Genomic DNA, 60,948 nt, shown 5'->3' on the forward strand with positions numbered 1-60,948 from the left:
GGAGGAGGAGGAGGAGGAGGAGGAGGAGGAGGAGGAAAGGAGCTGCTGGTGAGTCGGGGTCAGATGAATGGGGGGAGCAAATGAAATGAGAGTTCATACCTTAGCTAGAAAATCTCTTCCCATTAGGGGCACAAGGCAGGTTGGCACAACTAAAAATGTGTGGATGAGAGGGATACCCCCCAAAATACAGTTAAGTGGTGGGGTCTGGTGTGGTAAGTAAGGCTGTCCCCTCCTCTGACAATAGGGAGATAAGGAGGAGAGATGGGACCCCAAAACTCCCTCAGGACTGAGTAAGTGGCTCCAGTGTCCAAAAGGAAGGAAACGGATCACCCCGAAACTGTAATGGCTACTCTAGGTTCCCTATGAGAGATGGCTGTTGCCAGGCCAGGACCAGGGCACCTTTAATCATAATTGTCCATCGCCAAGCCTAGGAGATCGGCTGGAGGGTGATATTTATCTGATGTCCCCATGCCACGAGGTGCATAGGGGCAGTCAGATGACCAGTGTCCCTCTTGGTGGCATTTTGGACAAGGCCCAGGTGGCCCATGTGGCGCAGGGCAGGCAGGAGCCCAGTGGCCTTCTCTACCACATTTAGAACAGGCGCCTGGAGGCCTCAGGCGGCCAGCCAGATAGCCTGTGCCAGCATTTGGCAGTCTTGTGGGCTTTCTCATCTCTCCCATGGTACACCTTAAAAGCCACCACTAAGACTTCTGCCTGTGGAGTCAGGGGTCCTCTCTCCAGATGCTTAAGTTTAACCCTAATGTTGGGGAACCTCTGTGAGATGATTTGGGTCATAAAGAGCTGTCTGCCCTCTGGGCTCTCAGGATCTAGACTCATATATTGTAAGAGAGCCTTTGTAAGTCATTCTAGAATATGGGATGGGTTCTCCTCCTTATCTTGAATTATGTTTTTTAGCTTTTCATAGTTTACTAGTTTTAGGGCAGAGTTACAAAGGCCTGCGAGAAGGCAGGTCATAAAGCAATCCCTAGCTAAAAAGCCACCCAGGGTATTGTAATCCCAACGTGGGTCCTGATCAGGAACTGCCTCTGCCCCAGGAGGACGGTGTGCATTAGTCTGGAGGATCTCATCTGCATGTATCCTAGCCTGCTCCCAGAGTTGTCTAGGCTCCTCAGGACATAGGTTATTAGAAAGGATCGTGTAAATATCATGAAAGGTGAGACTACAGGATTGGGTAATATATTGGAATTACTTAATAAAGGAAGCAGAATACGAGGCATAAGAACCCAGTCTTGCCGGGCGTTGGTGGCGCATGCCTTTAATCCCAGCACTCAGGAGGCAGAGCCAGGCGGATCTCTGTGAGTTCGAGGCCAGCCTGGGCTACCAAGTGAGTTCCAGGAAAAGGCGCAAAGCTACACAGAGAAACCCTGTCCTGAAAAACCAAAAACAAACAAACAAACAAACAAACAAACAAAAAAGAACTGAAACTGAGGCCTGATCTCTGAGAGAAAACTGACAGCCTGTTATGGCGTCTGCTTGGTCCTTTCAGATGTAACAGTCCTCCATGTGCCAGGCTTTTTCTCTTGGGCCACCGACCAGCTCCCAAATCATGACATAGAGACTTATTATTAGTTTTGGATGCTTGGCCTAGCTTAGGCTCATTTCTGGCTAGCTCTTTTAACTTAAATTAACCTGTTTCCTTTTACCTACCTTTTGCCTCAGGCTTTTTCCTTCTCTCTGTGTATCTTACTTTCACTGCTCCTCTTTCTTTCCTTCTTCTCTCGTTCTCCTTCTTTCCAGCCTAGATTTCTCCTCCTATTTATTCCCTCTGCCCACCAGCCCCGCCTATCCTGTTTCTACCTAGCTATTGGACATTCAGCTTTTTAATAGACCATTCAGGTGCCTTAGGCAGGCAAGGTGAAACAAATGTGACACATCTTTACACAATTAAACAAATGCAGCATAAACAAAAGTAACACACCTCTACACAGTTAAAGTAATATTCTGTAGCATAAACAAATGAATTGACACTTTTTGTCCTGACTGCCCAGTCCTAAATGACCACTCTGAGGCTTATATTAATTGTAAATGTTTGGCTAATAACTCAGGCTTATTACTAACTAGCTTACATTTTAAGTTAACCCATATTCCTTATTTATGCTTTGCCACATGGTAGTACCTTTACTAGCGTGGTACATTCATCTCCTGCTCCCTCTGCATCTGCTGGGAACTCCTGACTCTGCCCTTCTTCCCGTCATCCTTAGTTTGTTCACCCCACCTATACTTCCTATCTGGCTACTGGCCAATCAGTGTTTTATTAAACCAATTCGAGTGACAAATCTTTACAGTGTGCAGGATCATTCCACAGCAAACACATCTTTGCTTAGTTAAAATAATATTCCACAGCACCTCCAGGCTCCTCTGCATGTCACCCTTTATAAACTATCACCTTTCCATAACTATCCATGTTTCTCTATGGTTTACTGTGAAGAGGTGCAAGAACCTGAAAACTCCTGTCTCTGCTCTCCAGACTCAGACGGACCTGCCACAGAAGATCCTGCTACTATTAGAAAGTGGGATATTGACAGTTCACACATTGTCCCAGCCATGCCTCTGCCTGGCCCCCACTACTTCATACTTTGAACACTGGCTCTGATAGAAAGAGCACACTCTGCTCTTTGTTTCTGTATTTACTTATTTCAGGATGAGGTGCTTGTGATATGGTATGTGTGTGTGTGGGGGGGGTGTACTAGGGATGGAACTCCAATTATCAAGCTTGGCCGCAAGCACCTCTACCCACTAAGCCATTTCACCAGCCCTCTGGTTTTGTTTTCACATTTAAAATAATATTTAAAAATTAGATGTGTGTGTGTGTGTATATATATATCTGTACATGCATGTGTGCACACATGTGTGCACAGGTGTCTTCAAGAAAAGTGCATCAGACTTGGTGGTTGTGAACAGCCCAGCGTGTTACTGGGATTTGAACTTGATTCCACTGTAGGAGCAGTACAGTACCCTCTACCCTTAGCCCAGCTTTCTAGCCCCTGGTTTTGTTGAGTCCTGTGCTGTAGCTTGGGCTGGTCTAGAACTCGATTTGTAGAGCAGACTAGCCTGGAGCTCACTATGCAGCCCAGGCTGGCTTCAAACTCACTATGTAGTTCAGAGTGGCCTGCAACTCACAGCAGTCCCCCCGCCTGAGCCTCCTGAGAGCTGAGATTGCAGGCATGCATGGCCTGCCTTGCCAGACTGCGAAAACACCTGAAAGTCTCTTAAAGTCAGCTTTCTCCCACTCCCTCACAGCCCAGTGGGCGTTAGCAGCTGCCTCCCCGGGTTCCCACAGGAACCTCCCTGGATGCCAGCACTGAAGCTGTGATAATTGCCATGTTGTAATTCTTTAATAAATGTCTATCTCCCCATTACAGACCATGATCCCCAGAAGCCCTCGTCACATTATAATTTCAGCACAATTTAATTATCCATTGTTCATGTCCCCAGAAAATTCCCATGAAGTGAGAGGAATGGCTGGAATTCAATGGGAAGACTGTGGAAAGAAGGAAGAAAGAAAGAAAGAGCATGAGTGAGAGCGAGAATGAGAGAGAAAGAGAGAGAAAGAGAAAGAAAAAGAGAAAGAAAGAAGGAGAGAGAGAAAGAGAGAGGGAGAAAGAAAGAAAGAAAGAAAGAAAGAAAGAAAGAAAGAAAGAAAGAAAGAAAGAAAGAGAAAGAAAGAGCAGGAGAGAGAGAGAGAGAGAGAGAGAGAGAGAGAGAGAGAGAGAGAGGAGAGGGAGGAAGAGAAAAGGCCGCAGGCACTCTTACAGCTATCCCAACACAATGTGTTCACCTCCCACCCACAAAGCCCTGTGCTCTACCCCCAGCCTGGAATAACCTGCGAGTGCCAGTATTCACCTGAATCTCAGAATGTGGCAGGTGGCCAGAAAAGGATCAGAAGTTCAAGGCCAGGCTAGGGAAATCGCTCAGTTGGTAAAGTTCTTGCCCTGCAAGCTTGAGAACCTGAGTTCCATTCCCAGAACCATATAAAACTCAAGGGCCTGGATCGGAGCTCATACGGCAGAGTGCACACAGCACGCAGGAGACTCGGGTCAGTCCCCAGCACAGTGTACATAGAAGGTGGGGGTGCAAGCCTGTAATTCTAGCACTTGGAATGTGGAGGCAGGAGGATCAGAAGTTCAAAGTCATCTTTTTCATTTGTTTTTTTTTTTTTTCAAGACAGGGTTTCTCTGTGTAAGAGCCCCAGTTTTCCTGGAACTGCTTTATAGACCCGGCTAGCCTTGAACTCAGAGAGATCCACCTGCCTCTGCCTCATGAGTGCTGAGATTAAAGGCATGCACCATCATGCCTGGCTCTGTGACTAGCCTGGAATACACCAGACCCTATCCACTAGACCAGAGTTTTAGTTTAGTACAGGTGAGCTTGGGCTTCCTTGGCCTAGGTGATTCTGTGACCTCCAGTGAATACTGTCCTTCTCCATGTATGATCTGACATTCTTTTATCCTTCCACCTTTAGGGAAGGGTCACTGTGATGCAGAAAGTTTTGTTGCTGGGAATTGTGGGGAGTCAGGAGGGTAAGGGCAGTATGCTCTGAGATGAGACCTCAGGACACAGTCTAGCAGACTTCAAGTCACCCAGTAAGTGGGAACAGGATGCGTTTGTTCATTCCTGAGCCTCATCCCTGGGTCAGGCTCTTGGGATGCCTCAGAGATTGGGTCCAGGAGAGTGCTGGACTTTCTCGTACATCTTGCACACAGTGGCTTGATTTTGTGTGTGTGTGTGTGTGTGTGTGTGTGTGTGTGTGTGTGTGTGTGTGTGATACTGTTGCCATGTGCATGTGTGGAGGTTACATGCTGCACAAGCTCAGCTCATTACCCATTCATGTATTCACTGTGGTCATTTTCAGGCAGTAAACGTGTACCAAGAAGAAGTGGAGCCAAGTGTAGTGGCACACATCTTTAATTCCAGAACTCAAGAGGCAGAGGCAGGTGGATCATTTTGAGTTTGGACAGCCAAGGCTATATAATGAGACCCTGTCTCAAAAAAGAAGGGAAAAAAAAAAGAGACAGAAAAAATTGTCCATTATACAGGCCTTCCTTCCAGCAGAGGGCAGGAAAGTCACACGTGGAAAGGGTCTTCTACTGAGGTGCCAGTAAGCTACTGGTTCTGTCTTATCTTCCTTTGCACAGTCGGTAACCTTCGAGGATGTGGTGGGGGATGGACTTCACCGTGGAGAAGTGGGGCTGGTCGGAGCCTGGCCAGAAGGAGCTGAACCGTGAATCAAACAACCAGAACCTTCCAGCACTGGGCGAGCCCTGCCCAGCCTTCCTGGGAAGGCTGATCCACCTTCTTTTCTACGTGTGTTTTGAGACAGTTTTGCTCTGTAGTTCGGGCTAGCCTCTATCATGTTCTGTTCTATCATGTGGGTCCCAGGGATTGAGCTCAGGTTGTTAGGCATGGTGGAAAATGTCTTTATCTAGTGGGCCATCTCATTGCCCCTTCTTCTCATGGGTCCTTGCAGCCTACATCCTCTCTCGGGAGAGATCTCGCCCTGCGCCAGCCTCATCTCCAGCTGCTTTCCACCCTGTTGACCTCCATGCCCTGTGTCTCTGGTTCCAGCAGTGTCAGGAGCCATTGCCATGAACTATTGCTGGCCAGGACACAAATACAGTTTAATAGCAATTGATAATTCAGATGTTAACCCACCAGGGGGACGTCTCTCTGATGGGGTACCCGTCTGGCAAGGCTTGCAGGTCACTGACTCTGAATACTGTTGCTCTCATCAGTAATTTGAACAATAACTGCTAATATTCTGATCCTGCCCCTTGGTGCCACCCTGTGTCCTGACGCAAAAGTCTCTTTTTAAGGAAAAACTCCGCCCACTTCTCTCTCTCTCTCCTCTCTCCACTCCCATGAGGTGTGCACCCCTCAGTACCCCCTCTCTTCCCCCCCTCTCCCTCTGTCTCTCTGTCTCTTTATCTCTCTATTATAATAAATTCTCCACGTGGATGCAGTGTCTGGGTTGTGTATTACTGGCTGCCGCCATGCCCGAATGGAGTGCGTTGCCTGCCTGCCCGCCACTGCATATGCCCAGCATACCAGCATGATTCCCTGCATGTGTGAGATACCCTGAGGATCCCCCCCCCCATGTAGTAAATCATAACATTGCCGCCCAGCATTGCCAGGCAATCCCACTGCTTTCTCTTGCCCGCCAGCAGTCTGAGGAGCTTTTGGGACCCTGTACCACCCACCATTTTTCCAGCTGGAGGACTATGGGAAACTCTTCACTATTGAATCAGTAAGATTCTTCTCTTCCCTTCTGGCAATTTTCCTACAACTGAGGATTTGCTCTTCTCTCTTGATCATGGTGCTGGCACCACATGTTTTCAGGCTCTAAGCCCCTCGGGCCTATGCCTTCCATGACCCTTAGCTATTGTTTCCATAATGAATTTCCTAGGACTCTTGCATACAAAGAATCAAAATAGTGGGGCTGGAGAGGTGGCTCAGCAGTTAAGAGCACTGGCTGCACTTCCAGAAGTTAAGAGCACTGGCTGCTCTTCCAGAAGTTAAGAGCACTGGCTGCTCTTCCAGAGGACCTGGGTTCAATTCCCAGCACCTACTTGGCTTCTCACACCTGTCTATAATTCCAGTTCCAGAGGATCCTACACCCCTACACTGATGCACGTGTAGGCAAACACCAGTGGAAAGAAATCATTTTAAAAAGGAACAAAATAGCTTAAGCAAATTTTGTTCTTAAATAGGATTTTATTTTTTATTATATGTAAATGTGTGTCTATGTATGGGCATGTGCCCATTAGTGCTGGTACCTGAGGAAGCCAGAATAGAGCGCCAGTTCCCCTGGAACTGGAGTTACAGATGGTTGTGAGCCACTCAACATGGGTGCTGGGAACTGAACTCAGGTCCTCTGCAAGAGTAGTAAGTACAGTCTCCTAACTGCTGAGCCATCTCTCTAGCCCTGAGAATTTAGATTTTGAAAACAAAAACAAACAAAACGAACAAACAAAACTTACTGGGAGCCGGGCAGTGGTGGCACACGCCTTTAATCCCAGCACTAGGAAGGCAGAGCCAGGCGGATCTCTGTGAGTTCGAGGCCAGCCTGGTCTCCAAAGCGAGTTCCAGGAAAGGCGCAAAGCTACACAGAGAAACCCTGTCTTAAAAAAATAAAAAATAAAAAATAAAAATAAAAAAAAAAACCTCACTGGGAAGTGCTGCAGTCATGGTGCACAGATGAAGCTAAACTTGAACTGATACTCCTGGCTCTCCTCTCTAGCTTCCTGCTACAGGCCTCTCCAAGCAGCACTTAACATGGTTACCACCTGCTTGAACATGTTCTACCTATCAACCACATATGTAAGTCCCAAGGAAAACTCTGGCTAGTTCCCTTTTGCCAAAGTACCCAGGGTCCTGAGCAGACAGGAAATATCACGAACCAGAACTAGTAACTACATACAGAGATATGTGGAGATTGGCAGGGTTATTGCCTTGGCTGCAGAGACGAGGACAAAGGACCTCATAGGTTGACTCCTCCCTTCACTGCCCCCCACTGGGACAGCTGGAGCCAGGCTCCCGTCCAGACAGGGGAAAATGGCTTCCTGGGAGTTTTTGTCAGTGATATTGGGCATCTTTATATGTGCATGCAACTTTTTGGTCAAGTAACTTATGCTCATTATAAAGGATAATTTGAACCATGCCCAGAAATACGAAAGCACCAATTCCTTTTATCTGCATACCTCAGAAACTCAGTAGTTTCTCTTGAGTGTTTCTTCCGGCACCTCCAGTCTATTCTGTGTGCCTGTTTGTCAGAAAGTGTAACTGAAAAGTAGGAAAGCCACTTCCTCGCCCCCAGTATGATGACCCTCCACTCACCCTCCAATGTCTCAGTGCTTTCATATTTTACATTTTCTTCCATATCTTTTGAACAGGTGCAGCTTCATTTTGCGGTAACCACTTCAAGAAAACACTCTGGCCTCATCAGTCCACTAGCAGCAGTTCCTGTCTTCACACGCTTGTTTGGATCACTGGGGCTCAGTGCCGAGTGTAAGGCTCTCCAAGTCACTGCTTACTAGGCTTCTTTCTGTGCTCTTGATGCTACATGTTTCTCACATTATTCCCAGTTAGAATGTGATGAGCATCCCTTTTCCCTTTGTCCCTTCTTTGGGGGATATTCCACAAAGTCAGATTCCCAGGATCCTTCTGTTTCCAAGGCAAGCACTTCACCCAGTCATCTTCCCAGCCCTGACCTTGAACTCTCGATTCTCCTGCCTCTGTCACCAAAGTGCTGGGGCATTGCAGGTGTGTGCCACTGCAGCCTGTTCATTTTCCAATAGTTTATTCGAGATTTCCTATCAACCAAGAGCATTGTGCTTCTTTCAGAAAAGGGGTGTTTGGCTAATATAGTGGCCGGTCCACCTTCAGGAGCTTCCGCCAGCGCTCTGCTCCTGCAGTACTGCCTCATTTTTGGTTAGGTTTATTTTTAAAAATCATTTTTATTTATGGGGGGAGGGTGCGGGTGCTTATGGAGGTAGAAGAGGGTTTCCATCCCCTGAAACTGAGAGTTCTAGGTGGTTGTGAGTCACCTAATGTGGGCACTGGGAATTGAGCCAGAAGGCTCTTAACCTCTAAGCATCTCTGGCCCCGTAGGTTCATGCTGGAGGCAGGATTGCCCTTCTTGGTGGCAAGGTGCCCACCCACTGTTCTAGGTTTACATCCTCGCAACTTAGAAACTCACACAGGCAGCATCTCACTCAAACACCCTCCAGATGCATCAGGTTTTCCCGGATGTGTACATTTACCCGCTGTTCTCTGCCCACATCACCTCAGGCACCTTCTCACCCCGGCTTTTCCCTAGCACTCATTTTACTTACCCTTTCCGTATTAGCTATGACTTGAATGTGTTCCCAAGTTCCTATTTGGAAACCTAACGCTCAACATGAGTGACTGAGGCCTTGATGAGGTGGGAAGCCTCAAGAATTTCCATTCATCCTTGGGAGGAGGTGCAGTACGGGGAGATCCCACAGAGCATTGTATCTGGCTGGAATTCTAGTGTTAGCACCTAGGCTTTGAACTGCTTTTTGTGAGACTACCTTTTGTTACTGTTACCTTTTGTTTGAAGTGTTTGATTCTTATCTGTTAGTTCTTCCTAAAGGGTTCAAAGCTTTTGCAAGACTTGGTTATGAGAGGACTTGACACACCAGAGGTCTCATGACTGGGAATTGCTTGGTATGTGGAAATTGACTTGCTAGGAGGTGTAAATTGTGTAACAATAAAAAGGCCTTTTGCAAAGCAACAGGCAGTCAGTTCACCAGAAGCTGGCTGGAAGCTGGCTCTGCAGCTGCTGCTAAGCAAAATTCGTCCTGGAGTGACCCTAATTCTTCCACATGCCTGTGCAAAACAGAACACTGACAAGGTGCCACCTATGAAGTGGGAAACACCCTCTCAGATACCAAGTGTTCCCAAACTTGATTCTGGTCTTCCAGCTGCCAGCACTGTGAGGAGTTGTTCTGTGTATAAACTACCAAGTCTATGGCTGGTTGTCAGAGTAGCCAGAACAGGACTCTCCACAGCCCACCTCCTTTTCTTTCCTCTGTATCACAAATCTATGGTACTTCTGGACTCACATTGTCTCTCTCCAACTGGAACTTTTCACTGAGACAACCTCTGTCTGACAGCGGGGACTGTGCCTGGACAGTAGCTGATCACATGTGGAACCAGGATAAGTGGGAGAGCTAATACTTAGATCGAAACTTTAGTAAGAGAAACAAGTGTTCCCCCTCCCCACACTGACCAACAACTTGCAGACTTCTGGTCTCACTTCGCACTTCTTTAAAGTATCTTTTTCCGTATTGTGTATTCATGCGTGCCTGTGATTGGGTATGTGCACGTGATTATAACTGCCCTCAGAGGTCAGAAGGAGGTGTTAGATCCCCTAGAGCAGGAGTTATAGGTGGTTGTGAGCCACCAGACTTGGGTGCTGCAGCCTGAACTGGGGTCTTTCTCAAGAGCATCTTTCCAACAACAGCACCTTTACCCACCAGTGTGGACTGCTGCCTTCAGACACTGCCTGTGCTCTTGGTTTGCTGTTTTGTTTTGTTTTTCAAGACAGGGTTTCTCTGTGTAGCCCCAGCTGTCCTGGAACTCACCCTGTACACCAGACTGGCCTCGAACTCAGAGATCAGCCTCCTCTGCTTCCTGAGTGTTGGGACTAAAGGCGTGCACCACCACTGCCTGGCTATCTATACTCTTCGTATACAGCCTGTCAATTTCTTAGATTAGCTAGTTCCAGGGGCCAAAAATCACATGCAGGAAGTTAGACACTCTGTTTGAAAGAAAATGCTCAACATTGTGGCCTGGATCCAAAGATAACCTAGATTCCCATGTTAAATACAATCCTAGCTAGAGGACCCCAAGGAAGGGAAAGCCTTAAAAAAAAAACAAACAAACAAACCTGGGTATATATTGGTGCATGCCTTTAATCCCAGCACTTGGGAGACAGGCCTGGAACTACATTGTGAGTTCCAGGTTAGCCAAGGGTATATAGTGAGACCTTGTCTCAGACTTTTAAAATTAAAAACAAGCATAAAATACACCAACTATTTTAGGCATTCCAAATGTGATAAGTATTAATTGTCCATGTCCATAAGATTCTTTTGTGCTTAATATGTGATGGGGCCGCTCAGTAGGTAGAAAACAAAAGCCTAATAAGAAGACACTAAGGAACTGTTCCCATGAGGTTTCTAGTGGGAAGGGGGCTTAAATAAGCCAAGAGTCCCAAAGGAAAGATTCTCACCCTCTGGGCTCACCATTAATCCTTGGTGACCTCAGAATTTCCTGTGGCGGAAAAGAAGTATTTTTAAGGTGGCACCTGTCAGATGAGAAAACTCTTGTGACCAGGGTCCATTTGTTTCTCATTCAGAGACACTGTGGCCTAGCAGAATGCCTACTGAGTGGCGTGGCCAACGTTCCTGCAAACACTGTCATGCATAGTTTCACCAGATGTTTTAACATCTCGGGTGTAGCGGTAATGCCCGCGCTACCACCACCCAATCACCATGTCCGAGCGAGGGGCTGTGGATCAACAAACAGAGACAAGAGACAGCAGGTCATTCACCTCAGCAGAATACTGAACGCCGTTTATTGAAAGAGGGAGGAAACCTTAAATACAGGGTTACAGCACAATGGAGGAAACCCAGAGGGCAGAAGTTTGCTACCCAATGTTCTACAATCTTGCATCTAAGCTGTTTATGCCCAATATGCAGGATACACGAACAAGGAACCTCCCATGAGTGTTCAGGAAGAAGGAAACCGGCAGGGAATCAGCATAGGGAGGACATCTGGTCAAGGTCAGCAAGCAAGGCAACAGCTACCCAAAATAGGGGGCCTGGGCCCTACAGGTCCCCCTTTTCTACTAAGAAATGAGCTTCTGACTTAGGTTGCGTGGGACGTCAGCAGGTCACCTTATCCGTCATGGAGACACCTGCCCAGGCCACACAGGCGCTCTGTCTTAGGTTGGTGAGCGCCCCCAGGAATTACCCATCTCTGAATACTCATTATCATACAGGCTCAACCGTGTGAGCTGCAGAGTTAACTGCTGCCAAAGATCTCAAAGTGGTGCTGGGCTTGCAATCTGTTCTTTCGACACAACCTAAGTCAGAAGCTCATTTTTTTCTCGGGCAGTTTCCTAACTTTCCCTGCTGTTAGGAAAATTCACTCATGAATCCAGATGTTTGCAGTCATTAATTCCATGACAAACTTGGTTCTTTTATTATAGTTCAAATGGAGGAAGATTATGGAAAGAGATGGCATGTGAATATGGAATCCTCTGAGTTCCGAGTTTGGAAGGTTATGAGCAAAGTTTTAGCAATTTGCAATTAGAAAATTATTTGATGAATTTATATGTGGAAAACCTAGAACAAAGCCAAGATGCAGGGGAAGGAAAAGGCCAGGCATTTAAAAAGGGTAAGGACACCGGGCGGTTGAGAACCACTGATTTAGACAAAACAGAAAAATTAAGAAGCTGTGTAATTGCCAGGCAGTGGTGGTGCACACCTTTAATCCCAGCACTTGGGAAGCAGAGGCAGGCGGATCTCTATGAGTTTGAGGCCAGACTGGTCTACAGAGTGAGTCCAGACAGCCAGGACTGTTACACAGAAAAACTCTGTCTCGGAAAAAAAAACAAAATAAATACATAAGTAAATAAAAATGAACTGGAGTAAGGAGTTGATAAAAAACTGGAAAATTGGAAAGCTTTAAAAGCTATGTATGATACAGTGAACATTAACCACAATGAACAAGTTACTAGTTTTCATCTTTAATATAAGTGTAATTGTGCAATATAGTTAGACACTCACCCATAGTTGACCATCAGTGGACACTTTCTATGTGCCACGGATCAACTCTTAAGTGCTTGAAATCTTTGTGTATTTATTTATTTATTTATTTATTTATTTATTTATTTATTTAGGTTTTTCAAGACAGGGTTTCTCTGTATAGCTTTGTGCCTTTCCTGGAACTCACTCTGTAGCCCAGGCTGGCCTCGAACTCACAAAGATCCGCCTGGCTCTGCCTCCTGAGCACTGGGATTAAAGGTATGTGCCACCACCGCCTGGCCTCTTTGTGTATTTCTGGCTGTCCTGGAACTCACTTTGTAGACCAGCCTAGCCTCGAACTCAGTGATCCCCCTGCCTCTGCCTCCCGAGTGCTATGATTAAAGGCATGCACCACCACTGCCTGGCAATTACACAGCTTTGTTACTGTTTCTGCAGCTGGGATCCCACTGTCTCTGATGCTGGGGTCAGTGGATGGGCAGATGCAGAACCAAGGACACAGGCTCTGGGAGGTTTGCAATCAATCTTGTTTATTAAACAAAGGACTGAGGTATTTATGTGTGTACTTTTTGGTGGGCTCTGCTTCCGGCTGCCGTGGTGTTTCCTGGTTGGCTCTGGGTCTTACATCCGCAGTTGTCATCTTGGGGGTCCGGTTTCAGGCTCCTCTGGATCAGGATACTACTGCACATGTCAGAGCTCTTCATTTGCTTAAGGCATGGCCCAGTGCTTTCAGCCTTACCTACCTCACAGCTTCTTAATTTTTCTCTTTTGCCTAAATCAGCGATTCTCTACCTGTGGGTTGTGACACCTTTGAGGGTGAATGACTCTTTCACAAGGGTTGCCTAAGACCATCAGAAAACACAGATATTTACATGAGGAACTGTACTAAAGGGTTGCAGCATTAGGAAGGTGGAAAACCACTGATCTAAATGAAATCAATCTGTACATTCTTTCTCATAAATTTTTTTGTTTGTTTTTCGAGACGAGGTTTCTCTGTGCAGTTTTGGTGCCTGTCCTGGATCTCACTCTGTAGACCAGGGTGGCCTCGAACTCACAAAGACCTGCCTGGCCTGCCTCCCGAGTGCTGGGCTGGGATTAAAGGGGTGCACCACCGCCGCCCGGCCGTCCCATCAATTTTTACGGACTTATTGGGAGGGAGGTTTGCGATGTGTTGGTTTCAATGGCTGACTTCATATGAATGCCGTCAAATGTATGGGACTCTGCTGTCACCAAGAGGCTCTGGACAGTGCTACTTGTCACTTTACAAGTATGAAGTTGCTGATGTTTGCTAAGAGCAGAGCAGCTGTGAAAGGCTTTGTGACAGTCCTGACAATGTGGTTTCTCCTGGGTGTGAGTTCTCTGGTGTTGAGACGAGTGCTTTACCACACACATCATAGGTATAAGGTTTTTCTCCACTGTGAACCCTCTCATGCTTCTTTTGATTTGCTTTTTGGGAAAAGGCTTTCCCACATTTGCTACATGTGTATGGCTTCTCACCCCTGTGAACTCCACGGTGAAGAAAAAGGCAGAAGCTCTGGCTGAAGGCTTTCCCACATTCCTGACAAACATACGGCTTTTCCCCAGTGTGAATTCTCTGGTGTCAGATGAGTTGGGCATCCAAGTTGAAGGCTTTCCCACAGTCACCACATTTAAAAGGCTTCTCCCCTGTGTGAATTTGCTGATGCTTAGGAAGGCATGAACTCTGACTAAATGTGTTCCCTCATTCACTACACTCAAAGTGCTTCTTTACAGTATGAATTCTCTGGTGCTGAATAACGTAGTTACTGTGCTTAAACGCTCTGTCACATAAATCGCATTTAAAGGGTTTCTCTCCAGTGTGAACTAACTGATGATTTCAAAAGGTGGTCGCTCTGATTAAAGATTCTGCTGCATTTGTTACATTTAAAGGGGTGCACTTTGGGAAGTCTGATGCTCAGTGACAGAGGTGTTATGCATGGATTTCTCAGGCTTCATGCATGCATTCATTTGTCTTCATACCAGCATGGATGCTCTGATGGCAAATGAGGTGCATACTTTGTTCATAAGGTTTTCCCACATTGGTTACACTCACAGAATGTCATCTTGGTGTGACTCTTCTCATGCTGCCCTAGGGATCTGTTGTGGTTGAAGGCTTTTCCACATTTGTTACACTTAAAGCATTTCTCAGTATGCCTTGATTTCTGACCTAAAACCTTCTCCCGTGTATTTTCTCTGGTGTGAATTCAGAGTTGAGCTGCAAATGAAGTGTTCTCCACACGGCTTACATTTATACGGGGACTCTGTGTGAACTTTATGGTGCACACGGCTTACATTCACATGGGCACTCTGTGTGAACTTTATGGTGCACACGGCTTACATTCATACGGGAACTCTGTGTGTGAACTTTATGGTGCACACGGCTTACATTCACATGGGCACTCTGTGTGAACTTTATGGTGCACACGGCTTACATTCATACGGGGACTCACTGTGTGAACTTTATGGTGCACACGGCTTACATTCATACAGGGACTCACTGTGTGAACTTTATGGTGCACACGGCTTACATTCACACGGCCACTCTGTGTGAACTTTATGGTGCACACGGCTTACATTCACATGGGCACTCTGTGTGAACTTTATGGTGCACACGGCTTACATTCACACGGCCACTCTGTGTGCACTTTATGGTGCACACGGCTTACATTCACACGGCCACTCTGTGTGAACTTTATGGTGCACACGGCTTACATTCACACGGCCACTCTGTGTGCACTTTATGGTGCACACGGCTTACATTCACACGGCCACTCTGTGTGCACTTTATGGTGCACACGGCTTACATTCACACGGCCACTCTGTGTGCACTTTATGGTGCACACGGCTTACATTCACATGGCCACTCTGTGTGAACTTTATGGTACACACGGCTTACATTCACATGGGCACTCTGTGTGAACTTTATGGTGCACACGGCTTACATTCACATGGGCACTCTGTGTGCACTTTATGGTGCACACGGCTTACATTCACACGGCCACTCTGTGTGCACTTTCTGGTGCATACGGCTTACATTCACATGGGCACTCTGTGTGAACTTTATGGTGCACACGGCTTACATTCACATGGGCACTCTGTGTGAACTTTATGGTGCACACGGCTTACATTCACATGGCCACTCTGTGTGAACTTTATGGTGCTGCACTAGCTGTTCTTTATGGCTGACGGTCTCCTTGCACTTAGCACAGCCAAGGAGCTTTTCTGTGGCATGACTCAGCTGATGCTGACTCAAATGTGAGGAACAGCTAAAACTCCTGACACATTCTGGACACTGGTAGGGTCTGTAGTGTGAGCGGATTCGCCGATGCTCACTAAGGTGTGTGCTCCACAGAAGGTTTTCCCACACTCACTGCATTTGTGAGGCTTCTCTCCACTCTGAACCTCTGGTGGATCTTCAGGGTGGAGGAGTGCTTGAGAGCTTTCCCACATTCATTACACTTGTATGGCTTCTCTTCTGTACGAACAGCCTGGTGCTCAATGAGTGACGACCTCTGATTAAAGATCTTTTTGCATTCTTGACACTCTGTATTTGAAAGACAGTTTTTGCAAAATAAGTTTTTCAATGCTGGACAAAATGTTTCCTTACGTGGAAGATTTCAGGGCATGTAGTACATTCATAGAGTTTCTGAGTGTGGACTTTCTAGTGTCCAGCTAGATGAAAGGCCTGGCTGAATGTCTTCCCACATTCCTACATCTGTAGGACTTAGGGTTTGTAGGAGTTTTCTGGTGCTTAATAGGCTGTGGATGAAGAATGGATGGACTCTATGCAGCTTTTTTTGGTCACTACCATTACTAGTCGGTGGTTTTTCTTGGTCCCAACCTTGGATTTTACACAGCTTTGCTGAGTCAGCACCCTGACTCTGCAGCAGCTTGTGGCTCACAACTTTGACCCTGGATGGCTTTTCTCGGTTGTCACTTTGAGTTTTACACAGGCTTTGTCCAGTGTGACTTTTCTGATGCCACTGGAGGTACATAGTCTGACTAACCCTTTCCCACATTCCTGACACGTGTATGATCTGTAGCTTGTTAGAGTCCCTGGATGCATGAGAAGGAAAGCTTCCTTGCGGAGCCCCCTCCCCTGCTCCCGCCATGCAGGGGTACTCTCCCTCACATGGACAATCCAGTGCGGGGAGGTGGGAACCCCGGCGAAGCTTTTCCCACACTCACTACACTTACGTAGCTTCTCTTCTCCCTGGACAGAGTCCTTCTGGCTCTGCTCTAAGCAGTAGCTGAAGTCAGTCCTGGATTCCTTCAGTATCACTGGTGTGACGTTCTTTCAGGAATATCAGACATCACGCATCCTGTCCTGTGCAAAAGAGAGTTCCAGAACTGAGGCTGCTCTTGAATTCCTGACTCTTGCAATCTGTGGTGTTTTCTTTGTTGGTAATGTCAGATCTTGGAAGACCTTCTGGATCTCCTAGCAAACTATCTCACCAGCTCTCACCTATACAGGCTTCAAAGTTGAATTCCTCCTTGGAAAATGTCTCCATAACTGGGAGAGGCCTTCTTCCAAGAAGCCCTGCTGCAAAGTAGAGTTCTTGGTCTTAGTCACTTCTAAAAGAAAGAGAGAGTGTATAAATGCCTCTGTTCCCTGGGTCAATGGGACAACCATGCTGTGGGCTGAAACAGACATGAGAAAGGCCTGGGGTCCAGCCCATCTATCAGTGGTGTCCCATCTGGAAATGGAAGAAAGAGAGCCTGTAATGATTCAGCAGAGAAGTAGAGCCTTGGCCATGATCATCATAACCGTGAAACTGAGTTCACTAACACATCTTCCAGGCATGTCTCCTTCCACCTTCTCCCTCTATACCATACAATATCAAAATCTTACTCAAGACATCGGAGGTCCTCGATGGCAGGGAAAGCCTCCACATCCATCCAGTCCTTCACCCTAGAATCCCGGGCCAACCCTCTCACCCTGATTCAGGTACTAATGTCCTTCAGACCACCTTGGAAATGTCTCAACTCTCTTCTTTTCCTGTCTCTGCCATCATCAACTAAAAATCTGGTTCCTTGTTGGCCTCCCGTCTCTGTCTGCTCTTCCACATTAGCCCTGGGGAGGCTGCACAATAAAGAGGGCTGACCATGCTACACGCACGACACCCTTCTTCCGCTGCTCTCTCCACACTGCCGTTGTCCCCTCTCCTAACATCCTGTACCATCATCACCTTCTTCCAAACCAGTACCTTCTATGGTTTGGTGGCTCCCCATCCAAAGACTGTGGTGATACATTGTGTCCCCCAATGTATTGCTCACCCTAACAAAGCTTATCTGAGGATCCGAGGAAAAAGCCAGCCACTGTAGTAAACATAGAAATCAGGCAATGGTAGCACACACCTTTAATCCTAGCATTCGGGAGGCAGGGATCCATCCAGATCTCAGTGAGTTCAAGACCACACTGGGAACAGAGCCAGGCATGGTGGCACACGCCTTAAATTCCAACACTAGTTAACCATAAAGGTCTGGAGATCTGTACAGACAGACAGGAAGTGACAGAGCTGGGCAGGAAGAGGAAGTGATGTAGCTGGGTGGAGAGAGAAAGTTAGATTGCTGGGACAGAAAGGCATATAGGCGTGGGTATACAGGAAGTAGCTTTTTTGGAGACTGAGGTATCAGTGAGGTAAGGTTGGCTGTGGCTTGTCCTATTCCTCTGACCTCTCAGTTTTAACCCTAATATCTGGCTCTGGGTTTTTATTAGTAAGACCATTTAGCAATTCACGTTACAAAGAGCACCTCAGAGGCTTCTCGGTGTCTCTTGGCCTGGGCATGGCCCTTACAAACAACAGTCTTCAAAGCCATCTCTTGCCCTACCCTGTCATCACGGTGCTCTCAGCCCATACTGTTCTCTAGTTTCCCCTTCACCAGATCTTTGCTCACACTGTCCCCCTGTGTAGAGCACGTCAACCAACAAGTATCAGGCCCTTCTTCTCATACTATGAATGATAAGGGGTCCTGGGGACCCAAAGGTTAGACAGCCAAGGACTTTTTGTTTTCACAGCAATGCTGCAGCAGGGAAAGGCACAAGTGATAGTACAGATGGTGCACAAGTTACTACTGGAGACCAGCACACACACTTGTGCACAGGTGTGCACGGGGATGTTTGGCTGTCGATGCTTGGAAAGAGCCATGTGATTAAGCAGCAAAAACAGAACTCAGAGCTGGGAGCACGCGCCCAGGTTGTTCACCATCGAGGAACACTAGCACAACCAGGAGGCTGCAGAGAGCTCACTCTAATGATCGCCCAGGTGGCAACAAGGAAGGAGCAGGGCTGTGGGTTGTCCAGGCGGGTGGAGCTAGAGGTATGATCTAGTTCTGAGTCTTCCTCATGGTGATGGAGGAATACTGTATGAAGCCTCCCGTGCCCTGGTATAGTCCCTCCCTCTTTCTTCCATTGCGAACAGTTCCATCAGGCCATCACACAGTGTAGGAACTGCACTGGGAATGATAAAGCAGCTGTGCCTGGCAGCATTAGGCCATGGGCTTGACTTACTCCCAGACATGGCTGTGCCTGAGCCAGGAAGAAGGTAGAAGAGGTAAGCCAGAGACCACAAGGCATGGGGGTGCATAAACTGACTTGGGAGTAGAAAGCATCCCCTCGTGGAGGCTTGAAGTAAAAAGGCCCTGGAGAGGCACCAGGATGCCTGTTCTGATGGCAAAGGAAGAGACACAGCATGCCAGAGTGAGGTCCCCTCTGTAACATGGACAAAAGACAGTGGGTAAATGGTTGAGGTTGGACATCAAGATGTGTAGACAACAGACAGACATGCTAGGGACTGGGTAGGATCTCAGACAGTCAGAAAATGGAGAGTGCATTCCTCTTCCTCACCAGTACTGGTGGCTTCCAGGCCTCCTTTGACTACCCCAGCTCTTCCCTGACATCTGGTTGGGAAATCAGGCTGGGTCTGGGGGTTGGAGTCTGCTGAGAAAGAACAATCCTGTCATCAGTAAGGATATGGAGGGCATCCAGACACTCAACAGGAACTTTCTGGCTTGAACATCATTCAGATCTGAGTAGGAGTCAAGGTCAATGCACTTCTTACTGTGGGCTACAGCTTAAGAACTGAAAGACACTGATGTAAGACCTCCTGAGGTGCTTCTGCATACAGGGCAGCAGATGCGAACAGCTGCCCCAGCATAACAAAATCCTAAGGAAGAGGGTCCGTTTGCATGATGTCTTTTACTTTTTTTATCCTTTGGGATAAAGTACTCTGCTGTTTCTTGGAAATAAAACAATGGACTAATTAGAGGAGAAGAAATGAGGATGAGGTGGTAGTGATGGAGAGCTGGTGCTGGATGGGAAGCCATGAAGATGTGCATTGTGGTAGATGCCTTCTGCCTTCCTACCGTGAGGCTGCTACCCACAAAGTGGATTTGGCCGTCTTGGCTGCTCCATGAGGGAATCATGCTGGCACAGCTGAATTGGGACTGCTGCTGCATTTTACACTGAAATCCTGCTTTCCCTCGAGACTCAGGAGGAAGGGCCCCATGAACAAGCACATTCTCACTTTCTGTTTTTGTTTTTTTTTTTTTTTTGGTTTTTTGAGACAGGGTTTCTCTGTGTAGCTTTGCGCCTTTCCTGGGACTCACTTGGTAGCCCAGGCTGGCCTCGAACTCACAGAGATCCGCCTGGCTCTGCCTCCCGAGTGCTGGGATTAAAGGCGTGCGCCACCACCGCCCGGCCCACTTTCTGACTTAGTAGGTTTCTACTGCTGAGATAAAACATTATGACCAAAAGCAACTTGGGAAGAAGAGGGTTTATTTCAGCTTGTAACTCTCAGATCACACTCCATCACCGAGAGAAGTCAGGACAGGAAGCCAAGGCAGGAACCTAGAGGCAGGCGCTGATGCAGAAGCCTGGCTTGCTCTCATGGCCTCATCCTACTTTCTTAAAGTACCCAGGATCACCAGCCCAAGAGTGACACCACCAATAATTAATTAAGAAAATGCACCATAGTCTTGCCTGAAGGGCAACTTGGCAGGATCATTCCTCAGCTGAGGTTCCCTCTTCCCAATGACTCCATCTGTGTCAAGCTGACAAGAAATTAGCCAGCACTCTTTCCATTGCTGGAGAGTCAGAGCACCCACGTGACTTCACATGCTCTGCATGCTCGCATTCTGGCAACCTGTGCTGTGTCCTTCTATAACGAGTTACAGGTGTTGAGTGTGACCACAAGCTGAGACCTCTGAGTACTCCTAGTGAATCACTAAACTGGGATGCTCTTGGGGAGCACAGCTGGGAGGACTTTTGTAGTGAGTAGCTGTTCCAGCTTTGACCTGGAAGTACCACCCCCACTGAGGCTTCCGGTAACTGTCATGCCTACCTATGGCCTGCCCCTGAGGCAGGGCCGAGACAGGAGCCCTTAAGACCCGAGATCCGGATGTGCCAGCACTCTTGGTTCCTGGGAATCCTGGATGTTGGATGGTAGACCGAGCAGAGTTCTCCAGAGAACACCGCTGGACTGTACTTCACCTCTTCTGGACCCTGTAACCTATCCATTTACTTGTTGTAAGTAAAACCCCCAAATAAACCTCCCTTTTTTTTTTTTCATTTGCCTCAGCTGAATGCCGAATGCCAAATGCCGTTTATTGAAAGAGGGAGGAAACCTTAAATACAGGCTTACAGTACAATGGGAGAACCCCAGAGGGCAGAAGTTCGCTATTGATGTTTACATTCTTGCATCTAAGCTGTTAACGCCCAATATGCAGGATACACAAACAAGGAACTTCCCTAAAGCATTCAGGAGGGTGGATACCGGCAGGGAATTAGCATAGGGAGGACATCTGGTCAAGGTCAGCAAGCAGGCAACGGCTTTACTCAATATGGGAGGAGACCAGGGCCCTACAGGTCCCCCCTTTTTACTAAAAAAATGAGCTTCTGACTTAGGTTGCGTGGGACGTCAGCAGGTCACCTTACCCGTCATGGAGACACCTGCCCAGGCCCCGCAAGTGCTCTGTCTTAGGTTGGTGAGCGCCCCCCAAGCATTACCCGTCTCTGAATACTCATTATCATACAGGCTCAACCACGTGAGCTGTAGAGTAAACTGTTGCCAAAGATCTCAAAGTGGCGCTGGGCTTGCAATCTGTGCAACACAGAAAAGACCAACAATAGTCCTAACCCACCCATAGCCAGGAGGCTAAAGGCGATTGAGCCATTCCCTTCTTGAACGAGCCTTACTGCAAATTGGAGTCCTTGTAAAGTGGTATCCCATAAACAAATGGAACTTGAGTTTAAATAATTTTTACAACTTTCAAAGCCAATTTAAATGTATATAACTGTTGAATTAAATTTATCATGCCCAATAGAATGAAAGATTAACTAACTGTGGTAGCTACTTTTGCTGCCAGGGTCTCCATTGTGCTAGCTGTAGAACCCAATTATGAAATAGCCATCCCAGAAATAGTAGCAGCAGTGGCCACCACCGCTGTAACAGCAACAATGGCAACATCGATGTCCGAGTCTCTTCTGGAGCGTGTGAGCATCATCTGTGTCTAACTGCCCCGGTCCACTGGCATGTACGCAGCTCCAGGAACACGAACCACCAAGGCCCATTTTTCTTGATCCCAGCACTACTTAGGCTGGCAGGTCTGCAAAAGAACAACTAAGAACCATAAACAAAAACAAAAACAGCAAACATGGTCTCATAAATGGCTACATTCAGGCTCACAAATTTTAAGGTGTCTTCAAAAGAGGCTAGATGAATTTCAGGAGGCCAATAGGTGTTGCATAGAGCCATTCCTGAAAAGTAGGTACTACACCAGCTTGAAGAGGGTTGCAAAATGTGAAAAGGCTTAGCTGGCATGTTACTGTTAACAAATGCAGGTCAGTGACCTTCAGGGTTATCCTTAATCTCCAAGGTGTGACACATTCTCAACATTTTTGAAAAAAGGTTACCATACATTACCTTATGAAGAATCCAACCACATGGCTACAGTTCCTAGGCTTACAATAATGTTTGCCAAGGCTGGCCGTATTGGGCTCTCAATCCCCATTGGCATCAGAAGGGGAGAGTTTTTTTACGAAGGCCCAATAGGTCTCTGCCATGTCAGCATTCAGCAGCAGCCACAGGGTGCACACAGCGTTCAGGAACCCAAAGAGGAACTTCATTGTCCTGCGGAAAGACACAAACAGATCCCCGGGCCCACACCAACACTGGATCGGGTCCCCTCCAAGTGCCAGTAGAAAGATCCTTCCATCGCACCAGAGGATGATTTGCAACAGGAGCCCTCCAGTGCTTATCTGCAGTGGATACTCCAGCAGAATCCACCAATAAAAAATTTAAATATATAAAACAAGGGAAAGAGTAGAATGTGGAGAATGGAGAGGAGAGATGAGCCCCTAGCTCCCCCCTTTTTACTTTAGATGCCCCATTGCCCGGCCTTTGACCAACCTTTCAGCCTTTTTGGGGCCCTGACAATGGCACCCCAATGCCAGCTTGAAGCAGTTCCAGAAGAGAATACGTTGTCCCATGTTCCCTGTTCAGAAAAGGCTGAAATGCTGGGTCAAAAGGAAACTCCCTGACATAGAGGCAAGATGGCCAACTATAATGCTCATTGACATACTAGGAAAATAAGTTCAGAGTTGTCAATTGATAAATTTATTAACTAAAATGGTTCTACAATAAGATAAGACACTTGACTTTCTTTATGCAGAACCAAAGAGGTACTATATAAGATTATAATCTGGTTGTACTCAAAGATCAGAAGTACAGGGCCTTAAAGAATGGCAATAGATACAGATGTCACTGCTCTAGAAAAATCTGTTAGCTAATGGTTCTTACATCCCAATACCCTTGAATCTCTGGACAGGTAGGACTCATGATTGAGTCCTGTCATTGGTACTTGTGAAAGGGGGAAATGTGAAGGCCTAGACTTGACTTTACAGGCTCAGGAATATGCTATGATTACTCAAATGGATACAGAGCAGTATCCTCCTGGAGACATCCTGTCTGCTGTTTAAAGGAAAGCCTAAGGATCCAAATACTCCTGCAGACATCCTGTCTGCTGTTTATACAGGAAGGAAAGCTTAACAGGATCCTGTCTGTGGTTTATGGCCCTTGGAGATATCTAGATAGTCTTGCTGAGCAGTCCAGATAATCCTGTTCAGTGGGTTGTGGTTCCCTGCCAAAAGTCTAGACCAATAGTTTCAAAAAAATCACCTTGCCCCTTCTTAGAGCAGGCAGATCTATGAGTTCGAGGTCAGCCTGGTCTACAAATCGAGTTCCAGGACAGCCAGGGCTGTTAAACAAATAAACCCTGTTTAGGAAAAACCAAAAAAAAAAAAAAAAGGTGGGTTGAACAGTGGCACACTCCCTTAATCCCAGCACCCACTGGGGTGGCTCAAAACCATTCAGGAGATCAAATGCTGTCTTCTGATCTTTGTGGGCATTATACACACACATATGGTGCACAGACATACATGCAGGCAAAAAACACTTTTAAAAAAATACTCAACACACAAATCAATCTCAAAAGACAAAACCCCAAAACTAAAAAGGTGAAAAACTGTTGGCAGAAACAGTATCTAGCTGAATGGGTGGGAACAATGCTGCTGGATTTCTAGTTATATTTTGTAGAATGTGAAGTGGGTGACTTAATCCCCCCACTTTATGTGGACAATTGCCATTTCTATAATACCAATATTTTGGCTACTTTTTTTTAAAAGCGATGAGCCATAGTATCAAAGTCAACATATATTCATAAGTTCTCCATTCACAGATCCAATCAGATGCAGAAGAAAATAGTTTGAAAAAGTTGAACTAGTATAACAATAAGTCACATAGCAGTTACACTGTATCAGGTGTTATAAAGGAGATGTTACGTTAAAGCACACAGGAGGATCTGCCTGGGTGACAGACATATCTATTCTTTGAGCCCCTCAAAGAATATATACAAAGCATTCTTTATTTCTATGGGTTGTTTTTTTTGGGGGGGGTTGTTTTTGTTTTTTGGGGTTTTTTTTTTTTTTTGAGACAGGGTTTCTCTGTGTAGTTTTGGTGCCTGTCCTGGATCTCGTTCTGTAGACCAGGCTGGGCTCGAACTCACAGAGATCCGCCTGGCTCTGCCTCCTGAGTGCTGGGATTAAAGGTGTGCAACACCACCGCCCAGCGATTTTTATGTTTGTTTATGTCTGCATGGAAGTGCTGTGTGCACACCTGGTGTCTTCAGTGGCCAGAAGAGGGCATCTGATCCCCTAAAACTGGAGCTACTGTTGGGGAATATTATTTTAAGGTGTGTTACTTTTGTTTATGTTGCATTTGTTTAAGTCTGTGGAGCTGTGTTACTGTGCCTGTCTAAAACACCTGATGGTCTACTAAAGAACTGTACAGCCAATAGCAAGGTAGGAGAAAGGATAGGTGGGGCTGGCAGGCTGAGAGAATATATAGAAGCAGAAATCAGGGAGAGGGAGGAGCCAGAGAAGGAAGAGGATGTCAGGGGCCCGCAATCCAGCCACAGAATTAAGAAATAATGAAAGGTATACAGAAGTAAGAGACCAGGAAAAGCCCAGAGGCAAAAGACAGATGGGGCGAAGTTAAATTAAGCTAGGCCGGGCATTTATAAATAAGAATAAGCTTCTGTGTGATATTTGGGAGCTGGGTGGCGGGCCCCCAAAAAGAGCCAAAACAACCAACAACAAGCTACAGATGTCTGTGAGCCACAATATGGATGTTGGGAGTTGAACTTGGGTCCTTTGCAAGAGCAGCACCAAGTGCTCTTCGCCCCTTTCCGTTTGCTTTAAAGAATATTTTGTATTTTGTTTTAAGGGATATTGGGTTAAGAGCCATCGCTGATTTTCAGGAGTACAGAGGTTCGGCTCCCAGCACGCACATGGAGGCTCACACCTATGTATAACTCCAGTTTCAGGGAATCCGACACCCTCTATGTTCTCCAGGGTTCCTTCACACAGGTGGCTCACAGACACTCAGACACACATGCGTACATACAACAAAACCTTAACAAACAAACAAATGAAAGATTCCCCTCAGGCCTGGTTTCCACGAGAGGAAACCCCGCACAAAAGCCCAGCCTATACAAGGCTGCGAGCAAGCAAGGGTTCAGGTTTCCATCAGGGCCTCCCGCTCCCACCGCTGACGACTAAGCCCGCGAGCGCCAGAGTCTCCGTGGGGGAAGCGTACCTCGGCGAGGCTGGCGACCGAGTGAACATCTGCTTTCCGGGCTCACAGGAAACACAGCTCCTGGAGCGCGAGTCTCCCGTGCGGGTGGCAACTCCGCAGAGGAATGTCCCACTCGGGTATCTCCGCGCCAGCCTCCTGGAGCCATCGCCGTCTGGATGCCACCGGCGGAGCGCTCCGGCAAGTGCAGTGGAAACAGAGTCAGCAGTGGGTGATACCAGGGCTGGACAGTCCACTACCCTTTTATAACCCGACCTTCGCTTTCCGCCTCCCCGAAACGTCCATTAGGAGATGACAGCTGGTTGCCATGGAAACTGTTTGGGGGCGGAGCTGAGGCTCAGAGCTGACGCAGAAGCCAGGGGTGAGTTTAGAAATGATAGTCTAACCTTTGATTGGTAGCTATCTCGTACTTCATCGCGATTGGCTTCAGGTTAGCACATGCGCAGTAGGAGGAAAAGCGCAGAGAGGGTCGAAGGAGAGTGAGCAATGAGGGACTGCAATAATCCCTCTTCCGGTTCCTCCCAGTTAGCGAGGCGTGCCGCTCAGCCTTCTGGGAAATGGAGTTCCCAACGGGACTTGGGGGGGTCGAGTTAGAGGAAGTTGGCAGCGCTTGCGCGCCACTCTCAGGCCCAGCGGAGGATGCGCGCGCAGCACCCCCTTCTCCCTTCCCCCGCCCCTCCCCGCGGAAGTTTCTCCTGGACAGCTGAAAAGGTGAGTCCAAGTTCCAGCTCCGGATCAGAACGAGAGTCCGGGCCATGGGGGAGCCCGGCGCCCACGGCTCTTTCTAAGTACTGTGGTTGAGGGGCCGCTCAGCCGGGGAGCCTGTGACGTCACCGCCTGTGGGAGGTGGAGGCTGACGAGGCCAGGGTTCGGGGGGCACATTCTGCGCTGCCCGTGGGGCGGGGCTGCAGCTGCGTTGGGAGGAGCCTGTGAGGAATGGCAGATGCTCCGCCTCCGCGGTTACGTCATCGCTGGTTTCTTTTGGATTGTAGGGACAAAGTCCAGTTACCTAGGCAACTGTTAGTCCCGCACTTGTGGAGGAGTCTAGCCTTTGGTCCTCTGGTGTGCTGCGTTCTAGGAACAGGAGCATAGTCGATGATACCAAGCTGATGTTAATAAGTGGGATAAGTTAAATAAACGGATGGATGCATAGTAAAGGCAGACTTGAGTATCATAGCCTGAATCACTGGCTGTGCAACCTTAGACAGGGGACCTCAGCACTCTTGAGTCCCCTTAGTTTCTTCCATCCGCACCTATTGAGCACTTACTGTATGTAAGGATCTGCGCCACAGACGCTTATGTATTATACACCTCTCTTAGGGGTAGCTCTAAACTCTAATTGTAGTGATGTCTAAAAGTGGCTAATACTTAGAATCCTAGCATTCAGGAGGACAAGTCAAGAGGATTTTGGAGACTAGTCAGTTCTAGGACAGCCCAGCATGGAATACAGAGTGACACCCTGTCTCAGTAAATAAAGCTGGATGTGGTGGTATGTGCTGGTAAGCTCACCACTTGGGAGGTGAAGACAGGAGGATCAGAAGTTCAAGGTCAGCCTGGGCTACATGAGACCCTATCTAAAAAATTGTTTTTATAAACCTTTCCTAAAGGCTGGAGAGTTGGCTCGATGTTGGAGAGCTTACTGCTCTTCCAGAGGACCCAAGTGGGTTCCCAGTTCACAACTGCCAGTAACTCCAGTTCCAGGGGATCAATGCATGTGGCCTTCATGGGCACTTGAATTCACATGTACATACCCACATGCAAACACACACACGAAATTTAAAATCATAAAGATAAATATTCTTGGGGCTGGAGAGATGGCTCAGCAGTTAACTGACTGCCCTTGCAGAGGACCCAGGTTCAGTTCCCAGCAACCACATGGCAGCTCACGACTGTCTGTAACTGCAAGATCTGACACCCTCACCCAGACATCATACAGGCAAAACACCAATGCACAGGAAATAAAAACAAATTATTAAAAAAAGAAAAAAAATCCTGCACAAAACTAGTTTACATTCTAATGTCGGTTGGGATGCCAAACAGAAAATGAAGTCAGTTGTATAATATGCCTCGATGGTGCCTTACCTACATGTCTGCATCCAAAATCTGGAAAACGAAAGGCTTTCTCTGCTTACAGTTCTCATCGTGGCCCATGCTGACCTGCCTGAACTTGTTCCCTGACAGCTCACAAATAGAACTGTATGGCTGTTTATCACCAGAGATGGTGCTGCACTAGTCCTAGGCTCTCCGTGTGTATATGCCATGCATTTGCAGCTTCCTAGAGAGGCCAGAAGGGGGTGTCAGACCCCCTGGAGCTGAAGTTAAAGGTGATTGTGAGCTGTCCTTCAGACTTGGGTGGTGGAGACTTGTTGCAAAATATTTGTTTAACTATGTAAAGATGTGTTGCATTTGTTTAACTATGTAAAGATGTGTTGCATTTCTTTATGTTGCATTTGTTTAACTATGCAAAGATGTGTTGCTGTTTTACCTTGCCTACCTAAGGCACCTGATTGGTCTAATAAAAAGCTGAACAGCCAATAATGAGGCAGGAGGTATTGGTGGGACTTCTGGGTGGGGAGAGTAAGTAGGAGGAGGAATTTAGGCTTGGGGAAAGAAAAAGAAAGAGACACCAGGGAGATGCCAGGGCCAGCCAAACAGACAGACACAGAGGAAGCAGGAAAGTAGGACATACAGAATGAAAGGAAGGTAAAAAGCTCTGAGGCAAAATGTAGATGAATAGAAACAGGTTAAAATCAGTTAAAAGAGCTAGTGGGACAAGCCTAAGCTAAAGCAGAGCATTCAAAACTAATAATAAGTCTCCATGTCTTTATTTGGGAGCTGGTTGGCAGCCCAAAGAAAATTCCAACTGCAGAGACTGAATTTGGGTCCTGTGGAAGAAGAGTATGGGTTCTGAATTGCTAAGACATCCAGCCTACCCTCAAAACTGCCTTAAAGGGATCCTTATGACACTGTTTTGATGGTCAACCACAGTGACAAGATGTAGAATCCGATGTTCATTCTAGTTAGGATGTGACTGCACTAGAAGAGGGGGCGATTGCAGCCTAGCTGGTTACAGGGTGGGAGAGCTAGAGGGTCTCACCTGCCTCAGGTCTGTGCTGAGCTTCAGCTTCCACATGGGAACCTCCAGAACATCTGAGCTGAAGCTAAGAACCCAGTCCATTTCTTCATGACTTTATAAATCGGTACCAGGTTGTGCTGGTAATGGTGCACACATGAGATCCCATCCCTTGGGAAGTGAAAATAGGAACACAAGGCTAACCTAGGCTACACGAGACCCTGTCTCAAAACTAAAATAAGATTTATATGAAAGGATGAGTGAAGGGTTGGGGATTTAGCTCAGTGGTAGAGCACTTGCCTAGCAAGAGCAAGGGCCTGGGTTCAGTCCTGGGGGGTGGGGGGATGAGTGCATGGGCATTCAGGTAGCACTTGCTGGCTGTTTGACCAGTGCCCAGTAATGTTAACCAGAACCTTTCACATGTGCAATGAGCCTCAGCATCTTCCCTCTGTGTTCATTTCCAGGTTGTTGTCAAGATGGAGTTTCCAACTCAGTAATCCAAGGATTAGACCCTGAGTCCCCAAAGGTACTGTTGTCTCTGCAGCCCATTTCCCAACAAGAGCCCACCTGTGCTGTCTCCTCTCTGTGGCTGCAGGTGGAACGTCTCCCCTGTGAGCCAGGGTGTGGCAAGGCTCGCCTAGTCGTCAGGCACTTGCTCCTTCCAAAAGGCCGTCTTTTTCCAGTGACTGCTGAGGAACATAGGCTTAACATTGGAATTACCAAAGAACACCAACAAAACTAGGTGTGGTGGTATCCCCTGTTATGCCAGCAATCAGGAGATGGATTGAGGTTAGCCTGGGCTATACAGCAAGACCCTGTGTGATGATTAATATTATCAACTGAACTGATAGGATCACCTTGGAGACAAACCTCTGAGCATGTGTGGGAGGGATTATGTAGATTGTGTTCATTCAGGTGGGAAAATCTATCCAGAATGTGTGTGGCAACATTCTCTGGGTCAGGGTCCTGGACTGTATGAAAAGGAGGAAGTGAGCTGGGCTCCAGCATTCATTTCTCTCTGCATCCTGACTGGGTGCGGTGTGACCAGCTACCTCAAGCTCCTGCTGCCGTGACTTCTACCATGATGGACTGTACCCTTGAACTGTGAGCCTTAAGTTGCTTTTGTTAGGATATTTTATCACAGCAACAGAGAAAGTAATTGAGACACTGTCTCAAACAAAAGACATGCATACATACAGTTTACATACATAAAACCACCAGGGATTTTGCCAGGCAGTAGTGGTGCATGCGTTTAATCTCAGCACTTGGGAGGCAGAGGCAGGTGGATCTCTGAGTTTGTAGACCAGGCCAGCCTGGTCTACAGAATGAGTTCCAGGACAGCCAGGGCTACACGGGGAAACCCTGTTTTGGAAAAACAAACAAAATAATAAACACCAGAGATTTCTAAACCGTTCCACTTTTTATATAAGAAGTCAAGTGGACTCTGTTCTTAGTCTAGACTGTGAAATGCCACAGTAACAAATAGACCTGAAGTCTGTGACTTAACACATTCTCTCTCACTGATGCCAACATTGAACAACTGTCCACATCCAGGTTTGATTTGATGGTTCCAGATTTACCACCTGAGCTTCAAGTTTCACTACCTGAAGGGAGAAGGAGAAAGAGACACTAACAAAAAATAACAATAAAAAAACCTCCCCAGTGTTTATGCCTTTGACAAAACAGTTGTATAGTTGTTTTTTTTTACTCTTTACTCTTTGGGACACCCACACCCAAATAATTACACAGAGACTTAATCTTTATGAGTGCCTGGTCTTAGCTTGGCTTATTTATAGCCAGCTTTCCTAACTTAAATTATCCCATCTACCTTTTACCTCTGAGCTTTTACCTTTCCATTCTATATTGCTTTCCTTCTTATTCCATGGCTGGCTGGGTGGCTGGGTGGCTGGGTGGCTGGGTGGCTGGGTGGCTGGCTCCCAGCATCCTCTGCTCCTCCTTTTCTTGCTTCTTGCCCTTCTCTTTTTCTCTTATTTATTCTCTCTGCCTGGCAGCCCCACCTATCTCTCTCCTGCATAGCTGTTGATGGTTCAGCTCTTTATTAGACCATCAGGTGTTTTAGACAGGCAAAGTGACACAGCTTTACAGAGTTAAACAAATGCAACATAAAAGAATGCAACACATCTTTGCATCATTAAACACATGTTCCACAGCATAAACAAATGTAATACATCTTCAACTAATATTCTACAACACAGTTGTAGTAGTTCAAATTTGAAGTGTCCCCAACAGGTCTACGTGTCCAATTATGTGTCCACTTACGTGGCCTCCAGCTGGCGCTGCTGCTTTAGGTCATTGGCATGCAGCATGGCTAGCAGACCAAGGTCAAAGACATGGAGCTTCTAGCTGCAGCTCTCTACTTCATGGTCCAAACAAATGTGAACAGTCAAATCCACATGTTCCTACCGCCGTAGCCATGAGTTCTCTGCCTTCATGGGCCTGAACCAGGAGCCAGAATCATTTTTATATTGTTTGTCTATATTCTTTATGTGTACATATATACTGGTTAATTTTTTTTTTTTTGGTCAAATTGACACAAGCTAGAGTCAGCTGGAAAGAGGGACCCTCAACTAAGTAAATGCCTCCATCAGACTAGCCTGTAGGCAAGTTTGGATTATTTTGTTAATGAAAAAAAAATGAGGACATGACTGTTCCTAGGTATGGGTTTGAGGAGTAGGTTTATTGTAGATAGGAGTGAGAAAACAGCCAGAGGCAGCTGGAAGAGTCCATACTGGACATGGCCTGAGGAGGGAGGGCGAGGGTAGAGAGCAAGAGAGGAAGAGAAGAGAGAGGGAGGAAAGAGAGCAAGCACCTGGGGACCCAGAAAGCATGAGAACCAAGAGGCCACGTAGCCAAAATGACTGGATTATATAGAGAAGAGCAGCTGGGGAAGACCAGTGAAGCTCAGGCTGGAGGCATTCAAGGTGGGGGTGGTGTATGCCAGCCAGCATGACTCTGTAATAGGTACTGAGAGATGCTAGGAGAACCTGGCAGCTAGCATCCGCTTTGATATGTTAAATAGGTACCTCAGTTAGCCATTTGTCTGAGTTTGCTACCTAACTTTCTTGATTAAATATTGATGTGGGAAGGCCCAGCCCATTGTGGGTAGGTGCCAACCATGGGCAGGTGGTCCAGGTTTGTTTAAGAAAGCAGGCTAAGCAAGTCATGGGGAGCCAGCCAGTAAGCAGCCCTCCTCCATGTCCTCTGCTTCAGTTCCTGCTTTTGAATTCCTGCTTGAGTTTCTGCCCTGACTTCCCTCTATGATGGACTATAAATTATAAGATTAAGTAAATCCATTCCTCCCAGATTGATTCTGGTCATGGTGTTTATCACAGCAATAGAAAGCTAACTGACAACATGTAAGTCTGTGGGTGTGGGTGACATGGGGTGCTTGTAGAGGACAGAGAACAACTTGAATGAGTCTCCCTTCATTGTGTGGGACTTGGATAAAACTCAGATTGTTAGCCTGGCAGCAACTGCCTTAACGTACTATGCCAGAGATTCTCAACCTGTGGGTCATTTCCCCTTTGGGGGATCAAACGACCCTTTCAGAGCAGTTACATATCAGATATCCTGTGTATCAGATATTTACATTAGGATTCATAGCAGTAGCATGTAGCAAGTCTCATTATTAATTATGGAAGCTTGGCTATAACTTAGGCTTGTTGCTAACTAGCTCTTAAAACTTAAATTAATCCATATTTTTCAATCTACTGTAGCTGGAGTTTTCTTCAGTCCTGCCTGGGCCCGCAGCCTCTCAGACCCAAGTAAACACACAGAGGATTATACTACTTATAAACTGTATGGCATGGCAGGCTTCTTGCTGTCTAGTTCATATATCTTAAATTAACCCATAATTCTTATTTATGTTTAGCCACGTGGCTTGGTACCTTTTCCTAGTTCTGCCTTCATATCTTGCTTCTCATGGCAGCAGCTGGCAGTGTCTCCTGACTCAGCCTTCCACTTCCCAGAATTCTCTTCTCTGCTTATCCCGCCTATACTATACTTCCTGCCTGGCTACTGGCCAACCAGTGTTTTATTTATCAATCAATCAGAGCAGCACATTCACAGCATACAGAAAGACATCCCAGCACTTCCCCTTTTCTTTTTTTCCTAAAAGGAAGGTTTTAACTTTAACATAGTAAAATTACATATAACAAAACAATTATCAAGCAAGAATTATAGTTAAAATATCTAGTCTATTTGTATTTGGCAAAATTAAAGAAGATATCCTATCTATCCTATATTTGTGAGTCTAAGGTTTCATATCTAACTTATCTTTTATCATAACTAAGGAAATTATATCTATCTAGTCTTCAACTACATCAAAGGCCTCAGAAGGATATAATATTACCTGAGAAATGAGAGAAGGATGCAAGCAGCTTTTGGGAATCTTGCAAGACTAGACAGAGACAGCTGGCAGCCTGGACAGTCATCCAAAGTTCCTTTGTAAAGTTGGGCCATCTGTCTTCAGCCCACAGGCCTAGAGTCTCTCAGTCACTTCTCTCTGTGTCCTGTAGAATGTCTGGCAGTTTCCTCTGTGAAGAAGGAACCTGAAGGACCATTTTGCTAAGCAAAGTTCAGTGGTCACCTTCCTATGGGTCCTGCATGTCCAGTCGATCAAGCAGTCCAGGCAAGAACAGTTTCTTGCCCAAATGGCTATTTTTGCCAAGAAAAAGATAAACTCCATATAGAGTGTCTTCAATGCCCATCCTCCTCTCTGAAGTAAACCAGTGCTGCCAGGAGCAGACATGTCTCATTGTCCAGAAAGTCTAAATTTTTAAAACATTTTAAATGCCATATTCTGTAGGTCTTTGAAGTGTGTGAAGATTACCTACCTAATTGAATTATCTCTTATGTATACCTAGAAAACTTAACATGACTATAAGTTTGACTATCATAGAAGACTAATTATTAATCTGTATTTTTTTAATTATCAATTACAATCTAAATGAGTTACATAAACATAATACCTCAAACGAGAGTAGAAATATATATACAGTATAACAAAATTAAGTTTAAACTTGTATCAATAAACTAAAATCCATAGCAATGTAAAACATTTCTAAACAAGTTGTTACTCTTTAAAAATAGGTTCATTAATCTTCCCTTTCATCCTATCATTATCTATACTATTCCCTTTTCTTCTTTAGAAAGAGATCACATAATCAACCTGCTTTAAATAAAAATATTGGTTTTTCTCTGTCCCACACCAAAGGGCTCTTCTGATTTGGGACACAAGAATCTCTCAACCTTTTCTTTTAGCAATATGCTTGGGTTTAGAGAAGGAGTGAGCCAGTTCCATATCCAAAGCCAGCTTGATATATTTGGGAATTTGGTTGTAGCTTCTCATACTACTTCTTGTTGGATGAGAGCACTGTATTCTTATGGGGACATAAAGAAAATTTTAGGATTATGGAGTAGTCCGTGAGACTGTATTGTCTGAGCCAGTTGCCTTGAAACTATTTTAGATGGTAGATCATCTGGGCCATGGTGTGATTGGAGACCTTTCAGGGGGTCTTGGCTGGTCAAACCTGATGTATCTTAATCTGGAACAAATCCATAGCCTCTGGCTTTCTGTAGAAACACAAGCAGAGCCTCCTTTCCAAAGCAACATATCCTTAAATCCAAATTTTGAAGTCAAGGTACCTTTAAAATATACATATTGGTTTAACTGAGCAGCCTTTACAATCAAATGTCTTTCTGCAGTTAAAAATCCCAAAGACAACACAATCCAGATTCTCTGTGTGATATCCATCTTTACGTGGCTTATTTTTGATATTATTTTTACTTTCTCTTTAAAGACTTTATTTTACACACTTCATTGTAAACTATCCCGTCTGAATCTGTCTTATGTGAACCCCTTGCTTTAGACTGCAGCATTACTAAGACTGAAACAGCAGCAGTGGCTGCCGGCTCCGCCCACCTCAGCTTTCCAACATGGCAGAACTACGTTTACTGCCAGCTTCGGAGGAACCATGCTCACCGCTGGACTCTGGGAGGCAATGGGTCTGTGTCTCTGTCAAAGCAGCGTGTAGCCCAGAAACCTTTTTTTTTTTTTTAAACTAGCAAAAACTATATCCACCATGCAGCATAGTGCACAGCTTGGAGACACCATGTGGCGTGGGTCAAGCCTGTATGCCAAGAACCCGCCATAGAGTAGCTCAAGCCCGCATATTGCGGTGTCTCGCCGCCCACATGAGACATGAACTTAGGTAGAAACTCGAGCCATTGGGTGCCATTTGTAGCTGAAGTTTTTTCCATGCCTGCTTGGCTCCCGTGGCCCTGTGGCCACTGGTACCCAAGTAAACACACAGAGGCTTATATTAATTACGAACTATATGGCCTAGTGGCTCAGGCTTCTTGCTAACTAGATTTTACATCTTAAATTAACCCATAATTCTTACTTATGTTTAGCCACGTGGCTTGGTACCTTTTCCTAGTTCTGCCTTCACATCTTGCTTCTCATGGCGGTGGCTGGCAGTGTCTCCTGACTCAGCCTTCCACTTCCCAGAATTCTTCTCTCTGCTTATCCCGCCTATACTATACTTCCTGCCTGGCTACTGACCAATCAGTGTTTTATTTATCAATCAATCAGAGCAGCACATTCACAGCATACAGAAAGACATCCCCAGCAATCTATGTTCTTTTATGTGCCTCAGTTACCTTTACTTTGTAATGCCCATGCTGCTTGCTCTGTGTCCTGGCATCTCCTCTCTTCTTCTTCCCAGCGTTCTCTCTGCCCCAGAAAATCCTGCCTAGCTATTGGCCATTTAGCTTTTTATTAAACCAATCAGAGTGACATATCTTCACACTGTACAAAAAGATTATTCTACAACAGTAGCAAAAATTACAGTTATGAAATAGCAATGAAAATAATTTTATGGTGGGGGGGGTCACCGTACATGAGGAACTGTATTAAAGGGTCATAGTGTTAAGAAGGTTGAGAACCACTGAACTAAGCCGTCTTGTCAGCCCTTGTGAGCCAGAATAATCAGAAAAGAACACAATAAATGTCTGATGGAATGTTTCACCAGCACTGCCAGCTGGGCCTGCTAACCTCTGGGAATATAGCAGGATCTGAGAACAATTTTTGCAGCCTAGCACGTTACACAGCTCCACGATTGAAATAAAAGAGTCTTTTGCTCTGCCACAGCCATGGAGAAAGGAACTGCTCTATCTGCTGTGGAATAATCCTTTTGCACACTGTGAAGATGTGTCTTTGCCAAGGCACCTTCTGATTAGTTTAATAAAAGAGCTGACTGGCCAATAGCTAGGTAAGAAGAGGTTTGGTGAGAGAGCCAAACTGAAAGGACACTGGGAGTCGCCAGCAGACACAGAGGAAGCAGGAGATGGTAAACATACCGTACTGAAATAAGGTACTGGGCCATGTGGTAGAACATAGATAAACATATGGGTTAACTTAAGATTTAAGAGCTAGTTAGTAACAAGCCTGAGCTATTGGCCAAGGATTTATAATTAATAATAAGTCTCTTTGTAGTTATTTGGGAGTGGATGGTGGGACAGAGCTGACTAGTTGTCCTGAAAAATAACTCCACCTACATTTCTCCTCTTTGCTGAGGCATCTTTAACTACTTGTCTGGATGGCTTGTAGCTTTCAAAGGCAAGTTCTGTAAGTCATCAGTAAGAAGAAACAGGCCCAAAAGGCTCTGAGATTCCAACATGGAAAGATGAAAGGGAAGCGCAGAAACAGCAATAACAGGGATCTGGGGAGGCAGCTCAGTTGGGAGAATGCTCACCCACCGTGTACCCAGGTTCCTTTCTGTTGCTGTGATAAAACATTCTGACCAAATATAGCTTACAGAAGAAAGGATTTCTTTGGCTTACATGTCTGTCTTTGAGGGAGTCAGAGCATGAACTTGACTTAGAACCTATGGAGGGACACTGCTTGCTGGCTCATTTCTTTTACAGTCCAGGATCGTCTACATAGGCAGTGGTGCTGCCTGCAATGAGCTGGTCCCTCCTGCATCAACCAAGACAATCCCCCCACATGCACATCTGCCTGCAATGAGCTGGTCCCTCCTGCATCAACCAAGACAATCCCCCCACATGCACATCTGATCTAGACAATTCCTCAATTCAAGCTTTCCTCTCAAATGGTTTTAGGCTCTGCCAAGTTGATAATTAAAGCTAACTAAGACACCAAAGAAATATAAAGACCTGAGTTCAACCCTCAGGATTCACAGAAAAATCTGGTTGTGATAGTGCGCACTAGTAATCCTCGTACTGGCGATCCAGAGACGATGGGAGGGGGGGTGTAATTCGTGGATTGAAGTGACCAGACAGACTCGTCTATTTGACAAGCTACAGACCAGTGAGAGGCACTGTCTGAAACACAAGGTGTGTAGTACGCAGGGCACAACACCCGAGGTTGGCCTGTGGCCTCCCCATGCATGCACAGGCCCTTGGCTGCTCCTCGCAGCTCACACTCTGGATGGTGTCACTCTGATTCCTGTCCCCCCTTCTTTGTTGCAGCATGATCTCCTTCTGTCCAGTCTGTGGCAAAAGTGTCAAAGCATCGTTCAAGTTCTGCCCGTACTGTGGCCAGGCCCTGCCTGTAGAGGAGCATGCAGAAGCCCAGCCTGGCACTCCGCGTCTTGTGTCATCCTTTCGAGGTAGGAACCCGCGAAGGCCGGCCCCATCCTGCAGTTTCTTACAGCTTCTGTAGTTTGGGCCATACTGTTGAAATCTCTGTCTACATACCTGTCAGAGGGTGGTCTCTGGGTCTCATGAGCACAAAAGGGAGGTTTCTGTTGCAGTTAAGCATGTTTGAAGAAGCAGAGGTAGCCATGGGAACACTGTCTAGCAAACAGTTTAACTGGACAGCTGTGTCAGCCATTTCTTAGAGGAAAGATGTGGAGCTGAAGCCAACAGGAACACAAGCCAGACTCAGTAAACTGCAGCCATCCCACATCTACATAGTCCTAGTACCTCACCAGACTGTTAAACGATCACAGTGCAAGACAGGAGTTGGACTATGTTGGATGCATATTAACACACTGAGTATTTAGTGTATATTTCTTGTTCAGGGCCACATGTGGGGTTTAGAAGACAGCTTACAGAAGTCCGAATTCTCCCATGTGGGACCCAGGGATTGAACTCTTGTCATTAGGCTCAGTAGCAAGTCCTTTGACCCACTGAGCCATCTTGCTGGGACTTCTATGCGTCTATTCATCCTCATGGTAGTTGTCATGCGTATGGATTATGATGAAGTTAAAGGGTGTCTGGAATCACTGAATCCCCTTAGAATTGAGCTGCTGCAGGTATGAGAGCTGTGCCTGTAATCCAAGCACTTGGGAAGCTGAGGCAGGAGAATCACCATGAGTCTGAGTCCTGGGCTACTGAGTGAGATCCTGTCTCAAGAATAAAACAAAAATTGGGTGGAGACATGGCTAGTGGGTTAAGAACTCTTAAAAGAATAAAGCAAAAAGAATCAAAAGACACAAATATTTGCAACGTATGTTTAATATGTTTGCAAAAAGGAAACTTTAAATACATATGTATAAAAGCATATAAATACATATACACATATAATTGCAATCATTGCAATAAGAAACTTAGTGTATGCTTTAAATGGCAGACTATACAGAGCTGGAGAATTTACTCAGAAGCTGGACACAGTGGTACATACCTGTAATCCCAGCACTTGGAAGGCTGAGGAAGGAGAATTGGAATTTTCTTGAGTTTAAGACCAATCTAGGCCATATAGCAAGACCTTGTCTTTTTTGGGGGGTGAGGGGGGGGATTGAGACAGAGTTTCTCTGTGAAGTCCTGGCTGCCCTGGAACTCACTCTGTAGACCAGGCTGGCCTCAAACACATAGATCATCCTGCCTCTGCCTTTCAAGTGCTGGGATTAAAGGCGTGTGCTGCCGCCGCCGCCGCCGCCGCCGCCGCCACCGCCACCACCACCACCCAGCTGCAAAAACAAATTGCTGGGCCAGCAAGATAGCTCAGAATAGAAATGTTTGCTGCACAAGCCTGGTGAGCTGGGTTCAGTCCCTTAGCAGACAGTGCAAGGCGAGAACTGATTCCCAGAAGCTGTCATCTGACTTCCATGTGTGTGCACCATGGCATGCTCACACCTGTGTGTGTGTGTGTGCATGCACTCGCTCACACACACTGATAATACATTAAATTAAAAATTTCAAAAAAGAAGTTGCTTAGAAGGCAGCAGAATGACGAGTGGTGGAAGATGTAAAGGAGGCTGGGGCTGGTGGAGGAAAGGTAATCAGGGAAAGGAGCACTTGGACAGTGGAGACAGCAGGACTGTTCTGCGAAGGTCAGAGGAGAGAGTGGGGCTGACCCTGAGCACAGAGTTCAGGATTGCCTGTGCCTGGAAGGCCTTCAGAACTCTAATCTGCATTTGCTTCACCTTTAGGCTCAAGGAGAGAGCTGAACTCCAGTTCTGAAACCTCTCCCAAGAAAGTGAAATGGTCACACACTGTCACCTCTCTCCCACCCTCCCTCCTCTCTGACTGTGACAGTTCTGAGTCTGAAGATACCTTGAATTCTCCTGAGAGAGCCACAGGTGAGAGCTGGGGCTGGCCTGTGTCTGGATGGGGCAGAGAGGGGTCCTGGGACAATGTCTGGGACAAGGGTCTGGAGAGATGGCTCAGCAGTTAAGAGTACTTGCGGTCAGGTTCAGTTCCCAGCATCATGTCTGACGACTCACCCTGTCGCTCCATCTCCAGAAGGTCCAGTGCTCTTCTACTTCCACAGACACTGCACTTCACCAACACAGACACATAATTAAAAATAAAAATGAAACCTGAAAGTTAGAACAGTGTTTGAGAAAAAACCACTACTGTTTCAACTGAAACATCAGTCAGTCAGCCCTGCCTGGAACTTCTTCCCAGTGTCCCCTTCCTGCTCATCCCCACAGGGAACTTTCACACACCGAGTGGACTCATTGTCCACAGTTCATGCTCTCTGCCTTGACTCTCACCACTCCACAAATCCAGCACCTATCTTACATCTGCTATCATTTATCATTCTATATGTTTTCTAGACAATTTCTTTTGTTTGTTTGTTTTGAGACGGGTTCTTACTACATAGCCTAGGCTGGCCTGGAACTCACAGCTGTCCTCCTGGTTCAGCCTCCCAAGTACTGGGATTATGGGCACATGCTATCACATTCAGTTTTTGAGTAGTTTCTTCATCTCTATCTTCCAATTTATGAGTTCTTTCTCTAGCCATATCTAGCCTGCCATTTAAACTACATACTGTGTTTCTGACTCCATATCCCAGTAAATAGAAGAGCAACCTGAGGGACTATCCATCTCTAAGCTCTGCTAATCTGTTGCCTCAGACCAGCTTGCCTTCACCTCCTGCAGGCCTGTCATGCTCCCCAATTCCCACCTTTTAGAGACCTAATCTCTTAGAATCCCTTCTGAGCTGGTGAGCGTATATTGAGGCCTGTACTACCTCTGGCTAGACCTGCTCTCATTTATCCACTCATCACTTTTGGTTCCATGTCCCTTGTACCTCTTTTCCTGGCCTACATGTTCTTTTTGGAAGGGACCATACAGGACTCATACTATCTTCCCAGCCAGTGCTGGGCAAGAGAGGCCTGATGTCTGGGTGTCCTTCAAGATCAATCCTGAGTCTAACACTCTGGGTCCTCTGCATAGCTCAACACATAGCCAAGACCCATTTTGGGGTGAATGTCGGTAATGTCCTTTCTCCCTGGCAAACTTCTTTTAGCCAAAAAGACTGCTGTAGTGTACCCTCCCCCAGGAAGCCTCCCTTGACTTCTTCCAGCCGCCTGTCTCTTCTGTCCCCAATATCCACCTTGACTGCTTCGTCTCTGATCCGATTCTGACTGGTTCTGTCTAGGTCAGAATCCCCACCACACTGGGAGGGGTCCAGACCTGACCCATGAGGGCCTCCAATATTGTGGCACAAAGATCCTGACCTGTGGGAGCTCGGGGAGAATCCACACACACAGGAGTAGGACCATGACTGGGCACTGCTTCTCTCCATGCCACTTTATCTGTTGGTCTCCCTGCAGGCACCTGGAGCAGACCCCCGACCCCCAGAGGCAGCCCACAGTCCTCCAGGCTAAGTCCTCAGACACTGAAGCGGAGCCGAGTGACCACCTCACTCCAGGCTTTGCCCACGGGGACAGGGCTGACCGACAAGAAAGGGCAGCACTGGACACTCAGGGCCCTCCAGACCCGGGATGACCAAGGCATCCTCTATGAAGGTACACACTGTCTGTCCCAGTGTACGGGGTGTGCCAGACCACGTAGCACCACATAGACGGTGTGTAATAGCCAAGGGCAGCAACTTCAAGGAGGAAAGCTCAGCTAGGGCTCGGGATTTGACCAGTTCTAGTCCATCATGGTAGGGAAGGCACATGGAGCAGGGCAGCTCAGACCAGGCACCCAGGAACCAGAGGAAAGGGTCATGGAGTGACCAAGGCAAGGGATGACCCTCAGGGACATGCCCCTCGTTGCCTCCTTCCTCCAGCTTGGCCCCACCTCCCAGAGATGGTATTGTATTTGAATCCTTCAAAGGACTAACCCATCGTTAAGGTCAGAGCAATCAGGGCCTCATCAGGTCTGGAAGTCACTGCAGAGTCTCCTGGAACTGCACTCCCTAGCCTCGATTCTCCTCAGGCCCGTCAAGTTGATGGTCAGGAAGAAGAAAGCATCAGGGCTGGGGTGTGGAGAAGGTGGCTGTCCTACTCACGTTCTGTTGGAGCCCTGCCGAAAAGTCACTTAGGGGAGAAGTAGGTGGATTTGGTTCACAGTTCCAGTTCATGATAACAGGGAAATTAAGGCAGGAGCTTGAGGGCGCTGGTCACAACCGTAAAGAACAAAGGCCGAAATTGAATGCGTGTTTGTTTTTGTGCTCGGCTTGACGTCTCCACTCTTAATAGCTCAGGACACCTTCCTAGGGAATGGTGCCACCCACGATGGACTGAGTTTTCCCAGTCAATTAAGACAGTCCCCCACAGGCCAACCCAGTGTAGACAATCCCTCATTGAGACTTTCTCCCCAGCTAATCTAGGGTGTGTCAAGTTGACAAATCTAACTGTCACACTTACCTAATGCAAGACTCTAGATTCAGTCCCTGGAACTTTGAAGAGAGGAGGGAGGGAGGCAGAGAAACATGAAGGAACAGGTGTTGAGGACCAAGGATGCACTTCCCCATGGGAACCAGAGAAGTGGCTCCTGGTTCTGAGCAGCCTGGGCATCAGTGGCCCTGACACTCCCCTCGAGTTCTGATGTCTCTCTCTTTGCCATTCTACAGCTGAGCCCACTTCTGCCCTCTCCTGTGAATCAGGGACTCAGAAGCATAGGTTCTCACTCAAGCTGGTGAGTGGTCCAAGGGCAACTCAGAAGGGAGGGTGGAGGGCTTTCAAATTAACCCTTGACCTCTGAGTTCCCTTGCAGCCTGGGGAGCCCACCCTGAAAACAGGGTGCCCCTAGTCTGTGAAGAGCCATGGGACTCTGACCAGGCACACTCCTCTTCACTCGGGAGCAGAGGTGAAGCTCGCCCCTGCACCTGCCTTTGATGGTTCCTGGTCATGTGACCCTGTCCCCACTTAGCTCCAAGATCAGTACGGTTGGCTTCCTCTGCCTACCTGCCCACTGCTTCCTGCTTCCTACACAGAGTATGTTTGTCAGGCACTGTGTGTGTCAGGTTTTTGTGACGAAATTTCTGTGTAAAACACGTCAAGGGAGGAAGGATTTATTTGGTTCATGATTTCAGTAACATGAGTATATCGTGTGGGGAGAGTGTTGCCAAGCAGAGCACCTCACTTGGCGATCATGGGGGAAAGGTGTAGCCAAGAGCAGCTCTTGTAGCAGCCAAGAAGCAGAGTCCGAGAGAGCATGAGCAAGAGGATGTGGAGGTGGAATATGTCCAGCCCCCTGAGGCCTAGTGCCATCCGCTTCAGAGTTCCTATGTGACGGACCCCAGCTAAGTGAATCCCGGGCACCGTCACTGGACTCGGTCAACAAGTCTTTGAGGTAGCCACTGCATTCCAAATGTAACACACGAGAAGAAAGGAACGGAGAGAGAAGGGGAGAGGGAAAGAGGCAGGCAAGAAAGAGTCAGCGGGGTGCAGCTCGGGGAGTACAGTGCCTGCCCAGCACACAGCCCTGGGCTCTGTCAGCGGTACTGCACAGCGAGGGGCGGTGCATGCTGTCATCCCAGCACCTAGAGTGCGGAGGCAGGGGGATCAAGAACTCAGTCTTCAGCTACCCCAAGAGTTTGAGGCCAGCGTTGGATACATGAGGCTATGTCCTAGAAGAATACGGGGCTGTGGAGGTGGGGGAGAAAGAGAAGGGAAGGGAGACCACGGGAAGGGAGAAAGGAGAGGGTTATTGGACAGACACCTGCCTGTGTTTAATGCTGTGATCTTTAGAACCAAGGTAGAGTAGTATATATAGTTAGAAGATTTGGCTTGATGTGTGTCCCGTGTGTGTGTGTGTGTGTGTGTGTGTGTGTGTGTGTGTGTGTGTGTGTCCAATCTTTAAAGTATATAAATTTTATTTTATGTATATAAGTATTTTGCCTGCATGAATATTTTGGTACCACTTGCATGTTTGGTGCCTACAGAGACCAGAAGAAGGTGTCAGGTCCCCTAGAACTGGAGTTACAGGTGGTAGTGAGCTGCCTGGTGTGGGTGCTGGGAACCAAACCTGAGTTCTCTGCAAAGCAGCCAGTGCTCTTAACCACTGAGCCGTCTCTTCAGCCCCCAACACACCGTGGGTTTTTTTTTTTTTTGGTTGTTGTTGTTTTTTGGTTTTTTTTGTTGTTTTTGTTGTTTGTTTTGTTTTGTTTTGTTTGGAGACTGGTTCTCAGTAACTAGACCAGGTTGGTCTGGAACTCCTGGCATTTCTGGTCATGCCTTCATTGGCCAGAACTTGGTCGTGAAGCTGTGCCTCATTGCAAAGCAGGCTAGGAAATGAAGTTTTTAGGTAAGGGCCACATGTCTAGGGCAAACTTGTGGATCTTACCATAATAAAATAATCAAAGGGAGGTGAAGTGTGATCCTGATTAGTCGTAACAGTAGAAACCAAGAGTCAGATATCAGGGTGAAAGCTGAAAGATCAGAGAAGCAGAGCAGCAGCCGTTAGACTTCTAACCTCTGTGAAATCTCAGACCAAAATGGCAAGGATCCTGTCTCTACCCGGCTTATGTTCCTGTCTCCACCTCCCTAGTGCTGGGATTAAAGGTGTGAGCCACCCATGTACTAGGGTCAAAGGCATGCACCACCACTGCCCACTCTTGTTTCTTTTTTAGACTGATTCAATCTCGTGTAGCTCAGGGTAGCTTTGAACTCCTGATCTTCCACTTCCTCCCTAGTGCTGGGATTAAAGGTGTGTGCCACCACTGCCTGTCCTCTATGGCTAACCCTCCGATCTCCAGGCAAGCTTTATTTGTCAGAACACAAACAAAATGTCACACAACAGGGAGGTGGGCACTGAGAAGCACAGCCTGCTCAGTCACGATTCTCCGGGACTGTCCTGCTACAAGGACAGGAAGAAACGGAGTTCGTTGGTGTGGCACTGGGGTCTTGCTGGGAATTTGGGGCCCTTGTCCAAGGGAGTTTGGTATAACAGCCACTGCCCTTCTCTCACCCCCAGGACTCCAAGGATGGGCGCCTTTTCAATGAGCAGAACTTCTTTCAGAGGGCAGCCAAGCCTGCGCAAGGTATTCCATAGGGATTGGGCAGGAAAGTTGAGTCAGGTGCTGCGGCCCACAAGGTACTCCACGGGGACAGGGCAGGAGAGTTGGGTTGGGTGACAGGTCCTCAAAGTATTCAATGATGTGGTGACCAGAGACCTGGGTATGCCTCCACTTGCACCCACAACCTGACTCCCATCTCCTTTAGCCCTCTGGCCTCGGAAGACAGGCGGGGCTCGCCTGTAGCAGCTCAGGGGAGACCAATGGTGACTCATGAACACTGTGTGCTGGCTGTCACATCACAAGTTGTTAGGGAAATTTTTAAATCAAATTGGTTACATTCAGAACAAACATACTCATAATGCCTGGTGTCCAGAGTATTTTTTCCTGTGTTCTGTTAGCCGTACTCTCTGGGTTCTATAAACCTGTCATGTTGTGAAGAAACCACACGCACATGCTTTGCCCCTCTCCGACTGCATTCATTCCTGTTGTGCTGCCCCCTTGAAACGGCCTGGTGGGAAGTATTTACCCCATAGGTAGTAGCTGAACTGCCAGCCCCTTGCGTCTCCCCTACCAGCCTGCACCTGGCCAGATCTCAGCATACCCGATCCTTCTGCACTAGCCCAGGGGCTCAGTGATGCTATGGCTGGTGAGACTTCTATTAATCTTGCCAGCTTTGCGTGTAAACTCAGAGATCACCCTGTCCTCCCTCCCTTCTTCTTTCCTTTCTTTCATTATTTTGAGATTGGGTCTCATGTAGCCCAGGGTTTCTTGAACTGGAAATGTAGTCAGGGATAACCTTGAACTCCTGATCTTCCTGCCTCCACCTCCTGAGTACTGGGATTACCAGTGTGCTCTACCACATTCAGTTTTATGCAGTGCTGAGGATGGGACCCAGGACGTTGTACGTGCTAGGCAAGCGCTCGACCAACTGAGCCCATAGAAGACCTTCTCTGTTGCTCTAACTCTTGCCCTCACGCCCGCCTTTTGCATGCTTGCTTAGAAATTACATGGGTCACAGATGTGCCCACTCTGGCCTCACCTCTTCTCACCTGTCACCCAGAAGGACGTCATACCAATGAGGACAAATGAAGAGACCCAGAGTCTGGGCTGGGCTCTCTCTGCTTCTGGCCTAAGCAGGGCTTGTTCCTATGAGCCTGGCATCTGGCTGTGAATCTGACCCTGATTCTCTGCCTCCTGCAGTGAACAAGTGGAAGAAACAGTTCTTGGTTCCGCTCCTGGCCATCCCCACCTGCGTCGGCTTTGGCATTCACCAGGACAAGTACAGGTGAACCACCTCACTTGCTACCCCGACCCCTACCCCACCCAGTGGCCCCTCTGCTGCATGAATGGGCACTTATTTCTCACGGGGACATCTTTGCCTTCAGAATAGGGCTGTGGCTCATGACTAGGGTAGGTCCAGCTTTCCAAGTGATGAGTTTCAGTCAGCTTGACTTCCAGAGCCACAGGTGACCTGGGCGTGTGTCCAGCAAAGTCCCACTGCCTGTAATTGTGCTTTTCTTTTATCTGGGCAGCAGAGGGGAAGGGAAGAGAGCAAGGTGGAGCAAAGCAGCAAAGAGCCAGGCTAAGAGACCAAGAGTAAGGGCTGACATACCTAAGAGGCTCCCTGCTGGCTGGGAACTGGGGTGCGGGAATGGTGAAAATAAATGGATCTGTTTGCAGTTTGGCTGAGAACTAAGGGGTGAAGAACCTAAGTTCTCATTCATACCTGCCCCAGGGCAGTGTGAGTACTTACAGGAAAGGGGGACGGTGAACCCAAAGGCAGGATTCACAGCTGTAGATTAGCACTGGTGGAGATAAGTGTCCTAACTCACCTTCCCTGTTCCTGTGGAATGCCTTGCAGGGCTTGACATCCCACATCTCCAGCTCCCATGATTCTCTGTCTTCTAGGTTCCTGGTGTTCCCCAGCCTGGGGAGGAGCCTTCAGTCAGCCCTGGATGACAACCCAAAGCATGTGATATCAGAGAGATGTGTGCTGCAGGTGGCCTGCAGGCTGGTATGTATCTCAGGACCACTCCACATCCTCTTCAAATCCCAGCTTCCCCATCAGGCAGATGGATTCATCTTCATGGATGCAGGGAGGCCAGCACACCAGTGGTCTGGTCAGATGGGTGATGCTGTCCCTCGAATCAGCCTGGAGGCCCAGCCTGGAACAAAGGTGCAGGCCGTGTATTTGAGCCTGGACTCTCAGGAAGAGTGGGAACTGTTAAGATGCTGGGTGGAAAAACGGTGGTGGTATGTAGAAGAGAAGTTTCTAGGCCAAGGAGACAGCTCGGGCCAGGGCTTGTGTCTTGCTTACTTTTTTATTGCTAAGACACTGTGACCAAGGCCCACTTAAGGAAGAGTTTATTAGGGTTTCCAGTTTCAGAGTCCATGAGGGCAGCATGGCAGTAGCGGTGAGAAGGCAGCAGAAGCAGCTGAGCACTCACACCTTAGAACCCCGAAGCAGAGGTAGAGCTTGCACTGGGAATGGTAGGAGGCTTTTGAAACTTCGAGCCCAACCCCAGTAACACCTTCTCCAACAAGGCCACATCTAACATCTAATTCTTCTCAAACAGTTCCACCAACTAGGGACCAAGAATTCAAATACCCGAGACCATTGAGGACATCTCATTCAGACCACCACAGCTTGTACAGAGACGTTACTCATTCCTACATTCATTCATTCACTCATTCATGCTTGTACTCAATGGTCACCAAGTACCTACCGTTCTCTGGCTGAGATGGAGTAGAGAGTAGCCCATCCTGTCTTCATGTCTTCATTCTCACAGTTACATGGACAGGGCTCTGGTAAACAGTTGGCTTTTAGAAATGACCCCTGCTTGCCAGTAGCCCTGGTGGTGCACACCTTTAATCCCAGCACTCGGAAGGTAGAGGCAAGTGGATCTCTGAGTTGGAGGCCAGCTTGGTTTACAGAGTGAATTCCAGGACAGCCAGTGCAACACAGTGAAATCCTGTCTCAAAACAACAACAAAAAATGACCCTGCTTCATGAAGAATGAGCAGCTCGATCATCACATAGCTGGCGGTGTAAGCACCAAGGGAGTGATGTGCTTGTTAGGTGAGGCACAGTCCTAGCACAGTCTGAAGTGGGGTGGGGGTGGGGTCAATGTGTGCAGAGGCCATCACACAGGGTCGCAAAACCAGGTAAGGAGCAGGGCGTGCTGGGAGCCATAGGAATGCTGGGCAGGTGAGATAGAGAGACCCTCGGGCCGTGTCGGGTAGAGCTGGAACAAGGAAACCAGAGGCAAGATGAAGGCTCAGGTGGAGAGGGTGGGGCTGGCAGAGCGTCCTGGCTGGGGAAGGAGAGATACTAGAAGAACAAGTGGCCCCAGGGTCAAGGAGGGGTCTGGAGATAGAAGCAGGATGTTACTGACACCCAGATGGAGCCTCATGACAGTCCAGAGCTCAGTGTAAAGTTGGAGCTGGAGATGCAGCGGAAGTTGCTGGGAAGGAATGTAGCTCAGCAGCAGAGCTACTGCTAGAACCCCAGTGAGGGGCTTCTCTGATGTCGGAGGGTGCTGGGTACTCCTACAGAGGGCACTAAGTCTGCACCGGAGGCGGGTGGAAGGCAAGCACCAGCCAGTTACCGTGCCTGGCTAATTGCTGAATTCTTCAGAAAGTCTAACTTGAGCCAGGATCAGGATGCTACTACAGAGAACTTCCTCATGCTACACAAGAACGTGGCAGGATACCCCCTTCAGTGCCCCCTAGGTTGACAGGATACCCCCTGCAGTGCCCTCTAGGTTGACAGGATAGCCCTGCAGTGCCCTCTAGGTTGACAGGATAGCCCTGTAGTGCCCCCTAGGTTGACAGGATAGCCCTGTAGTGCCCCCTAGGTTGACAGGATAGCCCTGCAGTGCCCCCAGGTTGACAGTTTTGCTCCTTTCCCATTGTCATGGCCCTGTCAGTCATACTACCTCAACGCCTTCTTCCTCCAGCTGGATGCTCTACAGTTCCTCCATGAAAATGAGTATGTTCACGGGAACCTGACAGCTCAGAATGTCTTTGTGAATCCAGAGGATCTAAGCCAGGTGAGAGCCAGACCTCTCCAATACACATACATGCATGAACGCACACGCGCACGCACAAACACCCTTTTTTGTGGTGCTGGGATGTGGCTCCATTGGTGCAGTGCTTGCCCAGAATACATAAAACCCTGGCTTCCGTCTCTGAACCACATAAACTGGGCATGTTGGCACACACCTGTCATCCCAGCGTTCAGGGAGTAGATACAGGAGGGTCAGAAGTTCAGTCACCCTAAGCCAGATGTGGTGGTGTATGCCTTTAATCCCAACACTCAGAAGGCAGAGACAGGTTATCTTTATGAGTTCAAGGACAGCCTAGTCTACATAGTGAGTTCCAGTACAGCCAGGGCTATGTATAGACCCTATCTCAAACAGTAGCAACAACAACAAAAAGTTCAGTCATCCTCAAATGCATATGGAGTTCCAGGTCAGCCTGGCGTATATGAGCCCTGTCTCCAAAAACAGTCAGTGTTACAATTTGGATATGAAGCATCTTTCCAAAGGCTCATGTGCTGGTGGTACTTTCAAAGCTGAGGCAGGTGGAGTGCTGGGAAGCCAGGCAAAGTCAAGAGAACAAAGCAGCTTAGGTGTTAAGTTCAGTCCTTAGAGTTGAGGTTTGTGTGGCTGCCACCATATGAGACTTCTTTATTGATGGAGCTGTCATTTGGGAGTGTCTTTGCAAGGTGATGGAGGTCAGGAGTGGGGCTCCAGGAGCATGCCTTTCAAGGATGTACCCTGCATTGTCCCTGTTTCCCCTCCATTGCTCTCTCTGCTCCCCACTACACCCCTGGTCCACCGTGATGGTCAGTCTCACCTGAGGCCCAAAGCAGGGATGCAGCTGAGTTTATGCCTGACCTTCTGCACCCAATCGGCAGTCCCACTCCTCCCCTTTACAGCTGTCGGGGATTAGATAGGCAGCTGCTGGCACAGGTTCTGTGCCCACGTTGGAGTCCTCACCTCAGGTCTGTGTGCCTCCTTGTCCACAGGTGACCCTGGTGGGCTATGGCTTCACCTTCCGCTACTGCCCAGGTGGCAAGCACGTGGCCTACAGAGAAGGCAGCAGGAGCCCCCATGAGGGGGACCTGGAGTTCGTTAGTGTGGACACGCACAAGGGATGCGGTGAGAGGCCCAGCACCTGGCACTCGGTTCTCGTCCGGGGCAGCTTTGTGGGTTCTTAGTCAAGGGTTGTAAGGGTGCCATGATGGGGACTGGGAATATAGACAGTGTCCTGGCCATGTGAAGGATTTGTCACCTTCAGCACCAAGGAGAACTGGATGGTGGCCTTTGAGCAGTGGGGATTTGGGGTTTAGGACAGAGGACAGCAGCTTTGTCGTATTTCCAGAGGCTCAGAGACTGAGACCAACCTGGCAGAGGTGATGAGGCTGCCTTAGGGTCACCCAGGAATGCAGGTGTAGAAATGGGGCCATCCATTACTGGAGCATGAGATCTTTGTGGTGTCATGAGAGTTAAGCATTGAACAAGAAGAGGATCCTGTTATCCACGGGAAGTGTGCAGGAGGGGGTGACAGCAGATTCTCCAGCCCCTCTTTCTTGAATCTCAGTATCATCCACCTGCCTGTGTCTGTGCGTTCATCAGACTGTGGCCCCTGAACAGCGTGGTGCCTGTACTGCACCAGGGGCAGGTGGTGAGGCTGCTAGCACTTAACTTAGCACACAGCTGCCTGAACAGTGACTTAGGAGGTAAACGGAAAGTGTTGGCCCCACGCTGCTGGCTTCTCTGCCCTGTCCTGTCTCCACTAGGATGAGGTAGCTCCATGCTGCGTCTTTTCCCACTTAACTGTCTGGGAAATGCACTCCTGTCCATTTGGGAGATGAGAGGCCAGGCCTGGTGCACAGGCCCTCAGAGCTCACTGGATAAGTGTATTAACAAAAGATGACTAGATGGAGGAATTGGGGTACTGGTGTAGGTGACAGGCAACAGAGTGTGTGAGAGTCATGGGGAGAATAAGGGGGCTGGGGGCTGAGCAGTGATGGCTAAGACAGTGTTCCAGGGCTGGATGGTGGAGCATCCAGACTGAGCCCCACCTCTCCCCTTTCTCCCCAGGGCCCTCCCGCCGCAGCGACCTCCAGACCTTGGGCTACTGTATGCTCAAGTGGCTTTATGGGTCCCTGCCATGGACAAACTGCCTTCCCAACACTGAGGAGATCACTAGGCAGAAGCAGAAGTAAGTGTAAGGGTCTGTAGCATAATTAACACGAGTCACAAGCTGTGAGGGTTAGGAGGTAAGTGTCCAGGGCTTCATTGTATGCAAGACACCACAACTCAGTCCCAGGCTGCATCACAGGGCATGCACCCCTAGCCACCCTGCCTCCATACCCCCAGGATTAATGCCCCGGTCTCAGAGTGTGAGTCTTCAGGTCCTAGCAATTGTTCTTGAAGCAGTTGGTAAGAAAGACAGAGGGAAGCAGTGTACTGGGGGTTCAGCACCAAGAAAAGCTGCAAGTTCCTGAGCTAGGACTGCCGTTCAGCACCTAGGATAGCGGCAGGAACCCTGTTTGGGACTGGGGACTAGGTGACACCAAGGACAGCAAAAATGGCCTTGAACTGAGGCATGCTGTGCACTTGGCCACCAAGGACGGTTCGATGTTGGTCTAGGGTCTGCTGTATTTTGAGGCAGTGTAGTCTGGGTTGAGTCCATAGGGTGTGTTGCTTCAGCACAAGGAGATCCTGGAGCTGTACAGACCGGATGGCAGCAGGGCCCCTGACCATCCAGGATGGGCTTCACAGGTGGCTGAAGTCCAGACAGAGAGCAAACCTCTAGGCTGTCTCTGGGATTGTCAGCTGAGCCCTGAGAAGATGAAATCTCTGAGAAAAGAGAACACCCACCAGGCTGCTTTGCTCCCCGTTCTTGGGGTACTCTGACCTACTTGGTTATTGTACCCCATAGCATCTGCTACTTACTCTCCAGTTCCAGCCACAACATGTGGTGCTGTTTCTACAGTAGTAAATGAAGCCTAATGGAGGGAGCAGGTGGCCCAAAGGCTGGAAGGTCAGGAGTGATGGCTTAGTGAGATGCTCCTGTGGCTTGGATTAGGGACAAACCAGGGAGCCCACCAACACTGCAGCTTAGTCAGTTATGCTGGCTTATGTCTCAGGCGGAGAGCCTCAACCCTCCAACGTGCATCTAGTTTCCTTATGTCCACATTCTGTTCCCACATCTCCTGGCAACAATAATAATAAAGTGGTGCCGTAAACTGTAAGAAATACTGTGTGGGCCAGCCTAAGCTTGAGTGTGGACACAGAGGTCATGGAGCAAGAAGCAGCCAGAGCAGGTGAGGGTGGTGGCCGGGAGCAATGAGGGAACAGAGACACCCTCTTCCCAGGTTGTAGAAAGCAGTGAGTGGCAGTGGGTCCTCCTGTGGTCTAGGAGCATGGGACAGGGAAGGATATGATGGAGACCAGGCCACAGGAGCTGCTGGTGAGGATTTGTGTTCCTGAATTTTAACTCTGCACTAGGGAGCCCCAGGCAGGCTGTGAGCTTGGAGGGGTAGAGCTGGACCTGGTCAGAGAGAGGACCGTAGGGCCCTTACAGAGTCACAGAGCAGGAGGCCTGAAGTGGGCCCGTAGCCAGGACAGGAGCATGATAGGAACCGAGAAGCAGGAGGATGGGTTTGAGAAAGCTTGGCTGGGAGCAGGAGAGAGAAGAAGGGGAAGCCAGCCTGGCCGTCTAGACTAGAGAAGCGGTGGGGCAGGGGACTTGGGGAGGGTCCAGAAGCACTGTCTGTCTTTCCTAAGTGGGGTGTGTGTGTGTGTGTGTGTGTGTGTGTGTGTGTGTGTGTATGCTATCCTCACACATTAGAACATGTCATATTGTGAATTCCTACTGAAGGTATCTGTAATAACTAATCCAGTCTTGTGGGATTGGGTGTTCACTTGTGAGCTCACACACAGTCACCAAACATGCAGATTCCTAGGCCTGGAGGTAGCTCAGTCAGTACAGTGTCTGCCTAGCACCCCATGAGCCAGGTGTAGTGCACGCCTGTAACCCCAACATTGAGGAAGCAGAGGCAGGAGGATCAGGAGTTAAGGTCATTCTCAACTACAGAGTGAATTAAAGGCCAGCCTGGGCCACATGACATTATGCCTCAAAAAACGAAAACTGTAATAACACTATGAAGGTTGCGTATTTACTGGTGGATGAAACTCCTCTGAGCAGAGGCTTTGGGAACTGGACCCTTGGTTCCCCCCACTCAACACTGCCATCCAGAGCTGTGGTTCTGGATCCACTAATTGAGTTCTCACAGCAAATCTGGTAAAACATGAATACCCTGCTTGAGAAGTATGGGCCTTGGATGTGTTTGTGTGTGCGCATGCGTATGTGTGTGTGTGTATGTATCAAGGACACTCCATCTTAACACATCACTCTCCTTTCCCATGTGCTTCTCCCATGAAGGTTCCTGGACAGCCCCGAGCTCTTCGAGGGACTTTGTAGCCGCAGGAGCAGGGCCTCAGGTATGTCCTAAATGGGGAGAGGCAGTCAGGCCTCGTGGCCCGGAGGCCTTTCTTTACCTACTGTGTTTTTCCTCTTTGGGTTTTCCCAGTTACATGTGTACTGTGTGTACTGCTTGTAGGAAACAAACAAACAAAACCATGTAAAAATGGATAATGTCTCCCAACGATAACTGTGAAAACACACACATAATTCTTGGGTTGTTTTGCAGCTGGGAGTGGAATCCAGGGCTGGTGCATGCCAGGCAAGTGCTCACCACCCAGCCACATCCCCAGCCTTTACACATCCTTTTGTTTTCTTTTACTTTTAATTGAACTTTATACATTTTATCTATTTAATTTGGCACAGGGTGTCCTTTACCAGCCTAGACTGGCCTCAAACTCACCGTACTCCAGGCTGTTCTTGACCTCCTGGTCTTCCTCCCTCTACCTCCCAAGTGTTGAGATCACAGGCAAGCGCCATGCCTGCATACACATACCTTGCTTTACATTTTGTTTCTTTATTTTTACTTTTGTTTGTTTGTGCTTGTGTGTGTGTGTGTGTGAGAGAGAGAGAGAGAGAGAGCGAGAGAGAGAGAGAGAGAGAGAGAGAGAGAGAGAGAGAGAGAGAGAGAGAGAGCGCCAGCATGAGTGTGGAGGTAAGAACACACCTTCAGTGCTCTCTTTCCTGAGGATCCTGTGGGTTTTAAGGGTCAAACTCAGGTGTCAAGTGCCTTTACCCACTGAGACATATTGATGGCCCTGTAACTTTTGTTTGTTTTTTGAGATAGGGTTTCTCTGTGTAGCCTTGGCTGCCCTGGAATTCACTCTGTAGACCAGGCTGGCCTCGAACTCACAGAGAGCTGCTGCCTCTGCCTCCTAACGGCTGGGAGTAAAGGCGTGCGCCACCACTGCCCGGCAGACCCTGTAATTTTTTAATAGAATTATAGTACCCAGATTGGGTCCCTTGTTTTCCTTGTTTGAGACAGGTAGATTGTGGAGGTCTCTTACATGAATACTGGTAGGATTTTGTTGTTTGAGACAGGGTCTCACTTGTATCCACCTCCCTCAAATGCTGAGACCAAAGGCATATGCCTCCAGCCATTTGTAGGATTTGGTCAGTTTTTTTGTAATTAAAAAGTACATAGTGTCTTTGACTTCAAAACTGAATTATAGTCTGGGAAGATGGCTCAGTGGGTAAAGTGTGCCATGTAAATGTGAAGGCCTGAGTTCAAATCCCCTGATCCTACATGAAGCCAGGTGCAGTACACATTTCTCTAAGCCCAGCGCTCCCACTTCGGGACAGAAGGCAGAAGTAGAAGAAGTCCTGAAGTCCATGGGCAGCTAGCCTATGCACACAGCAGCACCCCAAGAGGGACTGCTTCACACAGGGTGGGGGTGAGGACCAACACTCAAGGTTGTCTGACCTCTACATGCATGGTGAGCCACAAATGCACCTGCATTTACATGAACATGCTTACATGCATGCATACATAAATATTTAAAAAGCTGAGGTGATAGTTTTGTAGTCATGAAGTTAATCTAGTGGATGAACACTAGAAGTTAGAAGAGGAGGAGGAGGAAGAAGGGGGTGGAGAGATGGCTCAGTGGTAGAGTATTTACTGCACGCCTTTAATCCCAGCACTCGGGAGGCAGAGGCAGGCGGTTCTAGTGAGTTCAAAGCCAGCCTGGTCTACAGAGCAAGTTCCAGGGCAGCCAGGGCTGCTACACAGGGAAACCCTGTCTCCAAAACAAAAACAAAAACAAAAAAACAGTGCTTACTGCTCTTCCCGAGGCCCTAGGTGCTGTTCCCAGCACCCACACGGCAGCTCACAACCATCTGTAACTCCAGTTCAGGGGATCTGTGCCCTCTTCTGGCTTCATGGGCAGTGCACACACAGGGTGCACATAAACACACATAAATCATAAATAATCTTTAACGTTTTTATAAAGCACCATGAGGACTGTGTGTACCAAATAGTGGGGTGCTTGAAAAGCAAGGGTGAGGTCCCAGTGTCCTACCTCCGAAACCTAACGTTTCAAGCAAAGAGAGTTGTGTGGTATGAAGAGGGAGCGTCCTGCCCCCCCCAGCCCTGCTTTGGAGAGTAGCCTTTGTCAGTGCCAGCATGGCGAGCCTGTGCATCGGTGGCTGTCACCTCAGCGGTGGCCTGAGACAGATGCTTTGTTGATTTATGTGTTTATTTATTTTTGGTTTTTTGAGGGTCTCTCTGTGTAGCCCTGGCTGTCCTGGAACTCACTCTGTAGACCAGGCTGGCCTCAAACTCACAGAGATCCACTTGTCTCTGCCTCCCGAGTGCTGGGATTAAAGGTATAGGCCACCACCACCCGGCCAGATGCTCTTTTTGAAAGTCTATTTTTATTTCATGTGTATGACTTTGTTGCCTGCATACATATCTGTACACCAGGATGTGCAGTGCCCATAGAGGGCAGAAGAGGTGTTAGGTCCCCTAGAATTGGAGTTACAGATGTTTGTGACCCAGCATGTGGGCACTAGGAATTTAATCCAAGCCTGATGTACTTCTGATTCATTTCTCCAGCCCCAGATTTTGTTTAAGATCTAGAGGCTTGGGTTGGGTGGTATGTGGTTCATCTGCTGGTCCTCACTGTAGCGCAACCTCTGTGGCTGTTCCCTGTAGCTTTTCCCATCTGTAAGTCACTGGGGGGTCTAAGGCTCCAGCCAGACAGCTTCATCTCTGCTGTGCAGTGGCCCTGTAGGGTAGACTCCTCATAAGCCCAGAATAGTCTAAGGCCCGCCCAGGAGGTGGGAAGTAACATTCAATGCTGAGGGAGGAGAGATGAATGTCTGTTGTGGGGGCAGGAGTGCTGTGCATACCAGCCTCGCTTACTACACCTAGTTTCCAGCGTATTGTGAATTTGGATCTCGCATACATGTGAAAAGCCTGCACAGCACTTCTAACCCACTGCTGGACACAGCGGAGACAGGTGGAGCGTTGGGCCTTGCTGGCCAGCTCTTCTAGCTGGATCAGTGAGCTCCAGGTTAGTGAGAGGCCTGCTCAGAAAACAGGGTGGAGAGTGACACCAGAGAGGAGGCAGCTGCTGTTGACGTCTGCATTTGACACACACAGACCTGCACATAGAGACTAGTATACGCACCAGAAAATAAAAAATACCACCCTGGGGGTGTTGACATGACTCGGGGTAAAAGCACTTGCTGCCAGGTCTGATGATGGGTTCAACCCCTGGGAGCTGTGTGGTAGGATAAAAGAACTCATTTCCCCAAGTTGTCCTCTGACCTCCACGTACATGATAAGTAAACGTTAGGAGAAAGAACTGCTGGACTGGAGAGATGGCTGGACAATGCCTGCTGCTCTGCAGAGACTGGAGTCCACTTCCTCAACCTACATTGTATAGCTCACAACTGTCTGTGACTCCAACTGCAGAGGAGCCAAGACCCTCTTCCTGCTCTCTGAGGGTATCCCCACACACACACACACACACATCATCATCATCATCATCATCATCATCATGCCAGGTGTGGTTGATGCACACCTTTGATCCCAGCACTTGGATGGCAGAGACTAGTGGATCTCTGTGAGTTCTAAGCCAACCTGGTCTATATAGTGAGTTCTAGGTCAGCAAGGGCTACATAGAGACTCCGTCTCAAAAAAAAAAACAAAACAAAAAACAAAAAAACAAAAACAAAAAAAAACAGTGGTAATAAAAATGGTACCATCATGGTATCATCCTGTTTCCCCAGCTTTCAAGAGACCAAGGCAGTAGGATTGGCAGGACCAGCCTCTGCTACATACTGGTACATAGTAAGTCCCAGGCCAGCCTGGGCTACAGAGTAAAGCTCTATAGACTTTTTTTTTTTTTAATTAAAAAAGAGCCCTTTTCTTCTAAGCTGTGTGATGTGAGCATCTACACTTACTTACAGGCCAAGGTTACCTGATATGGCTGGCGAGAAATCACACCAGGCTTGAGTTGGAGGGCCACAGCAAGACTGAGGCTGTCACAGTTTTATTGAGAGCAATCAGACTTTGTGTACCCTTATCAGAAACAGAATATGGTGGCAATTGCCAGGATCAACACATTGTAGTTGCCAGGATATGATGATGTTGTAAGCTCCATGGAGTACACAGGGTTAATGTCTGAGACCAGTTGTCCTGCCAAGCTTCCGTGCCATGCTCCTCCACTCCTAAGGGAACATACAGAGAAACACAAAGCAGCCTGAATGCTCACTGCCTGAGGGAGTGCCTCTGTTCTCAGGAACTGAAAAGCATGCAGTGCCCCAGGAGCCATGAGCTCTAACCCGAACAATCTAGGATGCATGCCTCTCAAGGCAGCTAGGCCAGGCTAACCCCATGGTCCCCTGCAGTGTGGCACACCTCTTTTTATGCTGCCATGAACTAAACATTGTTTTTCTTTTTCTAATGGTTGAAACCTTTTTCAAAGAAAACTCATGGCTTGTGTGCAGCTCATGCTGGTCACAGTGATGCTCATCTGCTTCTCTCTGCTCTGTGGCTCCTTTTGTGCACTCTGCTCACATTCCCATCCTGCCTCAGCTAGAAGCTGCAGGCCTCATGTTAGAGGTGCACATAGGTTTTCCTCACAGAAATCTGTTGTGAAGTAGTATGGAATGGGAAGTGGATGGGGGTGGGTGATTGGCCCCAAGTGACAGCTGCTGACACTGACCAGTGAGCACTCTGGTGTTTGCTATCCACTGATGCTTCCCACACATGGACAGCAGACATGGGGACTTTGAAGTGGCACTGAGCACAAGGGACTGTGGATGCCACCTCTCAGCCCTCCTGTGCTTTTGGGTGTCTTAACCACAGAGACCCTGCAGGAGTACCTGAAGGTGGTGATGGCCCTCAATTACGAGGAGAAGCCGCCTTATGCCATGCTGAGGAACAGTCTAGAAGCCTTGCTGAAGGATCTGCGGGTGTCACCCTATGACCCCCTGGACCTCAGGATGGTGCCTTAGGTGGAATCCAGGTGAGGAGGTTGTTGTCTTAACCGCTCACCCCCAACCAGGCTTGTGAGGGACTGGTTGCCCCAGGCCGAGCTCCTTGTAGACCCCCATGGGCTCCTTAAATCAGTTCAAGAGGAAACCAGACAGCTGGAGCTCAGCTGGGTGATCTGCAGTGGCCAGAAGGTTCTGAGGGCACCCAGGTGTGATGATGTGTACCTGCCTCACTTTTACTGTTTGTTTGAGACAGGGTCTCATGAAGTTCAAACTCTGTGTAGCTGCGGCTGACCTTGAGCCCCTGATCCTCTTGTCCTACCCCCAGAGTGCTGTGGTTACCAGTGCCACCATGCCCAGTGGCATGCTGAAATGGAATGCCAGTCACATTCACCTCGTGATTCACCTCATGCCACCTTCCTGCCCAGCCCTGCCTCCCGTCAGCAGTGACTGACTTTCGCTGCCTTGTCTCAGACCCCTTGCCTCCACACTGCAAGCCCTCAAGGCTGTTGTCCCTCATTGTTAGTGTCCCTCCAGCGCCTCCCAGAAGTGTGGCAGCACAGAGGGCCTTAACACCCGAAAGTTCCTTGCAACCATGTTTATTATTTTACAGAGCTTCCGACTTGCAGCTTGAAATAGAATGTGAAGTAGTATGTCGAGGCCTTCTGTTTGAACTCATCTACCCCTAAAAGACATGCGAAGCAGCCCTCTCAGTGTTGGAGAACCTGAGTCATCTCCCATAATGTGAAACTTCCTCATCCCTCCACAGTTGTGAATGGAGGTGACTGGATGCTGGTGGCAGCAGTGACCACTCCCTAGGGCCCTCCGTCCATGGGCATTCCTGTGATTCCGTAATAAACTGTTTTTAATCAATGCCTGGAGAGTCCAGTGTTCACAGTTCTGGGAGAAGCTTTCTCCCCTTCACCACTCGATCCCTTCATCCCAGCGGGCCAGAGTGATAGTGCACACACGAAGCCCAGGGCCAGAGTGATAGTGCACACACGAAGCCCGGGGCCAGAGTGATAGTGCACACACGAAGCCCGGGGCCAGAGTGATAGTGCACACACGAAGCCCGGGGCCAGAGTGATAGTGCACACACGAAGCCCGGGGCCAGAGTGATAGTGCACACACGAAGCCCGGGGCCAGAGTGATAGTGCACACACGAAGCCCGGGGCCAGAGTGATAGTGCACACACGAAGCCCGGGGCCAGAGTGATAGTGCACACACGAAGCCCGGGGCCAGAGTGATAGTGCACACACGAAGCCCGGGGCCAGAGTGATAGTGCACACACGAAGCCCGGGGCCAGAGTGATAGTGCACACACGAAGCCCGGGGCCAGAGTGATAGTGCACACACGAAGCCCGGGGCCAGAGTGATAGTGCACACACGAAGCCCGGGGGCAGAGACCAGCCTTAGCACAGCAAGAAAATGTCAATCGAACAATCTTCCAACTTGCTCATCCCTGCTTTCCTGAAGTCAGTCACCCGTCCAGACAGTATGGCACTTCATCTAGCCACCTTCACACCTCCAGCCTTCTGTTCATACATCCATTCATGCTTTGATCCTTTAGCTACCTTTCCTTCATCCATCTGCCTAGTACTCCATCCTACCAGACAGGGTTTCTCTGCTCTTCTGGAACTCACTCTGTAGACCAGGCTGGCCTCGAACTCACAAAGATCTGCCTCTGCCTCCTGAGTGCTGGGATTAAAGGTGTGTGCCACCACCGCCTAGCCAAGATTTTCTTTATTTATGCATCTGGCTGATTTCACAGCTTAACAAATTGTGACTGGTGTTGCAATAAACATGGGCCTGTGGGAATCTCCTGGCGTGATGACTTCCTTTCCTTCAGTGTGTCAGGATTCATTAATTTTGTTTTATATTTTCTGAGGTACCTCCATACTGGTTTGCATAGTTGCTTCCCAACTTTCCAGTTCCACCAACAGTGGATAGAATTACGTTTGCCTTCCATCTTCACTGGCCTGGAGTGCTCTGCTCAGCTGTGCTTTGTTTTCTGGATACCCATTCTAAGTGAGGAGAACTGGACTCTCACTGGAGTCTGATCTTTGTAATAGTGCCCCGGGGGTCCGTGTTCTATTCAGTATCCAGTTTTGGGTTTTTGTTTGTTTGCTTGGGAGAGGTGAGACAGGACCCCACTATGAATTATTGGCTGTCCTGGAACTCACTATGTAGACCAGGCTGAACTCATAGAGATCTACATGCCTCTCTGCCTCCTGAGTACTGGGATAAAAGGTGTGGATCAGCATACGTGGCTCATTCTTTTTTTTTTTTTTTTTTTTTTTTGGTTTTTCGAGACAGGGTTTCTCTGTGTAGCTTTGCGCCTTTCCTGGAACTCACTTGGTAGCCCAGGCTGGCCTCGAACTCACAGAGATCCGCCTGGCTCTGCCTCCCGAGTGCTGGGATTAAAGGCGGGCGCCACCACCGCCCGGCCCTGGCTCATTCTTATTTTTCTTTGTCTGCATGTGATATTACTTCAGACTTGTCTTCATACTCTGATATTCCTTCTACTTGACCTAGTCCATTGTGAGGTGATAAGCTGGTGCTATTTTATTTTTTGAGGCATGGTTTGTGTGTGCAGCATAGACTGGCCTGGAACTCAGAGTAACCCCTCTGCCTCAGCCTCCTAAGATTTTATGTCTTGAGTTTTTGTTTCCTATTTGCCTCTTTTACAAAATCCTTATATCAAGACTGGCTCAGCAGTTAAGAGTGTATATTGCATTTGCAAGTTCAGTTCCAAGCAACAGGTCAGGCAGCCATCTGTACTGCAACTCCGGGAGACCTGATGCCCTCTTCTGGCCTCCATGAGCACCTGCACTCACAGTGCACAGACACACATTGTTTTAGTTACTTTTCTGTTGCTGTGATAAAACACTATGGTTGTGGGGGTCTGTCCCTGTGACTACCTTGTCCAGCAGAGTAATGATCCACAGGAGGCAAGAAGGTAGTTTGGTGCAACAAGACTTAGTAGCCAGTGTTGGTTCAAACTTTGGAAGTCTGACCCTGAGTAATTTATTTTAGGAATATTTAAGCACAGCACAATTTGGTGAAAAATTTCATGGTGATAATTAACTCATTATGCACAATAAAGCTTAAGACATGACTACGTTGAAACTCTTTGGTTCTATAGATTGCCTACATATGACACCTTCCATAAAGATAGGTTTTATAGATTGACATGCTTATAATAAGGGTCTGGGGGAGACATTTTTCTATAGGCTAATCCATAATCTAAAAAGAATTTAGCCTCTCCT

At 47.9% G+C, this 60,948-nt stretch overlaps 1 protein-coding gene across 2 annotated transcripts; it reads left to right on the top strand.

The window, feature by feature from the left end:
* Window positions 1–26,074: 26,074 nt before the first annotated feature.
* Vrk3 (VRK serine/threonine kinase 3) lies at window positions 26,075–58,553 on the top strand. Of its 2 annotated transcripts, none has more exons than XM_059278234.1 (15): window positions 26,075–26,191; window positions 29,018–29,079; window positions 37,068–37,207; window positions 38,972–39,121; window positions 40,604–40,798; window positions 41,851–41,915; window positions 44,196–44,262; window positions 45,439–45,523; window positions 46,147–46,252; window positions 48,197–48,289; window positions 49,270–49,402; window positions 50,348–50,468; window positions 52,698–52,756; window positions 57,553–57,712; window positions 58,294–58,553. In XM_059278234.1, exons 3-14 carry the CDS (start codon window positions 37,069–37,071, stop codon window positions 57,699–57,701), a joined length of 1,362 nt encoding a protein of 453 aa, XP_059134217.1. In that variant the 5' UTR covers window positions 26,075–26,191; window positions 29,018–29,079; window position 37,068; the 3' UTR covers window positions 57,702–57,712; window positions 58,294–58,553. The 2 variants fall into 2 exon arrangements, with proteins under 2 accessions (XP_059134217.1, XP_059134227.1); XM_059278244.1 differs by lacking the exon at window positions 26,075–26,191 and adding an exon at window positions 26,386–26,979.
* Window positions 58,554–60,948: the final 2,395 nt, after the last annotated feature.

The sequence above is a fragment of the Peromyscus eremicus genome, chromosome 1 (genome assembly GCF_949786415.1).
Source record: "Peromyscus eremicus chromosome 1, PerEre_H2_v1, whole genome shotgun sequence".
Taxonomy (NCBI): Eukaryota; Metazoa; Chordata; class Mammalia; order Rodentia; family Cricetidae; genus Peromyscus; species Peromyscus eremicus.

Coding starts and splice junctions, on each gene's coding strand:
- Vrk3 (XM_059278234.1), top strand. CDS start 37,069: ATGATCTCCTTCTGTCCAGTCTGTGGCAAAAGTGTCAAAGCATCGTTC. Junction 37,208..38,971: donor TCTTGTGTCATCCTTTCGAG/GTAGGAACCCGC, acceptor CTTCACCTTTAG/GCTCAAGGAGAGAGCTGAAC. Junction 46,253..48,196: donor TGCAGGTGGCCTGCAGGCTG/GTATGTATCTCA, acceptor TTCTTCCTCCAG/CTGGATGCTCTACAGTTCCT.